Here is a 72,089-nt window from a genome sequence, read left to right on the forward strand (position 1 = left end):
CCACCCTCATTGAAATGCTACCGTCGAGACGGGGTATTGAACTCGCGACATCGAGGAGAACGCAATATCTATTCATTGAGCAACCGCTGTAGTGTGGCCCGGACCGTCAAGGTTCTAGTGAAACAGACAAAGCACGGAGGGTCTTTAAATAAAAGACAGTTTATTTTGCGCAAATTAAGCGAGAGTAACAGTAGCAGACACTTAAATCCGTGCTCTTCCAAGTAGACATAGGCGTACAAGCTTGCCTCAGAAATTATCAAGAGATACAACTAATGCACACAAGTAATTTTAGTGATGGAAGCGGCACTAGGTCTTTTGAATCAGCTTTATGAGCAGGAAAATCGCAGTTTGCAGCATTCATATACGCTTCCGGAGCAGAACATTTTGCTGTTTGAAGCAAGAAAAGAATGCTTTGGAGCACTAACATACTGTTCTGGTGCAAAGTGGAAGCTCCGCATAAGTTAGTACTTTCTCAAACATTGCATGCAATATGACCTATACAAAGAAGCAAGTATTTTTTCTTAATTTGCTGTTCCATTTTATTGTTATATGAGAAGATGAACATAAGCGCATACAGAATCCTCATACACAGTGAATTCAGCGTTTCAATAAAGAATTTACCCATGTAAAGGAGTTTAATAGCCACAAGCAGTTGTGCCGACGGTAAGCGCAGGGCACGGTATCTTTGCATGAGCGGCGTTCTTCGAGAACAGCGCTAACGAGCTTGAAGCACTAAAAAGCACTGGAGCGAATGAACCCCTATAGTTTTCCCTTTCTTCGCCACAATTACCCTCGGGAGCGAAAAGGGAGCCGTCTGGCACGCGAATACCTGCTCACTATGAGTGCTCACTATGCTCACTACTACGGATTGAGGCGTTCAATGTCGACAATGCGTCGTCCATTACGGCGCATGTTGGAACACAGTTCAATGGGTTCTACCACGGTGTTAATGGGGGATGCGCGCTCAACGATACAGTATCACCCTTCACACTTGGTCAGTATGTGTGAACAGAGCCCAGGTGCAGCGAATGGAAAGTCGCACAAGCGCTCCAGGAAGGAAGGTGGGCGCAGAGGTGGTGTCACCACGAGGGCTGTTCTGGCGCTCTTGGTCATTGGAGGAAAAGGCCCGTGCGAGATCGCGGCACTATTCAGCAAGTCTTGCCGTGGAAGGAATGGGTTAACATTTAGATGCGCCAGCCGGTATGGTAAAATTGTGTCAATGGTGTGCGACAGGTGCCGGCCTTAAAATAAGAAAGAGGGTGAAAAGCCGGTGGTGCTCTGAGTAGCAGTGGTCTGCGCGTATGCTACGAAGAGGAGAATGACGCCCCATTTGTGTGGTCGGACGCGACGTACATTGCAAACATGTTGCGGAGCGTAAGGTTCTAGCATTCTGTAAGACCAATGGTTTGAGGACGGTACGCCGTAGTTATGCGATGAAAAAGTGGCACTGTTTAAGAATGCCTACATCTACTTCGAATAGGAAGACGCGTCCGCGATCACTAAGCGGTTCCTCAGGTGCTCCATGACTCAGGATGAATCGATGCAGCAGGAAGACGGCAACGTCGCGCGCTGTTGCTGCTGGCAGGGCGGGAGTTTCGGTGTATCGCATGAGGTGGTCAACCGCCACAATGACCCAGCAATTTCCATCCTATGTCAGGGGGTGGGACCCATACAAATCGATGTTGACGCCCCCACACGGCCGGGTAAGGCAAGGTAAAGGTTGCAGACCGGCTGGCGAGAGGAGTGGAGATTTGCGGGGCTGACAATCGGGAGAAGAAGGAACAAACTTCTGAACGTACCTGTACATCCGCCGCAAGAAGTACCGCTTTTGAAAGCTATTCGAAAACGCCCGAGTGCGAACACTGTGAATCCGCGTGCAAGCTGCGCATATGTCGGAACGGAGACTGCGATGTACTACTAGTAACCACTGGTGCCTGTCGGGGTTATAATTGCGTCAGTGAAGCAGGTTGTCGCGAATGGTTAAATGATGACCTTGATGACACAGCGTGTGAGTGGATGGTGGTGCTGAAGAGCCAGAAAGCAAGTTTATAAGAGAAGTAATTCAATAGTCAGTGCGCTGCTCAGACGCGATAGTGGTTAATTCGAGCGAAGATACGGCAAAGCGGGATAGTGAGCTGCAGGCATTGTCCTCAGACAAGAGAAAGCGCGAATGGGTGTCGACGTCAGAATGCTGGCATCCGCTGCGGTACAGAAAGCAGATATCGTAATCCAGCCACCAGAGTATGCATCGGACAAAAGGGCCTGAGGGATATTTCAAGGATGACAATCTACATAGTGCATTTTGGTGCGTGTCTACATCAAATGGACGGCGTTACAAATTGGACCAGCACTTCGTGAGAGCCCAGTTGAGGGCTAGGTATTCTTTCTATCCCTTCGAAGACACTTCTGATTTTTTCAGTCTCGGACATTGTCGCATTGACTTTCTTACACAAGTTGAGTACATGTTCAATCTTGCTGGTAAATGATTCACCGTGATGCTGTGCATGTTCTCGCAAACACGATTGCGCTTCCAGCTTGCGCACGGCAAGGCGACCAACCACAGCCACTTAAGAGGCCTTGAACGATGACCACGTCATAAAGTCGGTCTCATGGTTGTTGTACCAGAGACTGGTGACACCGGCGAGATAGAGCACGGTGCTCAGTTTTGCCGGATGGTCCCCTTTGTTGTGGGCGCTTACCCTTTCATACATCGTCAGCCAATCCTCGACGTCGATGTAGTCCGCGCCACGGAAAATGACAGGGCCCCTGTGGCGAGGCACACCAGAGCACAGGACCGTCTGGGGAAGTGCTTGCTGGGGTGGAGTAGGAGGCGTTTGCTGGGCTGCTTCGTCAGACATGGTTGACCTTAGGGTACGGGATCGAAGTTCCAGGGTTGACGTTGTAGGCCGAAGCAATTTCCAACACTTGTAAAGGTGTTTATTAGGCACCAGTGGTCGGACCCACCGTCAGCGCAGGCCACAGACTCTTAGCACGAGCGCCATTTCCCGAGAACAGCGCTGGAGAGCTTGACTCACAATAAAGCGCTGGAGAAGATGGCCCACCATAGTGTTCCTACTCTTCGCTCCAATAAATAACTTATTTTCATTTCAAAGAATTTAGCCACCTGCAGTGTAGACGCCTATCACGTGTTCACGTACGCAGGCAGCACGGTCACAGCTACATAAATTGCACTATGTCATCAACGCGCCTATCGGTGTTAATTTTCGCGAGTGAAATAAAATGCACTGTTGGTATAGAGTTGGAGTGAGCGGGCGGCCGCGGCCAACTGATAAGATGGCATCGCCGTAGGGCCGGTGGCTCGCCGGTCCAATATCAGCCAGCGCAGGCGATCGCTGCTGGTCGCGCTCACTGCGAAACAGAAATCTGCTGCAGTTTGCTCTTCACATGAAGTAGCACTTAATAGAAAAAAACATTTTATCAAGTGTGCGGGCATTTCTTAAAGCTGCGCCTATTGAAAAAAACCATTGGCGTGTTCACCACAACGGCTCGAAGGTCTTTTGTCTCGAACACAGAAAGCAAACGTCGATCGGATGGATGGCTCGGATGGCTTTCGAGTACTACGTTTCGTTCGCTATTTGCATTGACAAAAGCAAGAAAACCAGTTCGTTTAAGTCCATGGTAATAGTGTTGTAAATATATAAGCGCACTTTGATGAGCTGCACCAAGCTCGCAGGCACCGTCGGTCGTCATTATTGCGGCCGTCAACGAGACAGGCCTACCATCTCGTTCAGCCGTATGTCGATGGGGGGAAGTGCAAGAACGTGAAGGGTGCGCGTCAAAGAAGCCCAAGTAGTCAAATTTAATGTGGAGCTCAACATTACTGCATGCCTCATAATCAAATCGTGGCTTCGGCACTGCCACTCCCCCCTTCCGCCTAAAGAAAAAAGGCAAGCGGGGGCGGTGAATGTGGACGGAACCTAGGTAGCGCTACAGGACCTAGAATTCCAGGGTGTCTCGATGCGCCTCCCCCCCCCCCTCGCCGCTCTTATTGTATACTATAGAACATATCGACGGTGCGTACCGTTTGCTAACATCATTAGTTCTATATGATGCAGCTCTGAGGGAAAGCGTGCGAGGGTGAGTCGCAAAGAAGGGTGGCTTCATGCGCGGCGCCTTCTCACGAGAGCAAAACACGTATTCCCAATCCGGAGCAGGTGCAGTTCGCGCAGGCCTGGCGCAATAGCTGCCATAAAGGACAATTTTCAGATACTGTAGCAGGATTTCCTTTACTGCGCAGTTTGGCGCAATTGGCACAGCACTTCCATCACTGTAATGTTTTGTGAACATGTAAATAAAAATGAAAATCGCGAAGTCACCATTCTGGCGAAATAATACAGTCGCAGTGGTTGCTAATGATTATGATCGGATACACGATCTTTTCAAGCACACGCATAAAGCGGCCCGGGTAACCATGTAAACGCACTCAACCGCGCGGCATTTGCGTGCGAGGTTTTACTGAGGTAGCAATTATATAGACCCTCTATAGGCACATTTTTGACCTCGGCGACGCAGTGGAAGTGATGTTCCGTTTAAGACTAAGGGGATAAAACCGTCGCCGCGCGCCGCATACTGTATGTGCGAGTGAAAGTGTGCAAGGGAGCCGATGACCGCGGCTAAATCTCGCACGCGTAAGGGAGGAAAGCTGAAAAGAAAACGCCGTCTTTGGTTGCGCGCTACGTTCTGGGGTAGAAGAGGGAGCGGGTGGCGTTGCCCTACGTATTGCGCGGCCGCAGGGGCCACATCTTGAAACCGATCTGTATTGAGGGCAGAGTCGCGGTGTTTCGGCGGTTCATACCGCCGTGAATTCTGCATCTCGCAGCTGTGTTTGCGTTGAAGTGATCGACAGCAAGAAGGTCACTTCCCTCGCTACTCTGCGGCGGAGTCTATAGGTGCACCTACGACTCGTACGTTTGTGCGTGCTGCGTGCTCAACGCTCATTTTGCGTTGAAGCGATAGACAGCACGAAGGGCCTTTGCACGGTGCGGATGACGCGCTTCCTCACGCCAGCGTCATTACAGGGAGCGTCTGCGCTCATCGAGTGCGATGTGTTCATATTTGCTTGCGCACCCTGACACCATGCTTCTCAATTGGGTTACTAAGTGAATGTTTGAAAGTATATACAGCTGACAAAACTATTATCCCACTTTGTATAGCTGTCTAATAATTTGCTGTTGCAAGCTAAGCTTCGCCTTTCGTGCGAAACTTCGACTTTTTACATTAGTGTCCGGTGCTTAATGCACGAAATTACCTGTACGCTCATATCACATTATAAACTATGAAGTGCGCACGTGCTACAGCTTTTAAAAGAACGGGAAAATGGTTGACGCAGAACGATGCTACCGGATTGCCTGATTGCGTTGGAGGTTCCTGCTATTACATATTAGTTGGTCATTTAGCCCTGTGACCTGTGTGGAGGCTTCTACGCATCATCGCAGTTTAAGTGTTTGCTGCGAGGGGGATCAATCAGCACGCTGTCGTATAGGATAGTGTAAATGAGACGCCGACTGTGGTACAATTTATGAACGAAGTTAGCTTTCTACGCGTACTTTGGCGAAAAGAAATTAACAAATGGGCAGCGAAGGAAACGAAAGTGAGCTTTATGAAGGAATGTTTGCAACACAAATAAACTGCATGTAAATCACATACACTGAACGGTACCTCTTCGCGATCAGTGATAGTAATGCGCCCGTCAATTGTCAAATCAGCTGTTCTGATTAAAAGCAACATCAGTGCCATTTTAATGGAAAGCTTTCGCACGAAAATGGCTTGTTGCAGTCCACATTCTAGGTTGCATTTTGGTTGACGCATTATAATCGTGCATCTCAAGAAAATCCTATATTTGATGGAAAATGACCCGACGGTTTTACCCAGCGTTGAAGATGAAATGAAAGCCCTACAATTAGGAAAACTTGAGGCTGAAAACGCAGGATAGATTAACCCTAACGTGTACCAGAGCGACCACGCTAACCTAATCGCTTGTAGGACTGCCAGTGTCATGGCTGGGTGGCTACAAGCAGAGGCTGTCTTCACAGCGCACAACAGAGTGCACATGTATACGTTGAATAATTCAACGGCACAGATGCATAGGCGTAAAGAATACGCTAACCTGTTAGCGCAATTTGCATCAGGATGAGAAATCAGTGCATATTCTCCCTGTAGACAGTCAAATATTAACGTTTCTACCATAGAAAAGATGCAAACGCTATTCAATCCTTCACGAAAAATGAGTTGAAAGCTGCTCTTAAGACAAGCATAACACGGTAGATTTCCTAAAGCAGCTTTCCGGCAGCAAAACGCCAAATTATCTTAACGATTGACTTCAGTACCCGAAAGCTACTGCTTGCGTTAGTGATGTCGTAATGCCTGGATCCGCCTTATAATCGCACATATAGGGCTCTTCAGCATGAAATCTCGGCGTGAATGCTTTTATTTTCGATTAGTAATCGAATCGATAACGTCGTATTAAAATACCACGGATTACATTCAAAAGTTACTTACTGAAAGGGCGCATTGAGTGTAGCGTAAAATTGGGATACTTGATGTTCGTTTATCACGTTGTACGCTGAGTCCGACTAACAACTCCGATATGAAACACCAGCAAAGGACCACAGAGCGCAAACCAACGCGACATGGAGCTTCGTACCGCAATGCCATAGACAATGAGCTTGCGTGGCGAGTCGGCCAGCACTGTGTGATTTAGCATTCTTCGGAAACACCTTCCACCGCTGGCGTTCTTTTTTTAAGTCTTGAGTGTTTGCGCGCCAAAACCACAACACAATAAGGAAGCACGCCGTAGTGGATGTATCCGGAATAATTTCCACCAAATGGAGTTCTTAAAGTTTCACCCAATGTACGGTACACAGGCGTTTTCGCATTTCGCACCCTCACGGAATGCGGCCGCCATGCTAGGGGATTGTTCCCGCGCGGTCAGGCTTAGCAGCGCAACGGCGAAGCCACTACGACACCACGGCGGGTGTGTTCGCGTTTCATCTGCCCCCGGAAGTACTCAGCGTATTACGCGTTTGAGCGGCACACATAATGGCTAGCAAGCTCCTTATTTATTAGACAACCGAAGCTTATCTCTCACAGCAGACAAGTCGCTGTAGATTTCGAGGTTATTTCTCAGATATAGCGGTCGTCGCGATTCGAATTGCCAAGATTCGTTCTAGTTAGCTGGATAGAAAGAGCTTCGGGCAGCGGAGCTGTAGAGCTGGCTACAGAGAACCCTCTCAAAGGCATGAGAAGTCGTAGCAGATGACAACACTTACGTTTAGTGACGTCAGGGGCCGTTGGCTGAGCCCAATTGCGTTACCGCGTGCGGAAAGCAGTGCTAAGCCACTGCGGCACGCTGCACCTTCTTGGAACTGCGTCCCCGCCAGCAATGGCGCCGCAGTTGCAAATTCTTCTTCTTCGAAGCACGCGCGGCAGTTTCGTTAAAAAATAAAAAATGGGGAAGGCAATGTTGCCTACGTCCAGGTCCATCATTTCATTTCAACAAACTCTCATCCAATATTAAAAGAAAGATAACCAACAATGAGCGCATCATAATGTTGCTAATATGGAGCCATATAAAAGGCGGTCGCGAGCATCAACAAGCCGAGTCCGAATTTGGGTGGTTTGGGCCATACTTTCGCCACGCGCAGCTTTAAGCCCCCCTTGTATCGTCGTCGTTTAAATCAGAAATGTGGTAGGCCTCATTTACTCATCATTTTCGTGCTGCGAAGAAAGCATGCGTCAGAAAGCATCCGATGCAAATGTTGCGGCAATTACAGAGAACCAAATATGACCAAATACGTAAAACATCTCGATGTGAGATGCCACGTTGATCGTTTGAAGCTTGAGTTTAGCTTCTTGCAGGTTGTAGTGCACCATTTCAAATCCTTCAGTAGGTAGGCCGCTGCTGCATTGAACATTTGTTTTCGTGAGCAACAAAAAGCCGTCATGACACGCTAATGGCTCCGATAATATTTTTCTATTGGGGGAAAATATGTTTGCTTTAATATCGTAAGGAAGGATAAAATATTCGTGAATAACTCATAACAAATGACCATCCTATACGAATGGCAGAAACGCGTTATGTTTGACACGTAAATGCAGCCGAGGTGTTCTCATGAGCTTCTCTCTTGGAGTTGTTGTATATGGCTCCCTCTCTTATGGCAGCAATAAACAGTAATTCTATTTCCTCGGAACACTTTGTGACATCTATCGGTGCCACTGCGAAGTCCGCGCGAAGCCCTTTCCCTCCAATCTGAGAGGGCGTGGCATTCGAGGTTGCACGGGTGACGCGCCTGTGCGTATGAGCCACGTACTTGAGCCGGACTCCTCTATGGCGCGCTTCTGTATTAATATCACTGGAACCTCCCGCGACTACAAGTTCCAGGGACTTTATTACCTGCGGCCACGTTGCGGCAACTTGCGGCGCCCATCAGATGCCCTCAGAGAAACGTGGTGCTCCGGTGCATGTGAACGCTGACAATTATAGGCCTCCTCGCCCTGTTGAGCTGACAAGCACAGTACATACGACGCGTGCTAAAGATCGTGTATGCTAAGCATTACATCAATGCGCCCCGTGGCAAAAGCTCACATTTCAAACAAATTGCTCTATTCGTCGCGGGGGCCACGCTCCCAGCCGGGGAGTCGACGTATATCGCACAAGTGCGCCTACGCACATGGCAGTGATGTGACGGTGCGCATAGTGGCACGCGACTTTGAGAATTATTCTACGGAACAGCAGTTATTTCATTTATATATTGCTTCAATAGACCAATTAAAGTTAAGAGAAATAATAAAACCTGCGAACCGAATGTTTGCGCGTCTTTGTTTTACTGCGTACCGTAGATGTACTTCCGGTTCGTCTTCTAGTTCCTTTAAAGTGCAGTGGCACGCGCAAAGAGCAAAACCATGTCACTATCTACCGTGTTCAAGCACGCGATTATGTTCTGCGATGCGCTTGCGTCTGCCTCTGTGTTCGTGTAGGGGAACTGGCCCGCGCAGCGAAAAAGCGAGAGAAAATAAAAAGAAGCCGGGGCAGGTAACGTATGGGTCAAGCGATCCTGCCGCTCTGGTATGACGGAACGTAGGGAAGGGATTTCACTTGCGGAGGCTGAAGCGGGAAGGTGGAGAGGCAGTTATATTGGCGATGACGCTCCCCTCTTGAAATAATGGGGTTCGTGGTACTGAAATATCTACATATCGGCTATTCATGAGCCGAATTGAAAAATTATTGCTGTTGACGGCACTTAGAGAGCGTATAAAAAAATTTTTTTATGTTACTTGGTGAGGGGCACCTTCGCCCCCTCTCTCCCCGTAGGCATCCGAGGCGCAGCGCATAGAAGCGGCGGGCTGCTGTGCTTGAAGAACCCGTCTGAAGCTGGTTCGATTCTGCCTAGCACTCAAGATGCGCTAAAGAAGATTTTTTTTTTTTGTTTTTCAGGAGTCCCATGAACGATGTTAGGCTCGTATGTTTAGACCACACCTTCGGCATCAGCCTGCGTTTCCTTTGCTGCACTATATTAGGGATCGGTTCATATTATTGGCTATCTACAAAGCCGGAAAGGACACTGGTGTAACAACGGCAAGAATGCCGCTCACATTAAAAGGAATTTAAACTCATCATCATCATCAGCCTGGCAACGCCCACTGCAAGGCAAATGTTTCTCCCATGCTTTTCCAACTACCCCGGTCATGTGCTAATTTTGCATATGTTGTCCCTGTAAATTTCTTAATCTCATACGTCCAGCTAGCTTTCTGCCGCGGCCTGCTCCGCTTGCCTTCTCTTGGAATTGAGTCCGTAACCCATAATGACCATCGGTTATCTTCCCTCCTCATTACATGCCCTGCCCATGCGCATTTCTTTTTCTTCATTTCAAATCAGATGTCATTAAGACACGTTTGTTCCCTCATCCAATCTGCTCTCTTCTTATCCCCCCCCTGTAAGGTTACACCCACCATCCTTCTTTCCATAGCTCGTTCCGTCGTCCTCAATTTAAGTAGAATCGTTTTCGTAAGCCTCCTGGTTTCTGCCCCGTAGGTGAGTACTCGTAAGGCACAGCTGTTATACACTCGTCTCAGATAGAGAGCACGCAACTGCTCGCTCAATAGCATAATACAGTTCAGTAATTGATTTGTGGCTACTGCAGCATGCTGGGTATGTCTACGGCTCTTGTTATTCATTATGCAAAAAAGGGAGGAGGGCTGCAGACAGGACACAAGAGTAGAGAAGTGGACAACACGAACGCCGACATGTTAGCTGGCAATAATATAATACAATATGCTGCCTAATTTTACTGTACTTATCCAGTAAAATTGCACTTATGTCGTCGTACCTGTGACGACCGCGTAAAGACGCAAAAGAAGACGGTGTGTGACGAGTGCCCAAGTAGGTATAGCAGTTGCAAGAAAATGGCCCGGACCCACCAAGGGCGATAGATCGAGAAGACGGGGAAATAAAGTAACAAGAAAAAGAAATGAAACACAAGCAGTGAACGCTTACGTGAATTGTCAGTCTTTCAGGAACAGAAAGACGTCCTTAAATATTAGAAAATTAGAAAAACAGATTATTAGAAAAATGAAAATACAGAGAAAGGAAGAGAATTTTCTTTGGAAATGGAATATCACGGTTTAGAAGGGGTGGTTCTTTAATACGCGATCATGTTCTGGCTTCACTGATCATCTTTTTCACCTGTATTTGCATTTATCTTTTCTCTCTCCTACTACGATCTGTTTTTCTTTCTTTTCGCCATTCACACGTATCGAGCTTTGGACCATCTTGCGTCGACAACAACGCTCCGGGAAAATTTCTTCGCAGCTGCGTTACGAGATATCTCAGAAGACTGGAGGTACCTAGCCCTTGTAACCGCAGCATATATGATGTTATTGTTAGTACAGCCGCATGATGGCTGTCAATAAAGCACGGGAGCAGTGCGCTTCCGAAGTGGGGCTGTGCGCATCGAGGCACTGTGCACTGCTGTTGATGATCATGGCAATTATAGTGATGATGCTGATGACGGCACATTCTATTGGCACTCCCTTCGAATCGGTGTAGTGACAGTCGCCTAGCCTGCTTGAGCTAATACCGTTTTCCTACGTCTATTGCAGTCTCGCATTTTGCCTACAAATCTCTTTGCTTTTTCTTTCTTGATTAAATCCTCTATCTGTATATTGTACCTGTGCATATAACGGCTCCGGCCCCATCAATACGTTCTCTTTTCTTTTTCTTTTTCACCAATGCTCCAAGATCTCCTTGCTTATTTCCACAGCTGGCCAGTTAATGCTTCCATCCGCTCTGCTTCCCAGCGCTTCTAGAAGTTGCACGTTTCCTACGGCTCCTGCTGGGAGAATATTTTGGCATTCCATTACGATGCACTGAGTCGTGTTCGGAATTTTGCTGGGGCAGACGCAAGTTGCGAATATTTGCTTCGGTATATATTTGTCCTTGGCAGCAAGCTCCGGTCTCAGGCAGGCAGCCACAGCACTTCTGCACATAATTGCTTTGCTAAGTGATTTCTTGCCGTATTTGTAAATCTTCGTGGACGTTTTTTCGATTTTTCCACCATTTGCATACATTTTACCCACTCTGTGCCCCTCATTCTATTTTGGTGACTCCTGGTTGTCTATGATTCCCTTTCATACTGCACTTAATTTTACAGCTTGAAATTTACGCTGCAATTCATTGCAAATTTTCTTGACCTCTTCCTCCATTCCATGTCTGCACCATAATGTGATACAGATTTTACGGCAGCTCAATTTTACTATATTTTACCCACCCAACAATTTTCATTCACATTCCTGAGGATTTCTTTTAAAATTTGTTTGCTCTCAAAAAAAGAGCCAGCCATATGTCACGTAGTACTGTTTCATTTGAAGTTTTTTCTTATGCCCCCAATTCCCATCGACCCACCCACTTTTGGTTAACTTACTACACTGACAATGTGACCGTAGCCCCAAGGTGTTCCGTGTTTTTTTATTGCTTTTTTTATCAGAGGGGGTGCTCTCTCCTTTGGCAACTGCACATGTAGCGGTTGCGCGTGGCCGCTCTGCCGTATCTTGAGAGCGATCTGTGTTGGGGGCAGGGTCTAGGGTACGTCGCCGTCTCGTACCTTTGTGCGTGCTGTGTGTCCTCGGCGATCACTTTGCCTTGAAGCGATAGACAGCGCGAATGTCATTTCGCTCGCAGCTGATGCCGCGTTACCTCATGTCAGCGTTACCTCATGTAAGAAAAAAATAAAGATAAGCCACAGGTTGAGCACAATGCTAGCGGCGAGCACGGTCGGCGATCATAAAAAAATCTGACGAGTGGGTAAACGGCGTCAGCTTTTACACATGGCTCGTCGACGGCGTACACGGGTGTTTTCACATCGTCATCTTATCCAAATGCGGCCATCGTGGTTGGAATCGAATCAACGCCCCCGAGTTGAGCGATGCGATTCCATAGCCACTGGCCTGCCGGGGTGGGCTTAAAAAACGCCACAGCTTTGCTCTGACTCATTTCGTTTAGAATGACGCTGCTAGCGAGGGACTTCGCAGAGGTCGTTTTGACATTTCGCTTGAAATTTCTTTGGTAGCTTCGATAATTTTGGGCTGGTATATTACCTGGTCTCTGGGCACTTGATATGTTAATCTATTGACTTTGAATTTCCCTCAGTTGAAATCGTAACGAGGGGCATTTGGGAGAAATTAGAGTTCGACAAAATAGGAATATCACGAGCGCGCTTATGCGTGAAAATAGAAGAAATGTGTTAATGACCTGAGGGCGCCTCTTCTAATTCGTCTTCTTTAAGCAACCATATGCTGGAGGCACATGGGATTTTGTAGACAATAAAAAAATCTATTTCGTTTGCATCGCAGACTGCCTAGCATTTAAGCAGGCGTAAGGTCTTGCTTTTCGAACTACCTAATGCGCTGCAGTACTTGCTTGGCATGAGAACTACTTTTCCCATTCGGGAGTGTAAGTGGGTTCGCTTGGTTAGCCTAATAAAACTATCGCTTTTTTCCTTAATAATTTTTTAGGAGAACTGGAGAACCATGACCTGCTGGGAATCGCCGCGAAAGCGAATAAGCAGAATATAAGGTTCAATTAAAGGGAAAATGTTGTTCTTGCACAGAATCCAGTTTTGGTGAGCTGTAATCGACGACAGACGTTCGCCTAAAGTTACGGTGGTATTCCAGTAGTTTTGAAGTGGTACTGCATTTATTTTCATTAAATCAACCCCTATTTACACAGAATGTTCTTTGTTGTTGATGGTTGACCTACGTGGACTGGTACAGACAGATCAAACAATATGTTATGGTCACTTGGGCTATAAATGCGGTTCCGTCACAGTGTATTCGGGATTAGAAACAAGCACAAGATCAAGATTAATATTGCTTCGGGTTGGTATATTTACTGACTACACAAATTTTAACATCAGACTCACAACAAGGATGTCCCTCTAGAGACAGGAGTGTGCAATTGGATTGTTGTAGTCAACGTTAGGAAAATTAATATCTCCACAGAGCATACACCTGTCTCGAGGAAAACGAGAATTTAGGTAAAGTATAACAGAATACAGTTCTTCAGTGAACGAAATGGCTGAATCCGGTGCACAAAAAGAAGCAATAAATACGTATTTGCGTGAAGGAAGCGGAATATAATGCACATAATTGCGTTATCAAATTTTGTACGTAGAAGCACAAAAGACAAGCTAAACTAACCAAAAACTTTCAGGCCCCTCCTCCTCGCCATTGCTGTGCAGTATTGAGGGTACATGTATCTTCCATGTTATTGAGGATACATGCATGTTCCAACTAAGCTTCCTAAGCTGATACTGCTGCAACTAAGCCACCTGCATATAACTATAGGTCACTAATTTCTTTTATATTTCCGCCAAAGGCCTCCAGCGATGGCAGGATATGAGGTCTTCGTGTACCAATTGGTCGAGAAGAGTCCCGTGGTGGCGCTTGCGTGGTCTCGGTAACAACAAACCCCCCCTACGTATCGGCATAGCTATTCCCTCAGTTTTTTTTTTTTCGTTGCTTTGGTGCCATCACACTCGTTCGCAGCCACCGTACTGTGCTGCGCACGCCAATGCGTGCGGCGTCCTTCGCGCAAATTCCGATGCCGCTATAATGTCATTATCGAAGTTTCGCTTGCGTTGTGCTTTGTTACTAAGTCTTATGATTGCAAGATGCTAGGATGGGTATTCGAGAAACATTGTAATACCGAATACTCAGTTTCTTTCATGAGCGTCCACACGAGTTGTACACACGCACACAATTTTCTATTCTCTGACCTTAACAGATAAGTTGACAACACTTCATGCTGAAGTGTCATAGCTATTATTGGCGCTGGCTGTATCTATGTTTATACGTATTGAATGTGACTGTGTGACACAGAACCGCCTTTTTATGTTACTTGCGGAGATATTTTATTTTTCTATAGCTCACCCTTCAATTTCTTGCTCTTACAATTCACCAGGTAATGGAGTTATGAGGGGCAGTAGTGTGAATAGCAGCGGTATCCTGCGATGCTTCGTGCCCTTACAGATCGCATGAAACCGTTTTGGGCCCAACCAGGAAGAAAAACTGCAAAATAATTGCACGTTAATTAATATGCCGCTAACGAACGCTTTACGTCAGAATCAGTATAATATGACAGGTCGTTGGAGCCTAATGTGCCCTCTGTATACACGATGCGACACAAAAGCAGTCGCTGTACGCGTTGTAGATGCTGTACGCTTGTCCGATGCTCCTGTATTGCGTAAGCGGTAATATGCTTGCGGACAAGATAAACTCCACAGTGGTATTTGCGCCATCCTGCAGAGAGTCCTTGTTTAAGTTGATATAATTAGATGGCGACCTGCTGGCTGGGCGTCAAGTAGAGCAGCTACTCCTATCAGTTACAAAAGCGCCAGGGGAAAATCGCTTACAGCGCCGCATAATAAGAAGTTGTCATATTATGGAGCTAAAGCAACCCCAGTAAATTGTTTCGGAATGAAAATATACTATGAGCAACAAAGACAAATTTTTTGAAGTACTAACAGACATTTCGTTCAATGAAACAACGTAGCTAGGAGTCAAGCAATTTCCGAGCAAACATTCTTTTTGTCCGTAAGTATTTTCTGCTGCATTATAAACTTCTATAATACGAAATTTGTGAACGCATTGAAGTAACCTAATATACAAATGAAAAGTATCGCATCGGATACAACAATAGTGGTAGTATCTTGTATTTGTATACCAAATACTTGTTGCCCAATGATTGTATCTCAAATGTTTGTATCACATCACGATACCATAATAAAGTACCTTTGCCCAGCCCGGCTCCACCACGCCCAACTCATCACGTACACGAAATGAATAACAAACGTTATTGTTTAGTAGCTAATTATCTGCCACGTCAAAAGTAGGCAAAAATTCCATGAAAGTGGCCACGTAAGAGTCGTTTTCATCCAAAATCGCTTGCACAGTTTCTTTTTGAAGACAACGTCTTCGGAAACTTTAGATCTATTTCGGGTTCGTGAGATCTCAAAATCTGGCAACTTTCGTCTTGTGAAAATAGCCGTCTTTCTTACCCTGTGGTGCATGTATGAAAATGAGAAATGCATCAAAATGAAGTTTGGAGAACAATACGCACCAAGTTAGCATAGATTTAAGAACAAAGCATTTATCAAGTGCCCCCTAGCACAATGAGGTCGAAATAAAAACTTGATGTCCTATTTCAAACCGCGCGCACCTAAAACCGAATGCGGAAGTTTGACTTGACTTAATAAAGCATAAGCGCCGACCTGAGAGATGTATGAGTTTAAAATTTTGGACTGGTGCCGAAGGTAGTTCAGCTAAAAGAAACAACCATATGATACATTAATGCGCCCAACGAGATTGTTTTTTAACCTCAACGGCTTTTGATTTGCCTTATTTTTGGAAGGTAAGTTCGCTTTGCCATCACAATCTCAAAGGAATGATAAGAATTGGCATTTCTCAAGGACTGACTGGACACAGAGGAGAAGGAAAAAGGAAGAACTTCATAGTTTTAATGATACAGCAGAAGTTGGCGTTGCAAATAAGCTGCTGCTTGTCAATCAGAAGCCTATCGAGCCTTATTTTAAACGAACTATTTGTTTCTTGAGAATACGCATACGATTTTTTGGGCTAGAATCACACGCGATGAAAATAGCAAGATAATAGCGATAGACGGGCCTCGCAGTTTAGACGCGTTTCTCAAGATACTCCCCTATCTTTAAAGCGGGTGAGCTTAACGATACTACGACAATTATTGCCAGACTTGAAGCGACACAATTGATCAGTGCTTTCAATATCACGGTCATTAATTCTAACTGTAACTTCCCTGAGTAAAAGGAAATTACCTTTGACTCATATTGTCCACATGTCAAGCCGTTCGTTTCTGGAATACCAGGAAAATTACCTTTGATCTGCGGAGGCGGTTCTCAGCGTCATTGCACTCAACCCCTGAAACTTTTGACGTGAGAGGAAAGCACAACGATGGCAACGCTCTTGCTGCCGCCGTGTCGGAGGCTGCTGATTGATAAGATGCAAATATTCTTTCCAACGTTTCTACACAAGAAAGAAGGTGACTGACCAGGCTTTTTCCGCCAGTACCAACAACAGAGTTAGTAGAAGGCGGGCCAAAACACTCCATGATCACTGGAGGTTTACCCATAACCGATATCAGTATCAATTAAACGTGACCCAATGTTACCAACAAAATCCAGATAACACGGGCACTAGAACATGAGGAGTGGAGCATTTAGATCACCTTCGTGCGAAACGGCTCGAAAAGCTGTAGTATGCCATTGCCGTTGTTTCTAACAAATGAACAAGCGAAAGAGAAGGAAAAATTACGTACTCTGTCCACTATGCGCGTGGGTTACTGTTTGATATAAACGATTGTTCTACACTTTTTAAATAGTTGCACGACAACATTGTTTATTGATCACATATGTGAGCATTCTTGTACACACCGCTAGCCTTTCCATCACACTCTTGAATCTCGAAGAACCACTCAGACTTGCATACATTACTATCAAATTCAAGCTCATAATATGGCCGGGAATGTAAATTTAATACGGTGGACTATTGGCTTTCGGAATTATATTTATCGGACAGAGCCAAGGACGGCCTAAAGATACAGGATTCCCCAAGGGAAGTATCGGTTCAACTTCTAAGTCTAGTGATTTCGCATTTATTTCAACCAGTAATATTTGTTTATTGAATAAGAGGGGACCGCTGACGCTGTTTACAATGAAGGGAGAGAAACCCACCTGATGCAACGTTGTGGACTTTATTTGTGCACTCATGCAAACTGGCATTGATGCGTTTGCCCGAGTGTCTGCGAATGGTGCCGAGCCAGCTGAGTGGAAGGCAGCCGGCGGCTAGCGACGTAGCCTGCGTCATCTCACATGACGCACAGGCCTGAAAACCTGTCTACGAGGGGTTCTTGAAGACCCACTGAAAGTGATTGAGCAGCCCACAAGCGAGGATCTCTCGGAAAAGCTGGCTGCATTCGCACTTCTTTGCCGTTAAGACGCCGAGTTTCACTGTCATGCTAGGTGAAGCATTTTGAGAAAGCACCCGCACGAACAACAGGGCGTCGGCACAGGAGAATCCGCAACCCATCAAGTTCAGCGTCTGTAGGTTCTCGTTTGTTTTAATGGCCTCGCATATCGGGCGCACAGCGTGCTTTCCTAGACACGAATCGCGGAGACACAAAGTTTCCAGCCCACGGCTGCTCTGAACCAGGTCTTCCAAGTGCTTCCAGGAGCAACTTGCGGCCGACATCCGCGCCATGTCGAGGCTCAGAGTGAGTAGCCGGAGTGTCACGTTTTGGGCCAGAGGAGAAGCTAGTGCGTCTAGACAGACGCCGACTGGGCAACAGCGTCCGAGCTCCAGCATCATCAGCTGCTTGTTGTCCTTGAGCTTCTCGAACAGCTGGGTCAGGTCACACGTGATATCGAGGCTTAGAATTTGCAGGGAGAAGTCCAGCAGCCTCGAGACCAGTTCAGTGCGCGTCGCACTGTAGCGGATCCTCCCTCGCAGTTCGAACTGTCGCGGTCCGCGGTGCTCCTTGAACTCCTGCGCGAGTCTGGACAGAAGGGTGTCTTTCATGGTTACGTTCCGAAGAGCCAAACAGTGGAGTCCGTGATTGGTAACCACCAGCGAAGACAGACATGTCCTCTCAGCTTCCATGTGTGTTACCTGCAGTTCAAAGGCAACGGAAGTTGCGAAGAAACAAAAGATGTCATGAGGCGTTACACGTGACGCAATTCGGGCTTTTGTGATCCTACCCCATTGGTACTTTCTTATTTATTTCCTACAATGTAAACATATCATATATATATATATATATATATATATATATATATATATATATATATATATATATATATATATATATATATATATATATATATATATATATATATATATATTCGTTTACCTGCTTTTGGCACCAGGTTAATGCTACACGCTGCATCCGTGCTCTGCGCACGGTCCCAAACGGTCCCAAACACCGGTAACTAATTAACACCTTGCACTTGCCGAAACCGCGGTATTATTATGGCGCAACCCGTAGTGGAAGGCTACGTATTAATTTTTACTACATATAGGATTCATTTGACGTGGACCTAAATCTAAGTGCAATTGGATTTAGGCCAACGATTTGGCATGCACTCTAATTCGCCTTCGTCTAAGTGTGGCCACCACCGCCGACTTGTTCAATCATAACAGCTAGGCCGTTTGGATTATTGTACGAAGTTGTAATATTTTTTTTGTGCCAGTCTCCGCAATTTATACGTGGTTGTGGCAGGGTTACATGGAAGCCACCTGTCGTATCGGCCGCCTTGTAGCGCAGCTTGCACGTATATACCGCAGTGAGTCGCTAGGGATGGTGGCAACTCTGTGTGCCTCGGATATAAATGCCACTTCAGTAGTGTTATGCGAGAGCATGATTTCAATTTCCGGAAGCCACACCTCTCCGCCGAGTACACGTTGCAAGTCAAGCAGTGAGGAAAGAAAGAAATGCCTTCAATAATCCCAGATAATCCTGAATTTCCCCCTCCAACGCCACCGTGTTTACATGCATGATGAGGTTGTTTGTGACGAGCGCCGGCGATGTGGCAAATTTGTATGTGCTTTCTTACACATTACGACTTGCTGTTTTATGCTTTGTGTATACAGTGACTAGCGGATTTTTCCCAAAATAAAGCTTTAAAAAAGAAACACCCACCTTGATTGCTTAGTGTATGGTGTAGGTTGGCTAAGCACGTGGTCGAGAGATGAAATTCTGGTCACGGAAGCCGCATTTCAATGGAGCAGTACACACCCGTATTTTTAGATTTAGATGTACGATAAAGAACCCATCATCATCAACATCATCATCATCATCATCAACCTGGATACACCCACTGCAGGGCAAAGGCCTCTCCAATACTTCTTGAACTACCCCGGTCATGTACTAATTTTGGCGATATTCTCCCCGCAAACTACTTAATCTCATCCACTTACCTAACTTTCTGCCGCCCATCCTACGTTTCCCTTCCCTTGGAATCCAGTCCGTAACCTTTAATGACCTTCGCCTATCTTCCTTCCTCATTAGATGTCCTGCGCATGCCCATTGCTGTTTGTTGATTTCAACTAAGATGTCATTAACTCGCGTTTGTTCTTCCCCCAATCGGCTCTTTTCTTTTCCCTTAATGTTATCCCTATCATTATTCTTTCCATAGCTTTCCAGTACTTGGCCACAACCTCCTATATGAACACAACAAAGAACCCATGGTAGTTCAAATTATTCCGGAGTCCCCAACTAAGGCGTGCCTCATGATCAGATCGTGGATTTTGCATGTTAAACTGCACATTCTAATTTAAACATTAAAAAACGAGTTTGCGCTTTCCGCTGCTTTGCTTCTGCAGTAATTTCGAAGCAAGGTCGCAATTCTTAGACTTGATCGTTCTCTATAACGCTGGGCATTGTTATTTTTCTGGTTTGTCAAAAACAACATGCGAATTTGCTTTGGCACGCATATAGCCATATGAGGCCGTCGGTAACATGGCAGAAATGATTTCACCTGGTCGCTCTCTTAGTCTTCTGCATTGCCTCAGCAATCTTTTTTTCTTTTTATTCAGCACTATAGGGGTGTGCTACTGGTGGGTGCAGACCAAGGAAAATGCTCACTCTTGTAATTCTGGGCCCTGTAACGTAAAAGTATTCCAACATGTTTCTATTCCAATTTCCTGACGACAAATTTGCGTAACCACCGACGCAAGCACCGGGCGGTCACCCGCAGGGTTCTCTGAACAGACCAATCAAACGCTCTCCTCGTTCATAGGAGGTCACTTTGTTTGCTTGAAAAACGAATAACATTGCCTACACTGAGCGGCGTGTCGTATCTAATTGGCTGACAAGAGGTGAGGAGAACGGTCAAGTGGAGAGGGATTAACTGTGGCAGAGCCAGTGCACTGAAAATCGATAACCGGATGAAAAGGGTGGTGCCGATGTATGCGATTGGTCGGCTTTCCCTTACTTAGCTTGTGGTGGCTGGTCGAAAATCGCGGCGGCATGCAACGGAAGCTTAAGAATGACGCTAAAACTGACCCTCAGCAAAGAAGAGTTGGTAGAATGAGGTAGTAAACGTGCCGAAAGTGCTTGAAAACGTTACATGGTCACGCAAGATGTTTTATTATACTCAAATACACCCATGCTCTCCGGCAGGTGCGAGTAGCCAGCGTCTCAGCAATCGGCGGCAGCCATCTTTTACTCCTTTTGGAACGGGGCAGCCTGCGGCTATTTTGAAAAAAATTCAGTTTTGTTCGGCATATTAATGCATCTTTATCGCATACACGCCACTTTGACGCGGAGAGTTTGTGGGGTTTTGTGACGTCGTGTGACAGGCAGGTGAAGTGGGTGCAGCCCGAAAACTTTTTACCAATAGCCGAGGGCAAATGTCGAAAAGGGGTCGATTCAGAAATAACTGTTTTTATTTTTTCTGTCAAATCATGCATAATCACTGTGTACACATCATATCCGATGGGGAGGTATTGCGGTTCTCGCGACGTCGCGTGACAGACAGGTGAAGTGGGGAGTGGTCGAAAAAAGTTTTTGACCAATCGCGGAGGGCTGATAGCAGAATTGGAATAGAAAAGTTTGGAATATTTTACGTTATAGCGCCCTCTTTCTGGCCAGCCACGACCGCTCTAGAACTGACTGTTCAGCTCGACCGAAGGCAGTGAGCTAGAAAGCCGGCCCGTTTAGTACTTCTGGAGGTTGTGAAAGTCAGGTACACGGCTTCTTCATTTCTGTTTGATTTATTCGGTTGCTCAGATTGGCAACAGCTGCAAAGCGGGCCTTTTTTAGTGCATGGATTATAAGAAATCGGCCACCGTGGACGGAAGTCGAAGCCGCGGCCTCGTACCAAGGAGCATGACCATCCAATGGCCCTACGTCTCAAGGAGCTGCAGAACAAGTGACCAAGGCGGCGATCGGACATGTAAGGGCACCAGAGTGTGCTAGGTTCCGGGCCTACCGGCACTGGAAACTGAACCTTACAACGTTAAACACATGAAGCCACTCGAGTGAAGCTAGTGAAGAAATAATGAGGCTTATAAAGTCGGTAATAATTGACACGTCCTCTAGTATGGAGGACTCCCAAATCAGAAGGAATGCGGCCTAGGATTCCTAATCCATAAAACATAGCGGGCAACAATGATGCATTCTACAGTGTTAATGAGAGGTAGCAGTAGTTGTAACAAAACTAAATAGGAGGCATAGAATAAAGGTAGCACGAGCCTAGACACGATGATGACGAAATAAAAGGTTTTTAGGAAGGTGTTGAATTAGCGATTAGAAAACTGCGAACAGAATATTCCGTAGTTCTGGGAAATTCACTGAAAAAGTGTGGATAAAGCAGGTTGGTGAACACGCAAATTGGTCAGTATTGCCTTAATATAGGAACACTAGAGAATAAATGTTGGTAGAAGTCGCGAAAATGAATAAGCAACGAATAACGAACACCTTGTTTAGGAAGCATATAACCAAAAAGTGGAACTGGAAAAGCACTAATGGTAAAAGAAGAAATTAAATATATTTCATACGTTGTGCTTATCCCAGCATTGTGTAGGATGCAGAAGTGTTAGATGGGGGCAAAGTGCAGAGATCATAGGTTAGTGAGGTCTAGTATTCCCCTCAATATGAAAGGAGAGATTATATTTTTCAAGAAGAAACAGGCCAAGCAAGACGCAGTAACGGTAAAAGTAGATCAATTTATGCTAGTGATTACAAGCCAATATCAGCCTTAGAACACAGGGACGAAAATGAGATACAAGTAATGAACGAAACCCTAACTAGACTGCCTTCAGAAGCAGTAGTTGAAGTAGGAGGTAAGGCACCAAGGCAGCCAGCAGGTAAGCTCTCGAAGGTAACGAAAGGCCTCATAAAGAAACGAAAAAGAATGAAAGTGTCCCACTCAAGAAATGAGATAGAATTCTCGGAACTGTCCAAACTAATCAAGGACTAACTAAGCGAGAAAGATGAGGAACCAGTAAAAAAATGGACGCAGCCTCAAAGCAATGAGAAGGAATCTTGGCATCGGGCAAACCAAGGTGTATGCTTTCAATGGTAAACAGGGTCATGTCATCAGCTGTTTCGAAGGTATGGTAAAAGCATCAGAAGAATTTTATACTGACGTGTACAGTACCCAGAGCAGCCACGATATCTCCATTCGAAGTAGTAATGAATGGATTACAGAGGCTCCTCCTAAAACTATCGATCAAGTTAGAAGGGCCTTGCAAGACTTGAAACGGGGAAAAGCTGCAGAAGATGGACTACCAGCCGATTTAATCAAATATGAAGGATACATAATGCTTGAAAAACTCGCGGCCCTTCATACGAACTGTTTATTGACTTCAAGGATCCCAGAGATGTGGAGGAATACGAACATCATAGTAATCCACAAAAAGGGATACCTTAAAAAATTGAAAAAGTACAGGCCTATAAGCTTGCTTCCCGTATTGTGTAAGATATTCACGGAGATAATCTGCAATACAATAAGGGCAACTTTTCACTTCAGTCCAACAAGAGAACAGGCTGGCTTCAGAAAGGGATAATCTACAATGCATCACATTCCCGGAGTCAATCAGGTAATCGAGAAATCCGCAGAGTACGATCTAGCTCTTTATATGGCTTTCATAGATGAGGAAATGACATTTGATTCAGTAGAGATACCAGCAGTCATAGAGGAATTGCGTTACCTTGGAGTAAAGGACGCTTACGTAAATACTCTGGAAAGTATTTACAATGATTCCACGGCTACCTTGATTCTCCAGAATAGAAGTAGCAAGATACCTACAAAGAAAGGGGTCAGACAAGGAGACACAATATCTCCAATGCTGTTCACTACGTGCGTGGAAGAACTATTCAAGCGATTAAACTGGGAGGCTTTACGAGAAAGGATCGACGGTGAATATCTCTGCAACCTTCTATTTGCAGATTACATTGTTCTGTTCAGCAACACTCGGGAGCAGTTACAACATATTATTGAGGACCTTAACAGGGAGAATATAACAGCGGGGTTGAAGAATAATATGCAGAAGACAAAGGTAATGATCAATAGCCGGGCAAGGAAACAAGAGTATAGGATCACCCGTCAGCCTCTAGAGTATGTGAATGGGTGCGTTTGCGTAGGCCAATACTGACAGGGAACCCTGGTCAGAAGAAGCAAATTTACAGAAGAATATAAATGGGTTGGAGTACACATGGCAGACATTGTCAGATCATGACTCCAACCTTGCCGTTATCAGCGAAAAGTAAGGTGTACAATTAACGCATTCTACCAGTGCCAACATATGGAGCAGAAACTTGGAGATTGACAAGGAAGCTCAAGAACAAATTAAGGACCGTGCAAAGATCGATGGAACGAAGAATGTTAGACGTGAGATTGAGAGAGAGGAAGAGAGCCGTGTGGATGAGAGAGATAACGCGGATAGCCGATATTCTTACTGGCATAAAGAGAAAGAAATGAAGCTCGGCAGGCCATATAATGTGTAGGTTGGATAACCGGTGGGCCATTAGGTTCCAGTATGGGTGCCAAGAAAAGGGAAGCGCAGTCAAGTTCGGCAGAAGACTAGGTGGGGTGATGAAATTGGGAACTTTGCAGGCGCAAGTTGGGATCGGTTGGCGAAGAACAGGGGTAAGGGGGATCGCAGGCAGAGACCTTCGTCCTGCAGTGGACATAAAATAGGCCTACGGTGATGATGCTGATTGTAACCGGCAGACCAATCAAGCAACCACGGCCCTGATGAACACGCTCACCGGCTCTTTTTGTTCCCACAGCTGCTATACCTTTCCAGTACACTCCATATCTGCTCTACAAAGTTCTATCTGGAAAGTTGTCTTTGGCAGTATCTGGTGAGCACTCAGCAAAGAATGGCCGGTCTCGTCAAAAACTTCCCTTAATTTTCATGTGATCCAACTGTCGAGAGAAAACGTAAACGTGCGTTTTCTGGAGTGCGTTTCCCGAGCCCTAAGGAGCATGCTGCGATGGTTGACCATGCTCTCACGATGTACATGCCCATCTTTCGCAGCAACTTTAAGTTGTACTTTCATGCTCCTGAAAGCGTCTCGTTTCATTTGTTATTTTCTCTAGTTTGTTCAATAAGAAATTGTTTAGAGTGTTTTGAGTGTATAGAATAAGGCTGTCATTTCAGGAGCGTTATATATTCTCCAGAAGTTATGCGGTCGATATACAACACAAGCGCTGATAAATGCCAGTTTCACTCCGCCAGTAAAATTAGACACCGCAATATACCGGCTCAAATGGGCAAAAATAAACACCGATGAATAACCCCCGAATTCGTAGAAAAAAAGTACCGGAAACATCGTACACTATTTATCATGGACGCGATAATGAGGGGTATCTCCGAGGGAGTGAGTGAGTGAGTGAAAACTTTTGTTGAGTCTTTCAAGAGTTTCGTGGTTACGAGGTCTCTGTCGTCTTCATCTTCTTGGCGCTGGCGACTTGAGACTTCTCTACTGCAAGGGTGGGCCGCTATTCGAAGGCTCCACTCATTCGTGCTGCATCGCTCGCGTGCTGCACTAGGGCCCCTTGGGCCGTGAGCTCGCTGCTGGTGAGCCGACTCTCCCATTGCTCCGCACTCGGGTGTTCGTGTTTGTGGAATGCTTTGTTGCGTTCGCACTTCCAGGTGATGTGGTAGAGTGTAAGTGTGGCACCGCACCTTGGGCAGGTGGCCCTGTATTGTGTCGGAAGCATCTTATTGAGGAAGTTGGGGAAGGAGTTTGTTTGTAGTCTGCGCCAGCTGGTCGCTTCCTCCTTTCTGAGGGTTTTGTGTGGTGGCAGATATATAATTCCAGTTCCTCTATGTAAGTTCAGGGTCTCTGCGTATCCCCCCTCGGAAGCCTGTAGGTGGGTCTCCGGAGCATTCGACCGCCCTGCTCAGAACGTTTCGCCTCGAGCTAGGCTGTGCGCCCTTTCGTTCTCCCCTATGCCTACGTGACCCGGGATCCAGATTAGGTTGCGCCTGGGTTTTACCTTCTCGGCGGAGGTATTCTGTGGGCAGTTTTACTGATTCTGCCCCTCGTTTAGTTACTGCACACCACTTTTGAGTCCGTCAGTATATAGAGAGATCGGCCTGTTCTATTACCTTCCACTGCCGCCACCGCTACGGCAATCTCCTCGGCCTCCACTGTGCCAGCGACCTTTGCCGTCGCATACGTGATCGGGTTTCCTTCCTTGTTAACCACTACCGTCGCAGCCACGCGTTCTCTTCCGTGTGGATATACGGCGGAGTCCGTGTATACTGTAATGTCTTGCTCGGCCAGCGTTCTCTCAACATATTCGGCCCCAGCTTTCCGCCTGTTTTCGTGTAGGTTGGGATCCATATTTTTTGGCAGTGGCCCCACATTAGTGGTTTTCCTGAGGTCGTCCGGTACGTCCGCGTATCTGTCTGTCATTCCGCTCGTATCCCGACCCAACCTCCTCAGGAGCGCTCGTCCCGTAGGGGTGCCTCTGGGTCTCGCGGTTTGCGCACCCAGCAGAGCCTTGGCGAGCTCGCTGAAGGTGTTGCTGGTGCCAAGCCGGAGCAACTTCTCGTTCGACGTGTTTCTGGGTAGACGCAGAGCCGTCTTGTACGCCTTCCTGAGGATGGTGTCTGCTTGCTCTCTTTCTGCCTTAATCGTCACGTGGTACGGCAGGGAGTACGTGACTCGGCTGACAATTAGGCTGTTGACTAGCTTGAGAGTGTCTTCTCTTTTCATTCCGTATCTCTTTTGGGTGACCCAATTGATCATGCGGCCCACCTGTTCCGCCGCCTTGCTCAGCAGGCTAATGGTGTGACTGCACTTCCGGCTGCCTTGTAGCCACATGCACGGGATCCTAATCATGTTCTCCGGGATTTTGTGTCCCTCGAGGGTCACCTCCAGTGTCGCTTGCGTTGGGTGCTTGCCGACCCTGAGGAGCTCCGACTTTTCCGCGGAGCATCGCAGTCCCCTTTCTCTGGTGTAGTTTTCCACGCAGTTCGCCGCTTCCCGCAGTTTTTCTTGCATTTTCTCTCCGAGCGATCCTTGGGTGACCCAGATCGTGACGTCGTCCACGTATATCGCGTGCTGGATGCCTCGGATATCCTTAAGTTTTCTTGCGAGGCCAATCATTGCCACGTTGAAGAGGACGGGCGATATGACGGATCCTTGGGGTGTGCCCTCACACGGCGTGGGGAAGACGTTGCTTCTGAGGTCGCCCATCCCCACGGACGCCGTTCTGTTGCTCAGGAAGTCCCTGACGTAATCGTGCACTCTCTTCCCACAGTTGGTGTTGTTGATGCCCTCCATGATGGCCGCGTGGCTCACGTTGTCGAAGACCCCCTTCATGTCGAGGGCCATGATGACGTTTTCGCCCGTTTTCCGCATCGTCTCGAGCACTTCCTCCTTGAGTTGGAGCAGCACGTCTTGCGTTGAGAGGTTGACTCTGAACCCGTATATGCTGTCCGGGTACCATCGCTCGTTTTCCCAGTGCGACTGGATTCTCTTCGTGATCACTTTATCGTACAGCTTGCCCAAGCACGACGTTAGGGATATCGGCCTGAGATTTTCTATTTGGAGTTTCTTCCCTGGCTTCTGAATCATTACGACGACGGCGTGTTTCCACTCCGCCGGAACTCTTCCTTCTTGCCAGAGCTTATTGAGGTAGGCCGTCAGTTGGTCGATGGCCTCGTCGCCGACATTTCTGATTAGCGAGTTCCGGATTTTGTCCGCCCGCGCCGCCGCGTTCTGGGTGGCCGATCTTATCGCCTTGACGACCTCTTCTCTCATGATGGGTCGGTCCGTGGTAGGGTTTTCTTCGCCGCGGTATTCTTCCTTGTAGCTCTCGACCTGGTCTTTGCCGTAGCATTTGACCCGGACTTCCTCAAGGAGTTGTTCGCCCGTGCCTTCGTGCTGGTGGACTGGCCTCTGTATCGACTTGCTGGCTTCGGATTTACTTTTGCTCGGGTCCATGAGGGCCTTGAGGATCTGCCACATTCTTGCCGTACTGAGGGTGCCGTTTAGGGAATTGCTAAATTGATGCCACCCCTGTCTGGCCAGCTGCGTCGAGTACTCCTCCGTTTGCTTGGTGATGACCGCAATTTTCTTTTTTAGCTTTCTGTTGAGTTTCTGTCTCTTCCACCTCTCGGTCAGCTCGCATCTCTCCACCCATAGCTCGAGGAGCCGCTTGTCCACCTCCGGCGTCTGTTCCGTCCTGTCTACTTCCTTCGTGTATAACTCTTGGATTCGCCTGAGTTGTTGGCTCCACTCTTCCGCCGAAACGATGCTGCCTTCGAGCTACTTGCAGTGCGCTCTAAAGGCGTCCCAGTCCGTCAGCCGAGCCGTGCCAATCTTACTCCGGACGTTGTCCGCCACCGTGGTGATCCTTATTATGTGATGGTTGCTCCCAAGGTTCTCGAGCAGGTTTTCCCACTCCGCTTGTTTGGCACCCCTGATAAATGTTAGGTCGGGACTCGTGTCTGGACTGACGCTATTCCCCTGCCTGGTCGGTTGGTTCTCGTTGGTTAGCAGCTTGCAGATGCCGCGCCCCTTTTTGTCCTCATTAGTATAGCCCCATCTCGGACTCTTGGCGTTAATGTCGCCCGCAAACATTAGAGTATTCTGCCCCGCTAACTTTTTCGCCTCCGCAAAGAGCCTAATAAAGTTCCCCTTTGTTTGTCTGGGTGGGCTATAGAGATTTACGATGTAGGTGCTCTTGGCTATTCTTTTCTTTTTCGGAATTATCTCCGTTATTAGGTGCTCTATTTGGGTATCCTCTATCTCTTTGTGCGCTACGGCTACTATTTGTTTGCTTATGAAGGCCGCGGTGCGGCCGCTCTCTTGACATCTGTAGCCCCTGAACGTTGGGGGTTGTTTGTTTCTTGAAACATGATTACATTTGGTGTTGTTCCTCTGTTGTATATGAATTGCTGTAGGAGGCCCTGCTTGCGCTTGTACCCCCTGCAGTTCCATTGACAGATTTCTAAGTGTTGTTGCCGTTCTGCCATGTCTGATTATTGGTGATTGCGTTGGGGTGTTCTGCGCCGAACCTACGTTCGTTGTATAGTCTGTCTCTGGCGTCGTTGGTGGTTGTTTGCGTATTCTGATTCTTTACGTAATTTCAGAAACTCTGCTCTTGCAGGGCAAACTTTTGTTGTGTTTGCAGTATTTGGCTTTGCATCTGTTGCATTTGACTTTGCATCCGGCTCTGTAGATTCATTATGAGACTTCTCATGTCGTCCATGGAATTCCCATTCCGTTGCTTTGTTGTGCCAGCTCCATGGTCTGGGGTGGCGGAGAAGTTGTGCTACTCGGTGTACAACGTGCCCCCATTTCTTGTTTTTCCCTGATTAAGTCGTTTAGCTGTTTCTTTAATTGTCTCGATTCCTCGCAACTTTGCTCCAGTTCGCCCCTGAGACTTTTGATTTCTTCAATTAGTTTGCTGTCTTGTGTTGTTTGGGTGTTGTTCGAGTACGGTGCAAAAAGCGATTTTTGAGAGCCGTCTCCCCAGCTCACCTTAACTCCTCCACCCCTCTTCTTTTGCTGCTGTTTCCGCTGCAGTTGCTTCTTGTCGGTGTTTCCCAGGGGTGGGTATGACTCGTCGCGAACGGACTCTCGGATTGAGCTTCGGCTTCGGCTCCTGCCGCGGCTGCGGCTCCGCGATCCGCTCCGGTCCCGGCCGTGGCTCTCATCCCGGAACCATCGTGGTCTTCTTCCTCGGCTTCGGCTTCTGCTGCGCCCCATCGCAGCTCGCTCGGTGACTCGAGGCGTTTTTTGCAGTCTCTCGTACCCACCGCGTAGCCGGCACCCGGGCGTGCACTGGTGCACCTCCTCCGGGTTTTAGCAGCCGCACTGTCTGCAGGTCCTGGTTTCCGGGTCCGGGCAGACGTGCATTCGGTGCCCCTGTTGGCCGCAGGCGTAGCAAACCTGCCTCGTCGGCCGATACGGGTAGCACCACAACTCCCCACCGTAGTACAGCACCTGCTTCGGGAGGATGGGTCCGTCGAAAGTGATAACTGCCATGCTGGATCTCCCAAGCATTCTGACTGCAAGGATCTTCACGCCTTGCGTGCGGATCCTGAGATTGGCCTTGAGTTCTTCCGGCGAGGTCCCTGGGTTCATGCCGTGCAAGACCCCGCGCAACGTGCGTTCTAGCGTCGCCACGTGGGCGTTGACGGCGTATTTCTTGCCCCGAAGCTAAGCTGCGTGATGCGCCTAATCATCTGCGCCGCCTCTAAGTTGTTGGTGCTGATGGTGATGATATTGGATCCGTTGCGCAGTCGGATGATGAGGTCTTCCGCCTTACATCCTTGCTGGGTGGTCGCGACCACCACTCGCGCCACCTGGTGCGTCTGCAGGCTTTTAACAGCCAGTCCCCTCGGCTGAAGGACTACCTTAAGGTCGGCTCTGGGGAGCGGCGGCAGTTTCCTCCTCGGTGCTCCTCCTCCCTCTCTCATCATCTCCGGCGCAGATGGCGCACCATCTGTGACCTTCGCCGCGCCTGGGGAATTTCCATTCCCCGGCGTTCACGCCAGAATTTGCTGCTTGTTATCACTGCGTTGGCGTCTTTTCTGCCTTCTTGACATGGCGATTTCCCAATCTGCGTCGGTTCCGCCATTGTTGCTTACTTGTGACCTTTGTGTTAATGGGGAGCTGCTTCCTAGGGCTTGGTGACTGCCTGCCGCCGCGGGTCCGCCTCGGACTACCTGCTCCTCGGGAGCCGCCTCGGTGGTGTCTTGGAGGAATTCCTCCATGATTTCTTGCGATTCGGCCGAAAATCTTGTCGGGCCTGTCGCTGCGGGTCGGTCGTAGATGGGGTTGCTTGCTCGGGACATCGCTCCGGGTCTTCTCTACCTCGGGCAGAGGCCGGGGAGGCCGCAGAGCCCCGCTATTGCTCTAGGTCTTGATAGGCTTACCTCCCGGATGGCCACATGGCAAACTCAAATGCCGATAAAATCCAAAATATCTCCGAATTATTTCTAATAGCCTGAGTGTATTCAACGTGCTCCCGAAGAACGGTACACGAAAGTTTTTGCACTCCACCCCCTTCGGAATGCGGCCTCCGCTGTCGGGAATATAACGCGCGATCAGCAGCGCGCCGCCACAGTGACTCAGCTGCCGCGGGCAGTCATTAGATACGTGTCGCATGACCAGATTGGTAAAACTGGCTCTTCAGACGACCGTGGACCCACGGCTAAGCGAGCCAACATGCGAGCCATATGGCACATAATGATCAATACATTTTTGACTCTAATCTTACTAGACGCGGCCGAGAAGCTTGCTTGCCTGATCATCTTAGAAGAATGAAGAGTGGGCAAATAAAACTTACAAAAATTAAGTGAAATTGGGTTTCGAATTTTGTAGAGGGCTGGGAATCAAACCACGCAGCGACCTCCTGCTCAGCACCAGTCCGCCATAGTGACTGACCCACCACGGCGGGTGCCTTATCAGCGCCGTCACACCATTGTGCCGCGTAATGACGACTAAACTATAGGCACATTCCTCATGATGCCTGGAAAAAGCGTGCCTCTATAAAACTCACCCTGTCGAGGCTGACGTGCGTAAGCAGCTCCGTTTGGTCGAGCAGCCGAACCAGAGGGCAGACTTCGAACTGGAGCTCGATTCCCTCGACGCCGGTCAGGTGGGCCGTGACAACCCGCTTGGAGAACGTGATGTGTTGCAGGAACTGCACCGGGTGAAAGCGCTCCAGCACTGATACGTTCAGGCTGACGCCCGAGAAACAGCGGCGCTCGCGCAGAAACCACAATGTAGCCAAGAAGAGCACCGCAGCTTTGGAGTCGTACGGAGCCATGGGATCGTCACGGATCATGTTGAAGTCTAGGCTGCCTTCGCGCAGTTCGTCAAAGTCAATGCCGAAGGGGTTCAGGAGCTCGTTCAACTTTTCCTGCGTCGCGCGCAATAACAACAAAATTTGTAAGAGCTGCTTCCAGAAACGAAATGAACTGGGTCACTTCACGGCTAGAACTCATACAAGGTGTGTCGGCATATGTAAAGTCTAGTATATGCAGAGTCCTCATTGTCTTGCCTCCCTTCTCCCTTAGCTACTCAGGGAGCTGTTTTGTGCCGTATCAGTGTGGTCCATTTATGTGTGTGAATTTACATGAGTTATTTGTAGAGATAATATCAACTGAACATTGTTTATAAGATTTATATGTGTGTGTAAAATTCCTTATGTCGCTGACCTGCAGAGGCAACGAGCAGAAGAACGCCATCTGGTGACTTAGGGACAGGAAACACTGCGACAAGCGTCTGTGCGGTGACGTTAACATAAACTGCAAGCAGTAAACAAGTGGATCGTAGCAAGCATGCGCTGTGTACGATGCGCACGCTTCACTTTTCTGCGTCGACCTGGTTGAATTGACGGAATGAGTTACCGCATGAGTCAACATCCAGCAGCGGGCACCTCCTTCGTTTTGCAGGGTACATGGGTCGAGCAGTAAAGGCATCTTCATTGCATCCCGGGCGACAAAGGCGGCCCTCTCGAGCAACTCGAAGGCGTCCTCGAACTGCTCTTCGGCAAACATCAGGAACCTCATTACCTCCATGTCCATGATCTGCAAAGTGCCAGAGATTTCGGACCAACATAGTGTTTAGATCCTAAAACAGCAGCAACGTTTAGAGCCTAATCTAAGAATTATCCAGCACGAAATTATTAGTCGGTTGACGTTCCTAGTGAGATTACCCAGTTATGTGAAGCGTTCTTATCTCTGTCTCACTGATTACCAGCGTCAGACAGAGAATAACAATTGGGCAAAAATTGTCAAAGATTACCGTACAAGTTCGTGAATACCTGATACGCCTCATGTATTATGCGTGTGCTGCGACAGCGCTCTTCTCTCGCGCTTCCCCCTGGACACGCTGCGCCATTTGGAGGCGTCGCCATGAATCACGCACAGCCCTGCGGCACATGCACATTAAGCCAAGTTGCTGTCAAAGAGGTTCACTGAAGAGGAGCACATACCCATGTGAACGGAATTGACCTTAGACTGCACAGCCTTCGGGATCATGTATTTGGTGCCATAGTTGGGAAGCCGGGAAGACTACTGGTGTGACAATGCCACTAATGCTATACGCATTTACAAAAAATTCATTAGTTTGGTACCCAAACACCGATATACGTGTGGTACAGATCTAGTACCGCAGAAGGGCTTTTATCATTAGGAATCGATTGGCTGATTAACTTTCACATATCTAGGAAACAGCCCTTGAGTCATGTGCTGATGGCGGAACCCTGTTTTTTTTTTAACTTGTCCTTAAATATAACTCCATCGAATAATATACTCCATCCTCATTGAAACGCTACCGTCGAGACGGGGTATTGAACTCGCGACATCGAGGAGAACGCAATATCTAGTCACTGAGCAACCGCTGTGGCGTGGCACGGACCGTCAAGATTCTAGTGAAACAGACAAAGCACGGAGGGTCCTTAAATAATATTTAAATTTTGCGCAAATTAAGCGAGAGTAACAGTACCAAACACTTAACTTAAATCCGCGCTCTTCCAAGTAGACACAGGCGTACAAGCATGCCTCAGCAATATCAAGAGATACAACTAATGCACATGTGTAATTTTAGTGATGGAAGCGGCACTAGGTCTTTTGAATCAGCTTTATGAGCAGGAAAATCGCAGTTTGAGCATTCATATACGCTTCCGGAGCAGAACATTTTGCTGTTTGAAGCAAGAAAAGAATGCTCTGGAGCACTAACATACTGTTCTGGTGCAAAGCGGAAGCTCCGCATAAATAGTACTTTCTCAAACATTGCATGCATTATGACCTATACAATGAAACAACTATTTTTTTCTTAATTTGCTGTTCCATTTTTTTGTTATATAAGATGAACATAAGCGCATACAGAATCCTCATACACAGTGAATTCAGCGTTTCAATAAAAAATTTACCCATGTAAAGGTGTTTAATAGCCACAAGCAGTTGTGCCGACGGTAAGCGCAGGGCACGGTCTCTTTGCCCGAGCGGCGTTCTTCGAGAACAGCGCTAACGAGCTTGACGTACTAAAAAGCACTGGAGAGAATGAACCCCTATAGTTTTCCCCTTCTTCGCCACAATTACCCTTGGGAGCGAAAAGGGAGCCGTCTGGCACGCGAATACCTGCTCACTATGAGTGCTCACTATGCTCACTACTACGGATTCAGGCGTTCAATGTCGACAATGTGTCGTCCACTACGGCGCATGTTGGAACACAGTTCAATGGGTTCTACGACGGTGTTAATGGGGGATGCGCGATCAACGATACAGTATGACCCTTCCCACTTGGTCAGTATGTGTGAAGAGAGCTCAGGTGCAGCGGATGGAAAGCCACACAAGCGCTCCAGCAAGGAAGGTGGGCGCAGAGGTGGTGTCACCACGAGGGCTGTCCTGGCGCTCTTGGTCATTGGAGGGAAAGGCCCGTGCGAGATCGCGGCACTATTCAGCAAGTCTTGCCGTGGAAGGAATGGGTTCACATTTAGATGCACCAGCCGGTATGGTAAAATTGTGTCGATAGTGTGCGACAGGTGCCTGCCTTATAATAAGAAAGAGGGTGAAAAGCCGGTGGTGCTCTGAGTAGCTGTGGTCTGCGCGTATGTTACGAAGAGGAGAATGACGCCGCATTTGTGTGGTCGGACGCGACGTACATTGCAAACATGTTGCGGAGCGTAAGGTTCTAGCATTCTGTAAGACCAATGGTTTGAGGACGGTACGCCGTATTTATGCGATGAAAAAGTGGCACTCTTTAAGAATGCCTACATCTATTTCGAATAGGAAGACATGTCCGCGATCACTAAGCGGTTCCTCAGGTGCTTCATGACTCAGCATGAATCGATGCAGCAGGAAGACGGCAACGTCGCGCGCTGTAGCTGCTGGCAGGGCGGGAGTTTCGGTGTATCGCATGAGGTGGTCAACCGCCACAATGACCCAGCAATTTCCATCCTATGTCAGGGGGTGGGACCCATACAAATCGACGATGACGCCCCCAAACGGCCGGGTAAGACAAGGTAAAGGATGCAGACCGGCTGGCGAGAGGAGTGGAGATTTGCGGGGCTGCCAATCGGGAGAAGAGGGAACGAACTTCTGAACGTAGCTGTACATCCGCCGCAAGAAGTACCGCTTTCGAAGGCTATTCGAAAACGCCCGAGTGCTAACACTGTGAATCCGCGTGCAAGCTGCGCATATGTCGGAACGGCGACTGCGATGTACTACAAGTAACCACTGGTGCCTGTTGGGGTTATAATTGCGTCAGTGAAGCAGGTTGTCGCGAATGGGTAAATGGTGACCTTGATGACACAGCGTGTGAGTGGATGGTGGTGCTGACGAGCCAGAAAGCAAGCCTATAAGAGAAGTAATTCAATAGTCATTGCGCTGCTGAGACGCGATAGCGCTTAATTCGAGCGAAGATACGGCAAAGCGGGATAGTGAGCTGCAGGCATTGTCCTCAGACAAGAGAAAGCGCGAATGGGCGTCGACGTCAGAATGCTGGCATCCGCTGCGGTACAGAAAGCAGATATCGTAATCCAGCCACCAGAGTATGCATCGGACAAAAGGGCCTGAGGGATACTTCAAGGATGACAATCTACATAGTGCATGTTGGGGCGTGTCGGTCCAAATGGACGGCCTTACAAATTGGACCAGCACTTCGTGAGAGCCCAGTTGATGGCTAGGCATTCTTTCTATCCCTTCGAAGACACTTCTGATTTTTTCAGTCTCGAACATTGTCGCATTGACTTTCTTACACAAGTTGAGTACATGTTCAATCTTGCTGGTAAATGATTCACCGCTGTGCATGTTCTCGCAAACGCGATTGCGCTTCCAGCTTGCGCAAGGCAAGGCGCCCAAACACAGCCACTTAAGAGGCCTTGAACGATGACCACGTCATAAAGTCGGTCTCATGGTTGTTGTACCAGAGACTGGTGACACCGGCGAGATAGAGCACGGTGCTCAGTTTTGCTGGATGGTCCCCTTTGTTGTGGGCGCTTACCCTTTCATACATCGTCAGCCAATCCTCGCTGTCGATGTAGTCCGCGCCACGGAAAATGACAGGGCCCCTGTGGCGAGGCACACCAAAGTACAGTACCGTCTGGGGAAGTACTTGCTGGGGTGGAGTAGGAGGCGCTTGCTGGGCTGCTTCTTCAGACATGGTTGACCTTAGGGTACGGGATCGAAGTTCCATGGTTGACGTTGTAGGCCGAAGCAACTTCCAACACTTGTAAAGGTGTTTATGAGGCACCAGTGGTCGGACCCACCGTCAGCGCAGGCCACGGACTCTTAGCACGAGCGCCATTTCCCGAGAACAGCGCTGGAGAGCTTGACTCACCCTAAACCGCTGGAGAAGATGGCCCACCATAGTGTTCCTACTCTTTGCTCCAATAAATAACTTATTTTCATTTCAAAGAATTTAGCCACCTGCAGTGTAGACGCCTATCACGTGTTCACGTACGCAGGCAACACGGTCACGGCTACATAAATTGCACTATGTCATAAACGCGCCTATCGGTGTTAATTTTCGCGAGTGAAATAAAATGTACAGTTGGTATAGAGTTGGAGTGATCGGGCGGCCGCGGCCAACATATAAGATGGCATCGCCGTAGGGCCGGTGGCTCGCCGGTCCCATATCACCCAGCGCAGGCGATCGCTTCTGGTCGCGCTCACTGCGAAACAGAAATCTGCTGCAGTTTGTTCTTAACATGAAGTAGCACTTAATAGAAAAAAACATTTTATCAAGTGTGCGGGCATTTCATAAAGCTGCGTCTATTGAAAAAAGTACTGGCGTGGTCACCACAACGGCCCGAAGGTCTTTTCTCTCGAAAATAGAAAGCAAACGTTGATCAGCGAATCGGCTTGGCTGGCTTTCGAGTACTACGTTTCGTTTACTATTTGCATCGACAAAAGCAAGAAAACCAGTTTGTTTATGTCTATGGTAATCGTGTTGTAAATAAATAAGCGCACTTTGATGAGCTGCGCCAAGCTCGCAGGCACCGTCGGTCGTCATTATTGCGGCCGTCAGCGAGACAGGCCTACCATCTCGTTCAGCCGTATGTGGATGGGGGCGAATGCAAGAACGTGAAGGGTGCGCGTCAAAGAAGCCCAAGTAGTCAAAATTAATGTGGAGCTCAACATTACCGCATGCCTCATAATCAAATAGTGGCTTCGGCACTGCCACTCCCCCCTTTCGCCTAAAGAAAATATGCAAGCGGGGGCGGTGAATGTGGACGGAACCTCGGTAGAGCTACAGGACCTAGAATACCAGGGTGTCTCGATGCGCCCCCTCCTCGCCGCTCTTATAGTATACTATAGAAGATATCGACGGTGCGTACCGTTTGCTAACATCATTAGGTCTATATGATGCAGCTGTGAGGGAAAGCGTGCGAGGGTGAGTCGCAAAGAAGGGTGGCTTCATGCGCGGCGCCTTCTCACGAGAGCAAAACACGTATTCCCAATCCGGAGCAGGTGCAGTTCGCGCAGGCCTGGCGCAATAGCTGCCATAAAGGACAATTTTCAGATACTGTAGCAGGATTTCCTTTACTGCGCAGTTTGGCGCAATTGGCACAGCACTTCCATCACTGTAATGTTTTGTGAAGCTCTAAATAAATTGAAAATCTCGAAGTAACCATTCTGGCGAAATAATACAGTCGTAGTGGTTGCTAATAATTATGGTCGGATACATCATATCTTCAAGCACACACATAAAGCGGCCCGGGTAACTATGTAAACACACTCAACCGCGCGGCGTTTGCGAGCGAGGTTTCACTGCGGTAGCAATTATATGGACCCTCTATAGGCACATTTTTGCACTCGGCGACGCTGTGGAAGTGATGTTCCGTGTAAAGACTGAGGGGATAAAACCGTCGCCACGCGCCGCATTCTGTATGTGCGAGTGAAAGTGTGCAAGGGAGCCTATGATCGCGGCTAAATCTCGCACGCGTAAGGGAGGAAAGCTGAAAAGAACACGCCGTCTTTGGTCGCGCGCTACGTTCTGGGGGAGGAGAGCGAGCGGGTGCCGTTGCCCTACGTATTGCGCGGCCGCAGGGGCCACATCTTGAAACCGATCTGTATTGAGGGCAGAGTCGCGGTGTTTCGGCGGCTCATACCGTCGTGAATTCTGCATCTCGCAGCTGTGTTTGCGTTGAAGTGATCGACAGCAAGAAGGTCATTTCCCTCGCTACTCTGCGCCGGAGTCTATAGGTGCACCAACGACTCGTACGTTTGTGCGTGCTGCGTGCTCAACGCTCATTTTGCGTTGAAGCGACAGACAGCACGAAGGGCCTTTGCACGGTGCGGATGACGCGCTTCCTCACGCCAGCGTCTTTACAGGGAGCGTCTGCGCTCATCGAGTGCGATGTGTTCATATTTGCTTGCGCACCCTGACACTATGCTTCTCAATTGAGTTACTAAGTGAATGTTTGAAAGTATATACAGCTGACAAAACTATTATCCCACTTTCTATAGCTGTCTATTATTTGCTGTTGCAAGCTAAGCTTCGCCTTTCGTGCGAAACTTCGACTTTTTACATTAGTGTCCGGTGCTTAATGCACGAAATTACCTGTACGCTCATATCACATTATAAACTATGAAGTGCGCACGTGCTACAGCTTTTAAATGAACGGGAAACTGGTTGACGCAGAACGATGCTACCGGATTGCCTGATTGCCTTGGAGAATCCTGCTATTACGTATTAGTTGGCCATTTAGCCTTGTGACCTGTGTGGAGGCTTCTACGCATCATCGCAGTTTAAGTGTTTACTGCGAGGGGGACAATCAGCACGCTGTCGAAAAGGATAGTGTAAATGAGACGCCGACTGTGGTACAATTTATGAACGAAGTTAGCTTTCTACGCGTACTTAATGAAAAGAAATTAACAAATGGGCAGCGAAGGAAACGAAAGTGAGCTTTATGAGGGAATCTTTGCAACACAAATAAACTGCATGTAAATCACATACACTGAATAGTACCTCTTTGCGAACAGTGATAGTAATGCGCCCGTCAATTGTCAAATCAGCTGTTCTGATTAAAAGCAACATCAGTGCCATTTTAATGGAAAGCTTTCGCACGAAAATGGCTTGTTGCTGTTCACATTCTAGGTTCTATTTTGGTTGACGCATTATAATCGTGCATCTCAAGAAAATCCTATATTTGATGGAAAATGGCCCGACGGTTTTACCCAGCGTAGAAGATGAAATGAAAGCTCTACATTTAGGAAAATTTGAGGCTGAAAACGCAGGATAGATTAAGCCTAACCTGTACCAGAGCGACCACGCTAACCTTCTCGCTTGTAGGACTGCCAGTGTCATGGATGGGTGGCTACAAGCAGAGGCTGTCTTCACAGCGCACAACAGAGTGCACTTGTATACGTTGAATAATTCAACGGCACAGATGCATAGGCGTAAACAATACGCTAACCTGTTAGCGCAATTTGCATCTGGATGAGAAATCAGTGCATATTCTCCCTGTAGACAGACAAATATTAACGTTTCGACAATAGAAAAGATGCAAACGCTATTCAATCCTTCATGAAAAATGAGTTGAAAGCTGCTCTTAAGACAAGCATAACACGGTAGATTTCCTAAAGCAGCTTTCCGGCAGGAATACGCCAAATTATCTTAACGATTGACTTCAGTATCCGAAGGCTACTGCTTGCGTTAGTGATGTCGTAATGCCTGGATCCGCCTTATAATCGCACACATAGGGCTATTCAGCATGAAATCTCGGCGTGAATGCTTTTATGCCTTCCGGCTTTATTTGAAGGCAAAGGCAAGATTAGTAATCGAATCGATAAGGTCGTATTAAAACACCATGGATTACATTCAAAAGTTACTTACTGAAAGGGCGCATTGAGTGTAGCGTAAAATTGGGATACTTGGTGTTCGTTTATCACGTTGTACGCTGAGTCCAACTAACAACCGCGATATGAAACACCAGAAAAGGACCACAGAGCGCAAACCAAAGCGACATGGAGCTTCGTACCGCAATGCCACAGACACTAAGCTCGCGTGGCGAGTCGGCCTGCACTGTGTCATTTCGTATTCTTCGTACACACTTTCCGCCGCTGGCGTTCTTTTTTTAAGTCTTGAGTGTTTGCGCGCCAAAACCACAATACAATTAGGAAGCACGCCATAGCGGATGTATCCGGAATAATTTCGACCAAATGGAGTTCTTAAAGTTTCACCCAATGTACGGTACACAGACGTTTTCGCATTTCGCACCCTCACGGAATGCGGCCGCCATGCTTGGGGATTGTTCCCGCGCGTTCAGGCTTAGCAGCGCAACGGCAAAGCCACTACGACACCAACGGCGGGTGTGTTCGCGTTTCATCTGCCCCCGGAAGTACTCAGCGTATTACGCGTTAGAGCGGCACACATAATGGCTACCAAGCTCCCTATTTATTCGACAACCGAAGCTTATCTTTCACAGCAGACAAGTCGCTGTAGATTTCCAGGTTATTTCTCAGATATAGCGGTCGTCGGGATTCCAATTGCCAAGATTCGTTCTAGTTAGCTGGATAGAAAGAGCTTCGGGCAGCGGAGCTGTAGAGCTGGCTACAGAGAACCCTCTCAAAGGCATGAGAAGTCGTAGCAGATGACAACACTTACGTTTAGCGACGTCAGGAGCCGTTGGCTGGGCCCAGTTGCGTCACCGCGTGCAGAAAGCAGTGCTAAGCCACTGTAGCACGCTGCACCTTCTTGGAACTGCGTCCCCGCCAGCAATGGCGCCGCAGTTGCAAATTCTTCTTCTTCGAAGCACGCGCGGCAGTTTCGTTGAAAAATAAAAACCAGGGGGAAGGCAATGTTGCCTACGTCCAGGTCCATCATTTCATTTGAACAGACTCTCATCCAATATTAAAAGAAAGATAACCAACAATGAGCGCGTCATAATGTTGCTAATATGGAGCCATAAAAAAGGCGGTCGCGAGCATCAACAAGCCGAGTCCCAATTTGGGTGGTTTGGGCCATACTTTCGCGACGCGCAGCTTTAAGCCCCCCTTGTTTCGTCGTCGTTTAAATCAGAAATGTGGTAGGCCTCATTTACTCATCATTTTCGTGTTGCGAAGAAAGCATGCTTGAGAAAGCCTCCGATGCAAATGTTGCGGCAATTACAGAGAACCAAATATGACCAAATACGTAAAACATCTCGATGTGAGATGCCACGTTGATCGTTTGAAGCTTGAGTTTAGCTTCTTGCAGGCTGTAGTGCACCATTTCAAATTCTTCAGTAGGTAGGCCGCTGCTGCATTGAACATTTGTTTTCGTGAGCGACAAAAAGCCGTCATGACGCGCTAATTGCTCCGATAATATTTTTCTATTGGCGGAAAATATGTTTGCTTTAATATCGTAAGGAAGAATAAAACATTCGTGAAAAACTGATAACAAATGACCATCCTATACGAATGGCTGAAACGTGTTATGTTTGACACGTAAATGCAGCCGAGGTGCTCTCATGAGCTTCTTTCTTGGAGTTGTTGTACATGGCTCGCTCTCTTATGGCAGCAATAAACAGTAAATCTAAGGCAATGCTAAACTGGCAATCTCTCCAGCACCGAAGAGCGTCGTTTCGACTGAAGCTTTTGCACAACATATATCACTCTCATACTCGAATTCCGCGTGACGTGTACATAAACCAGCCTCACTACACATAAGCACGCAAAGATCATGAACAGAAGATAAGAGAATACAAATGTAATACATCGGCCTTTAGCAGCTCGTTTTTCCCAAGCACCATCAGTCAGTGGAACCGACTTCCTTCCTCAATTGTACAAATTTCTTGTCCTAACAAGTTCTTTTCTGCATTAAAAGCAATAGAATCTTTTGATCCCTAACGCTTGGTCAATATCCCGTGTACGTCTAGCAATCATCATGACCTATAAACAATCCCAGCTGCAAATGACATTTTCTTTTAGTGCCTTGTTTTTTTTTACCTTGTCGCACGGTATCTTAATCACTGCATTGTTTCTTTTTTTCCAATTTATTATTCAATTTGTTTTTTTTCTTGAATTTTCATTGCGAGTCTCTGTAATCATTGTGCTTTATGTACTCTCTTTTTTTTTTCCCAATGTGACATGTGACATCTGCAACGTGCCTGTTTCCGATATGGCTGTGTGCTACTTAGCTGTGTGCTTTTCTTTCTTTTTTTGTCGGCCTATAATAATGTGTTGTTGACTTACACAAATTTATGCAAACCTGCAATTTTGATGCTTGTTTTTCATCTGTACCCCCCCCCCCCCCACTGTGATGCCTGAATGGGCGCTGTGGGTACTAAATAAATAAATAAATAAATAAATAAATAAATTCTATTTCCTCGGAACACTTTGTGACATCTATCGGTGCCACTGCGAAGTCCGCGCGAAGCCCTTTGCCTGCAATCTTAGATGGTGTGGCATTCCAGGTTGCACGGGTGACGCGCCTGTGCGTATGAGCCACGTACTTGAGCCGGACTCCTCTATGGCGCGCTTCTGTATTAATATCACTGGAACCTCCCGCGACTTCAAGTTCCAGGGACTTTATTACCTGCGGCCGCGTTGCGGCAACTAGCGGTGCGCCCCAGAAGTCCGCGCATGCCCTCAGAGTAACGTGGTGCGCCGGTGCATGTGAGCGCTGACAATTATAGGGCTCCTCTCCCTGTTGAGCTGACAAGCACAGTGCATACAACGCATGCTAAAGATCGTGTCTGCTAAGCATTACATCAATGCACGCCGCAGGAAAAGCTCACATTTCAGACAAATAGCTCTATTCCTCGCGGGGGCCACGCTCCCAGCCGGGGAGTCGACGTATATCGCACAAGTGCGCCTACGCACATGGCAGTGATGTGACGGTGCGCATAGTGGCACGCGACTTTGAGAATTATTCTACGAAACAGCAGTTATTTCATTTATATATTGCTTCAATAGACCAATTAAAGTTTAGAGAAATAATAAAACCTGCAAACCGAATGTTTCCGCGTCTTTGTTTTACTGCGTACCGTAGCAAGAGAGATGTACTTCCGCTTCGTTTTCTAGTTCCTATAAAGTGCAGTGGCACGCGCAAAGCGCAAAACCATGTCACTATCTACCGTGTTCCAGCACGCGATTATGTTCTGCGATGCGCTTGCGTCTGCTGTGTTCGTGTAGCGGAAGTGGCCCGCGCAGCGAAAAAGCGAGTGAAAATAAAAAGAAGCCGGGGCAGGTAACGTATGGGTCAAGCGATCTTCCCGCTCTGGTATGACGGAACGTAGGGAAGGAATTTCACTTGCGGAGGCTCAAGGGGGAAGGTGGAGAGGCAGTTATATTGGCGATGACGCTCCCATCCTGAAATAATGGGGTTCGTGGTACTGAAATATCTACATCTCGGCTATTCATGAGCCGAATTGAAAAATTATTGCGGTTCACGGCGCATAGAGAGCGTATAACAAATTTTTTTTATGTTACCTGGTGAGGAGCCCCTTCGCCCCCTCTCTCCCCGTAGGCATCCGAGGCGCAGCGCATAGAAGCGACGGGCTGCTGTGCTTGAAGAACCCGTCTGAAGCTGGTTCGATTCTGCCTAGCACTCAAGATGCGCTAAAGAAGATTTTGTTTTTGTTTTTCAGGAGTCCCATGAACGATGTTAGGCTCGTATGTTTAGACTGCACACCTTCGGCATCAGCCTGCGTTTCCTTTGCTGCACTATACTAGGGATCGGTTCATATTATTGGCTATCTACAGAGCCGGAAAGGAAACTGGTGTGACAACGGCAAGAATGGGGCTCACATAAAAAGGAATTTAAACTCATCATCATCATCAGCCTGGCTACGCCCACTGCAAGGCAAATGTCTCTCCCATGCTTTTCCAACTACCCCGGTCATGTGCTAATTTTGCATATGTTGTCCCTGTAAATTTCTTAATCTCATCCGTCTAGCTAGTTTTCTGCCGCGGCCTGCTCCGCTTGCCTTCTCTTGGAATTCACTCCGTAACCCTTAATGACCATCGGTTAGCTTCCCTCCCCATTACATGCCCTGCACATGCGCATTTCTTTTTCTTCATTTCAAATAAAATGTCATTAACACGTGTTTGTTCCCCATCCAATCTGCTCCCTTCTTATCCCCCCCTCCCTTAAGGTTACACCCACTTTTCTTCTTTCCATAGCTCGTTGCGTCGCCCTAAATTTATGTTGAACCCTTTTCGTAAGCCTCCTGGTTTCTGCCCCGTAAGTGAGTACTGGTAAGGCACAGCTGTTATACACTGGTCTCAGATAGAGAGCACGCAAATGCTCGCTCAATGGCATAATACAGTTCAGTAATTGATTTGTGGCTACTGCGGCATGCTGGGTATGTCTACGGCTCTTGTTATTCATTATGCAAAAAAGAGGTTAGGCATGCAGACAGGACACAAGAGTAGAGAAGTCGACAACACAAACGCCGACTTGTTAGCTGGCAATAATAAAACACTATATGCTGTCCTATTTTACTGGATAAGTTTAAGGGCTCCGAATGATGTATGAAACGCAAAAACAGCTATTTCTATATTTTTGTTTATTGAATGTTTTGCGAATATCATAATTTTCATATACCCGGCATAGCCAATCTCTCGATTACTGCCGACGTTATTGAGATTTGTGGTTAACCAATGTAGCGACGCACCGTATTGATGAAGATAACGTCATGTAGACTCTGTGAAATGTGAATTGCTTCAGCTACATGCGACCCACAATGTCTCCTGGATCGGCCCACATTGCTGTGACACTCGCTTGCCAGCGTTTGCCATGGCGAAGATGGCATGACGACTCTATGGCGACCATGGAATCACGTCAAGGAATGTGGTATGACGACGGCGGCATGACGGCAATGGGATAATGATTCGCGAGTGATGACGATAGTATTACGACGACAGCATGACGACAATGGGATGACGACGAGTGCATAGCGACGATGGCGTAACGACGACAGTATGACGAGAATCGTATAGCGAATCTGGAATGATGATGACGGAAGGACCGGAACCGCGTCACGACGACTGTATGACGACGATGGCATGACAACGGCGGCATGATCACGACAGAATGTCGAATGCAAGATTACGATGAAATTAGGCAGATGGAATGATATAGACGGTTAGACCACGACGACTGCATAGCGATGACGGCGTAACGACGATATTATGACGAGAAGCGAGTAACCAATCTGGAATAATGATGAGTGAAGGACCCCGACCACATCACGACGACTTTATGACGACGATGGCATGACAACGGTGGCATGGTCACGACAGAAAGATGAATGCAAGACTACGATGAAATTTGGTTGATGGAATGACATAGGCTGTTAGACGACGAAGGCATGACGAGAGTGAGATGACGACGAGTTCATAGCGATGACCGCGTAACGACCATAGTATGACGAGAAGCGGATAATGAATCTGGAATGATGATTGAAGGACCCCGACCGCGTCACGGCGACTTTATGACGACGATGGCATGACAACGGCGGCATGATTACGACAGAATGAAGAATGCAAGATTGCGATGAAATTAGGTCGATGGAATAACATAGACGGTTACACGACGATGGCATGACGACAGTGGTATGACGTTACTGAAATGATGACGATGGTACGATAACGGCTGGACGATGAAGTTAGGAGGACAAAGGCATGGCATCAACTGTATGACGACAATGGTATGACGACGACGGCATAATGAGAGTCGCACGAGAAAACTTGAATGAGAACGAAGAAACCGATGACGGTATCAATATCAACAGTACTTAGTAGCCGAAGCTGTAAGCAGAGAACATGGGTCACTTGGCCGTACTAAGAGGCTAGATATACAAGACATTTTTACCGCATTGATACAAATGGCTTGTGGGATGTAGTACAGATATACGAATAAAGGGAAAATTAGACATCCACCCGATCGTAGCAATTGCTACAAAGGAAACCCATACGGGTTCCTCGAAAGAAAACGCCTCATTGTTGAAGAAAATTCGTCCTGGTCCGGGACACGAACCCGGGACCACCGCCTTTCCGGGGCAGCCGCTCTACCATCTGAGCTAACCAGGCGGCTAGCAGATGGCAGGGCGAACTCGAATTTGTCGACAACACGAAGCAAAGGCAAGTGTTTGACGTAGTAGTTCTGCGGAAACCCGCAAGGTGGAGAGAAGTAACGAATAAAGGGAAAATCAGACATCCACCCGTTCGTAGCAATTGCTACAAAGGAAACCCATACGGGTTCCTCGAAAGAAAACGCCTCATTGTTGAGGAACCCGTATGGGTTTCCTTTGTAGCAATTGCTACGATCGGGTGGATGTCTGATTTTCCCTTTATTCGTTACTTCTCTCCACCTTGCGGGTTTCCGCAGAACTACTACGTCAAACACTTGCCTTTGCTTCGTGTTGTCGACAAATTCGACTTCGCCCTGCCATCTGCTAGCCGCCTGGTTAGCTCAGATGGTAGAGCGGCTGCCCCGGAAAGGCGGTGGTCCCGGGTTCGAGTCCCGGACCAGGACGAATTTTTCTTCAACAATGAGGCGTTTTCTTTCGAGGAACTCGTATGGGTTTCCTTTGTAGCAATTGCTACGAACGGGTGGATGTCTGATTTTCCCTTTATTCGTTACTTCTCTCCACCTTGCGGGTTTCCGCAGAACTACTACGTCAGTACAGATATACATATGAAAAAATAAATTATGGGGTTGTAAGTGCCAAAAACATTTTCTCATTATTAAGCACGCCGTAGTGCAGGACTCCGGAAATTTCAACCACCTGGGGTTCTTTAACGTGCACCTAAATCTAAGTAAACAGGTGTTTGCGCATTTCGCACCGATCGAAATGTAGCCGCCATGGCCGGGATTCGATCTCGCGAACATGTGCGCAGCTAGCTGCCTACCACCATATTCACTGAGCAACCACGGCGGGTAAATATATGTATTGACGTTTTTCCCTTACTTTTTTCGTTCTTATTTTTTCTCGTGTCCGCATACGGACACAAACTTTAAGAAATATTAAAAAGGTCACGTGTGGCAGATGCCAGAATTCTAATCCTTCAGCTGTATTGCTCAAAAAGGCGAGCAATATTTTCACCAGAAATCGAAATACATGTATAATCGAATAATTAGCAAAATTCACAAATTAAGTTTTCAACGAATAAACTTAGGCATATAAAGCAATTTACAAATTATAGCCAGGGAGAACGCAACGCAAATTCACGTGAAACCAAGTCCCGGGCTGACATTGATTTCAATGTTTTCCAGAATATTGCGAAAAATGCACTTGTAAGCCAGTTACTTTCGTGCTTCAATGCATACCACGGCTTTTTTCTTGAAAATTTAATTTAACGACTGTGCATATTTTACTGCAAGTTTGATGTCGAATATCTAGAAAATGGTGCCGCTCATAGAATTATTTTCAAGTGGATATTCCTCGCAGGATATTGCTGCAATCACCGACTACAATTTGTAAATTGCAGTATGTGCCTTGAGTTAATTGCCTACAACTTAATTCGTTTATCTTAATTAGTCGATTCTCCATTTCAATTTCTCAGCACCTCTTCGAGTAGACCGGCTCAAGGACTAGAAATGTGCAATCTTCCGAAGGCCTTTTTAAATAATACCTCGTGTTTTCGCAGAAACAGCTGGCATATATACCCTTTCAACGTCAATAAAGATTCAGTTGGTAGTTCTGCAACATGTCGTCAACTTTACGCCTTGTCAGAACGTCTGTAAGCTGATATTCCGGAAAGTATGAGCAAACTATAGCTCAGCTGAGTAACGTATTACGCGGAATGTATGTCCGACCAGGTCGCACTACTGGCCAGTTACATGCTTCTGTGCAGCTAATATAATGAATCGCTCCTAGCTAGTGTTAGAACCACTGATAATAATAAGCCTTAAAATATAACGATACTCTCGCGTATTTCGACGCGGTAGGAATTGCTAACTAGACGTCTTTAGTTACCATCTTTAAAATTAGTAATTTGTATGAATTGCGGGGCCTGGTGTATCGAGGCGAGGCTATGAGTAACGCGGCAGTGTAGGTCTTCGGATTAAGCTGACCCACCTGGTGAGCTCTGACGCACACCTAAATTTAAGCGCAGGAGCGTTTTATTGAATTGCGGCCTCCATCGCACTCCGTTGCAATATCAGTCATAAACGTGCATGAGCACCGCACCCAATTGCAGTGCAAGACATCCCCCCCCCCCCCCACCACTGCAGACTATGGCATAGAAAAATACGCATAGATGTCCCTGACGAATCACAGAATGCTGTGATCCAAATTAGAAAATAGAAAGAAGACGAAGCCGAACAAAAATACATGAATCTAGCGCTGATGTTTTGCGGAATTTAAAGAAAGATAAAATCCCCTAAACTATTGTCCCCTTATCCATTAGTTTTCGCGTACAAGTCAGAGGTTGGATTCTTACAGCAGATCGTATACAGCTGTAATCCCATGCCTGCATTTTGTTTCGAGTGGTGGAATTTGATACGACATAGCTAATGTGACGTCTCATTAACTTAATGACCATCAAACAACACACCAGTGTGTGGCAATATGCCAGCGCGCGTAAGTTTACTGTGGATCTACCGTCTGCTTTGTGATGCTTAGTCGTTCTCATAAGAACAGGATAACGCTTACATACGCTCTCTTATGCCCCTTTACAGCTAAATAATCCTGCTCATGTCTTTCGAAATGTGGTGACCCGGTTACAACTACTTTCGCGCTCGGTGGGCTGGCATCTCTTGCGCCATGAACGTCCCATCAATTACCGGTAGAGCAAAACTTCATTTTGGCCAAATTTTGAAACGCTGCGGCACGGGGAGAAAGGCGATGTAACACCGCCGCCTTTCTGAAAAGAGGCGCAAGACAATAACGGAGGACAGGCTCAACCTACCCTCGATGTTCTCGACTTGGAGCACTTATGTCGTCGCACTTGTGACGACCGCGTAAAGACGCAAAAGAAGACGGTGTGTGACGAGTGCCCAAGTAGGTATACCAGTTGCGAGAAAATGGCCCGGACCTACCAAGGGCGATAGATCGAGAAGACGGGGAAATAAAGTAACAAGAAAAAGAAAGAAAACACAAGCAGTGAACGCTTAGGTGAATTGTCAGTCTTTCAAGAGCAGGAAGACGTCCTTAAATATATGTTGGCCACGGTTAGTACACATTAGAAAAATGAAAATACAGAGAAAGGAAGAGCAGTTTCTTTGGAAATGGAATATCACGGCTTAGAAGTGGTGGTTCTTTAATCCGCGATCATGTTCTGGCTTCACTGATCATCTTTTTCACCTGTATTTGCATTTATCTTTTCTCTCTCCTACTACGACCTGTTTTTAATTTCTTTTCGCCATTCACACGTATCGGGCTTTGGACCATTTTGCGACGACAACAACGCTCCTGGAAAATTTCTTCGCAGCTTCATTACGAGATATCTCAGAAGACTAGAGGTACGTGGCACTCGTACCATTTTCCAGGCACAGCTTCGCCTGGAAACGGCAGCATATAAGACGTTGTTGTTAATACAGCCACATGGCGGCTGTCAATACAGGGGGGTAGTGGTGCACTTCCGAAGCGTGGCCGGGTGCATCGAGGCACTGTGCACTGCTGTTGATGGTCATGGCAATTATAATGATGATGGTGATGACGGCACATTCTATTGGCACTCCCTTCGAATCGGGGCAGTGACAGTCGCCTAGCCTGCTTGAGCTAATACCGTTTTACTACGTCTACTGCAGTCTCGCATTTTGCCTGCAAATCTCTTTGATCTTTCTTTCTTGTTTAAATCCTCAATCTGTATATTTTACTTATGCATATAACGGCCCCGGCCCCATCAATGTGTTCTCTTTTCTTTTTCTTTTTCACCAATGCTCCAAGAGCGCCTTGCTTATTTCCACTGCTGGCCAGTTAATGCTGCCATCCGCTCAGCATCCCAGCGCTTCTAGAAGGTGCACGTTTCCTACGGCTCCTGCTGGGAGAATATTTTGGCATTCCATTACGATGCACTGCGTCGTGTTTGGACTTTTGCTGGGGCAGAGGCAAGTTGCGAATATTTGCTCCGGCATATATTTGTCCTTGGCAGCAAGCTCCGGCCTCAGGCAGCCAGGCACAGCACTTCTGTTCATAATTTCCTTGCTAAGTTATTTCTTGCCGTATTTGTAAATCTTCGTGGACGTTTTTTCGTTTTTTCCACCATTTGCATACATTTTACCCACTCTATGCCCCTCATTCTATTTTGGTGACTCCTGGTTATCTATGATTCCCTTTCATACTGTACTTAATTTTGCAGCATGAAACTTACGCTGCAATTCATTGCAAATTTTCTTGACCTCTTCCTCCATTCCATGTCTGCACCATAATGTGATTCAGATTTTACAGCAGCTCAATTTTACTATATTTTACCCACCCAACAATTTTCATTCACATTCCTGAGGATTTCTTTAAAAATTTGTTTCCTCTCAAAAAAAGAGCCAGCCATATGTCACGCAGCACTGTTTCATTCGAAGTTTTTTCTTATGCCCCCAATTCCCATCGGCCCACCGACTTTTGGTTAACTTACTACCCTGAATTTGTGACCGTAGCCCCAAAGTGTTCCGTGTTTTTTTATTGCTTTTTTATTAGACGGGGTGTTCTCTCCTTTGGCAACTGCACATGTAGCGGTTGCGCGTGGCCGCTCTGCTGTATCTTGAGAGCGATTTGTGTTGGGGGCGGGGTCTGGGGTACGTCGCCGTCTCGTAGCTTTATGCCTGCTGTGTGTCCTCGGCGATCACTTTGCGTTGAAGCGATAGACAGCACGAATGTCATTTCGCTCGCAGCTGCTGCCGCGTTACCTCATGTCAGCGTTACCTCATGTAAGAAAAAAATAAAGATAAGCCACAGGTTGAACACAATGATAGCGGCGAGCACGGTCGGCGATCATCAAAAATCTGACGAGCGAGTCAACCGCATCAGCTTTTACACATGGCTCGTCGACGGCGTACGCGGATGTTTTCACATCGTCATCTTATCGAAATGCGGCCATCGTGGTTGGAATCGAATCAGCGCCCCCGTGATGAGCGATGCGCACCATAGCCACTAGCCTGGCGGGGTGCGCTTAAGAACCCCACAGCTTTGCTTAGACTCATTTCGTTTAGAACGACGCTGCTAGCGAGGGACTTCGCATAGGTCCTTTTGACATTTCGCTTGAAATTTCTTTGGTAGCTTGGATAATTTTGGGCTGGTATATTACCTGGTCTCTAGGCACTTGATATGTTAGTCTATTGACTTTGAAATTCCCTCAATTGAAATCATAACGAGGGTCATTTGGGAGAAATTAGAGTTCGACAGAACAGGAATATCACGAGCGCGCTTATGCGTGAAAATAGAAGAAATGTGTTAATGACCTGAGGGCGCTTCTTCTAATTCGTCTTCTTTAAGCAACCATATGCTGTGGGACACATGGGATTTTGTAGACAATAAAAAAATCTATTTCGTTTGCATCGCAGACTGCCTTGCATTTAAGCAGGTGTAAGGTCTTGCTTTTCGAGCTACTTAATGCGCTGCAGTACTTGCTTGGCATGAGAAGTACTTTCCCCATTTGGGAGTGTAAGTGGGTTCGCTTGGTTAGCTTAATAAAACTATCGCTTTTTTCCTTAATAACTTTCTAGGAGAACTGGAGAACCATGACCTGTTGGGAATCGCCGCGAAAGCGAATAAGCAGAATATAAGGCTCAATTAAAGGGAAGATGTTGTGCTTGCACAGAATACAGTTTTGGTGAGCTGCAATCGAGGACAGACGTTCGCCTAAAGTTACCGTGGTATTCCAGTAGTTTTGAAGTGGTACTGCATTTATTTTCATTAAATCAACCGTTATTTATACAGAATGTTCTGTGTTGTTGATGGTTGACTTACGTGGACTGGTACAGACAGAACAGATAATATGTTATGCTCACTTGGGCATTAAATGCGGTTCCGTCACAGTGTATTCGGGATTACAAACAAGCACAAAATCAAGATTAATATTGCTGCGAGTTGCTATATTTACTGACTGCACAAATTTTAACTTCAGACACACAACAAGGATGTCCCTCTACAGACAGGAGTGCGCAGTTGGATTGTTGTAGTCAACGTTAAGAAAATTAATATCTCCACAGAGCATACACCTGTCTCGAGGAAAACGAGAATTTAGGTCAAGTAGAACTGAATACAGTTCTTCAGTGAATGAAATGGCTGAACCCAGTGCACAAAAAGAAATAATGAATACGTTATTGCGTGAAGGAAGTGGAATATAATGCACTTAATTGCGTTATCAAATTTTGTACGTAGAAGCACAAAAGACAAGCTAAACTAAACAAAACTTTAAGGCCCCTCCTCCTCGACATTGCTGTGCAGTATTGAGAGTACATGCATCTTGCATGTTAGTGAGGATACATGCATGTTCCAACTAAACTTTTTAAACTGATATTGCTGCAACTAAGCCACCTGGATGAAACTAAAGGCCGCTAATTTCTTTCATATTGTCGCCAAAGGCCTCCAGCGATGGCAGGATATGAGGTCTTCGTGCACCAATTGGTCGAGAAGAGTCCCGTGGTGGCGCTTGCGTGGTCTAGGTAACAACAAGCACGCCAACGTATGGGCATAGCTATTCCCTTTCTTTTTTTTTCGTTGCTTTAGTGCCATGACACTCGTTCGCAGCCACTGCACTGTGCTATGGACGCCAATGCGAGCGGCGTCTTTCGCGCAAATTCCGATGCCGCTATAATGTCGTTATCGAAGTTTCGCTTGCGTTGTGCTGTGTTACGAAGTCTTATGAATGCTAGATGCCAGGATGGGTATTCGAGAAACATTGTGATACCGAATACTCAGTTTCTTTCATGAGCGTCCACACGAGTTGTTTTAGGCTATTTTACACACGCACCGAATTTTCTATTGTTTGACCTTCACAGATAAGTTGACAATACTTCATGCTGAAGTGTCATAGCTATTATTGGCGCCGGCTATATCTATTTTTATGCGTATCGAATGTGCCTTTTTATGTTACTTGCGAAGATATTTTATTTTTCTATAGCTCATCCTTCAATTTCTTGCTGTTACAATTCACCAGGTAATGGAGTTATGAGGGGCAGTGTGAATAGCAGCGGTATCTTTCGATGCTTCGTGCCCCTACAGTACGGATGAAACCGTTTTGGGCTGCACCAGGAAGAAAAACTGTAAAACGATTGCACGATAATTGATATGCCGCTAACGAACGCTTTACGTCAGCAGCAGCTTTATGTGCCCTCTGTATGCATGACGCGTCATAAAAGCAGTCGCTGTACGCGTTGTAGATGCTGTACGCTTGTCCGATGCTCCTGTATTGCGTAAGTGGTAATGTGCTTGCGGACAAGATAAACTCCATACCGGTATTTGCGCCATCCTGCAGAGGTTTCTTGTTTATGTTGTTATAATTAGATGGCGACCTGCCAGCTGGACGTCAAGTAGAGCAGCTACTCCTATCAGTTACAAAAGTGCCAGGGGAAAATGGCTTACAGCGCCGCATATAAGGAGTTGTCATATTATGGAGCTAAAGCAAACCGATCAAATTGTTTAGGAATGAAAATATGCTTTGAGCAAGAAAGACAAAACTTCTGAAGTACTGACAGACATTTCGTACATTGAAACGAAGTTGCTAGGAGTCAAGCAATTTCCGAACAAACATTCTTTTTGTCCATAAGTGTTTTCTGCTACATTATAAACATCTATAATAAGAAATTTGCGAACGCATCGAAGTAACCTAATATACAAATGAAAAGTATCGCATCGGATACAACAATAGTGGTAGTATCTTGTATTTGTATACCAAATACTTGTTGCCCAATGATTGTATCTCAAACCTTTGTATCACATCACGATACCATTCCAAAGTACCTTTGCCCAGCCCGGCTCCGCTGCGCCCAACTCATCACGTCCACGAATTGAATACCAAACGCTGTTGTTTAGTAATTATTATCTGCCACGTCAAAAGTAGGCAAGAATTCCATGAAAGTCGCCACGTCAGAGTCGTTGTCATCCAAAGTGGTTTGCACAGTTTGTTCTCGAAGACAACGTCTTCGCAAACTTCAGATCTATTTGGGGTTCGTGAGATCTCAAAATATGGCAACATTCGTCTTGTGAAAATAGACGTCTTTGTTACCTTGTGGTGCATGTAGTAAAACGAGAAATGCATCAAAATGAAGCTTGGAGAAAAATACGCACAAAGTTGTCGTAGAAGTAAGAACAAAGCGTTTATCAAGTGCAATTCGCACAATAAGGTCGAAATGAAACCTCGATTCTCTGTTTCAAACCGCCCGCACCTAAAACCGAATTCGGAAGTTTGACTTGACTTAATGAAACATAAGCGCCGACCTGAGAGATTTATGAGTTTAAAATTTTGGACTGGTGCCGAAGGTAGTGCAGTTAAAGGAAGGAACCATATGATACACTAATGCGCCCAACGAGATTGTTTTTCAACCTCAACGGCTTTTGATTTGCCTTAATTTTGGAAGGTAAGTTCGCTTTGCCATCACAATCTCAAGGGAATGATAAGAATGGGCTTTTCTCAAGGACTGACTGGTCACAGAGGAGAAAGAAAAAGGAAGAACTTCATAGTTTCAACGACACAGTACAAGTTGGTGTTGCACATAAGCTGCTGCTTGTCAATCAGAAGCCTATCGAGCCTTATTTTAAACGAACTATTTGTTTCTTGAGAATACGCATACGATTTTTGGGCTAGTATCACACGCGATGAAAATAGCAAGATAATAGCGATAGACGGGCCTCGCAGTTTAGACGCGTTTCTCAAGATACTCCCCTATCTTTAAAGCTTGTGAGTTTAGCGATACTAGGACAATTATTACCAGACTTGAAGCGACACAATTGATCAGCGCTTTCAATATCACGGTCATTAATTCTAACTGCAACTTTTCTGAGTAAAAGGAAATTACGTTTGACTCATACTATCCACATGTCAAGCCGTTCGTTTCTGGAATACCAAGAAAATTACGTTTTATCTGCGGAGGCGGTTCTCAGCATCATTGCACTCAACCCCTGAAACTTTTGACGTGAGAGGAGAGCACAAAGATGGCAATGCTCTTGCTGCCGCCGTGTCGGAGCCTGCTGATTGATAAGATCCAAATATTCGTTCCAACTTTTCTGCACAAGAAAGAAGGTGGCTGACCAGGCTTTTTCCGCCAGTACCAACAACTGAGGTGTTACAAGGCGGCACAAAACATTCCATGATCACTGGAGGTTTACCCATAACCGATATCAGTATCAACTAAACGTGACCCAATGTTACCAACAAAATCCAGATAACACGGGCACTAGAACATGAGGAGTGGAGCATTTAGATCACCTTCGTGCGAAACGGCTCGAAAAGCTGTAGTAAGCCATTGCCGTTATTTCTGACAAATGAACAACCAAAAGTGAAGGAAAAATTACGTCCTCTGTTCATTATGCGCGTGGGTTACTTTCTGATATAGACGATTGTTCTACACTTTTTAAATAGTTGCACGACAACGTTGTTTATTGATCACATAGCTGAGCATTCTTGTACACACCGCTAGCCTTTCCATCACACTCTTGAATCTCGAAGAACCACTCAGACGTGCGGACATTGCTATCAAATTCAAGCTCATAATATTGCTGGGAATGTAAATTTTGTACGGTGGACTATTGCCTTCCAGAATTATATTTATCAGACAGAGCCAAGGACGGCCTAATGATACAGGATTCCCCAAGGGAAGTATCGGCTGAACTTCTAAGTCTAGTGATTTCGCATTTACTTCCACCATTAATGTTTGTTGATTGAATGAGAGGGAACCGCTGACGCTGTTTAGAATGAAGGGAGAGAAACCCATCTGATGCAACATTGTCGACTTTATTTGTGCACTCACGCAAACTGGCATTGATGCGTTTGCCCGAGTGTCTGCGAATGGTGCCGAGCCAGCTGAGTGGAAGGCAGCCGGTGGCTAGTGACGTAGCCTGCGTCATCTCGTATGACGCGCAGGCCTGAAAACCTGTCTACGAAGGGTTCCTGAAGACCCACTAAAAGCTATTGAGCAGCCCACAAGCCAGGATCTCTCCGAAAGGCTGGCTACATTCGCACTCCTTTGCCGTTAAGACGCCGAGTTTCACTGTCATGCTAGGTGAAGTGCTTGAGAAAGAGCCCGCACGAACAGGGCGTCGGCACAGGAGAATCCACAGCCCATCAGGTTCAGCGTCTCTAGGTTCTAGTTTGTTTTCATTGCCTCGCTTATCGGGCGCACAGCGTGCGTTCCAAGACACGAATTTCGGAGACACAATGTTTCGAGCCCAAGGCTGTTCTGAACCAGGTCTCCCAAGTGCTTCCAGGAGCAACTTGTGGCCGACATCCACGCCATGTCGAGGCTCAGAGTGAGAAGTCGCAGCGTCACGTTTTGGGCCAGAGCAGAAGCTAGGGCGTCTAGACAGACGCCGACTGGGCAACAGCGTCCGAGCTCTAGATCCATCAGCGGCTTGTTTTCCTTGAGCTTCTCGAAAAGCTGGGTCAGGTCGCACATGATATCGAGGCTTAGAATTTGCAGGGAGCTGTCCAGCAGCCTCGAGACCAGTTCAGTGCGCGTCGCACTGTAGCGGATCCTCCCTCGCAGTTCGAACTCTCGCGGTCGGCGGTGCTCTTTGAACTCCTGCGCGAGTCTGGACAGAACGGTGTCTTTCATGGTTACGTTCCGAAGAGCCAAAGAGTGGAGTCCGGGATTGGTAAGCACCAGCGAAGACAGACATGTTCCGTCAGCTTCCATTAGTGTTACCTGCAGTTCAAAGGCAATCGAAGTTGCGAAGAAACAAAAGATATCATGAGGCGTCATACGTGACGAAAGTCGGGCTTTTGTGATCATACCCCGTTGATATTCTTTATTTTTTAACTAAAATTTTTAAAAATATTTGTATATTCGTGTACCTGCTTTTGGCACCCGGTCAAAGTTATACCTTGCATGCACGTTATGTTTCCTCGAGGAATGGCTTTGAGGAATGACTAGCGCTGAGGAAAATGCCGTATGAAGGTAATGCTGCTTACGCATAAGCGACCAACAAGCATGCCGCTTTCTCTTGTATCACTTCTGCATTTGCAGACCTGCACTAGTTTTTCATTTTGCCTTGAAGTCTGCGCTGCCTAATATTTGGAATTATGAACGAACAAGCTCAGCAGCACGTTCTTTTAACCTTTCGGACCTCCTAAAAGAAAAACGATTAATAATCATGGCAAATGATGTCAGGATTAATACAAAACGTACACATATTCAGGTTTCGCTATGATTTATCACGTTTCTATAATTGAAAGCATGAGCTTGGGCGTTATATTTAACAGTAGTTCATTGCTTTCTATTCTGTGATTTCTCAGCATCATTACAGAGAGAACTTAATTCTGAAATATTGGTTTGATAGAGAAGCATTGGAACGGTATGGTGCGTCGTCCTCTCCAGCGCTTTCTAGTCGTTCGTCCTCTTCAGCGTTTTTGCTCGTGAATTCCGTTCGTGCTGAGAGTCCGTGCTCTGCGCGCAGTTCCAAACGATCCCGAACGCCGTTGACTAATAAATGCCTTGCACTTACAGAAACCACGGTCTGATTAGGACGCAACCCGTAGTGGAGGGCTACGTATTAATTTTTACTACATATAGGATTCATATGACTCGCGCCTAAATCTAAGTGCACGAAGGATTTTGCGATTCGCCTTCGTCTAAGTGTAGCCACCACCTCTGACTTGTTCAATCATAACAGATAGGCTGCTTGGCTTATTGTACGAAGTTATTGGAATATTTTATTTGTGCCAGTTGTGCTGGAATGTATTTCTCTGTGGCTGAAAGCACGCTCCCGCAGGGCGCACCGAGTCATTGCGCCTGACGCATGTATGGAACCACGTGTCACTGACGTCACGCTGGTTCTACTTAAACGGCTGTGGAAACAAAGACGGGGCTCTTTCCCCTTGCTGGCGTTTTGGACTACAGTCGTCTCCTGTCTTTCGTCGATCACGCACTGATAGCGGCGGCGCCGATACGACGTGGTGTCAGAAGTGATGCGATCCACCCACTTTTAACAGCAATTGAAAAAGGGCCTCGAGACGTCGTCAGAAAGGGAGGCTGCAATGGCAACTGCATCGCCGCCGGGTCTTCAGCAGCTGCCACCGCTGGACTTCGACACTACCTCAGAGTGGCCGGCGTGGATACTGCACTTCGACGACTATCGCTATGCGTCGGGCCTGAATGAGCGCCCGGATAAGGCACAAGTACGCACTCTGCTTTATACCATGGGTCGACAAGCAAGGGACATCTTCGCCACCTTCAATCTTTCTGCAGAAGATTCCAAGATATTTGAGCTCGTCAAAAAGAAGTCCGCCGATTACTTCATCAAGGAGAGCAACGTTGTCTACGAGAGCGCTTGCTTTCACAAGCAGCACCAGATGCCTGGCGAGTCAATTGACCAGTTTGACTGCTCTACACGTTTTGGCGGACAAATGCGACTTCGGAGAATTCAAGCAGCGCCTCATCAGGGACCGGTTCGTCGTGGGCCTGCGGGATGAAAAACTTTCCGAGTCGCTCCAAATGGATCCCAAGCTGTCTCTCGCAACAGCTCTGGCGAGGGCCCGCCTAAAAGAGACCGTTCAGCAGCAGCAAGAAGAATTTCGAAACTGCAACGAAGTCCACGAATACACACCGTGCAAGCCATGTGAGGACGTCAATGTCGACGCAGTGGGCTACCGCAGGAAACCGCAACGCAGCAAGGAAACCCGGCCGACATCAGCTCGTTCCGAGGGACCGTGCATATTCTGCGGAGGTAACTCGCACCTAAGGACAGCCTGCCCAGCGAGAGGCCAGAGGTGCTTCAACTGCGGCCTAAAGGTACACTTTGGCAAGGCGTGCCTCAAAGGGACTTCTCGACGCTACCAGCGAAAGGTACAAGTGTCGTCTGGTCAAAATGACAGTGGGGAGGTTTTTTTTGGGCGCGGTCGAGGCGCCTCGCGCCATAGCGGGTTACGTTCAGGTATTACTTAACTCCGTGCCTGTTTTTGCAAGGGTCGACTCAGGCGCAGAAGTGTCCGTCATTCCAGCATCATTTCCGGGACTTCCCACGAGCTTGGAAAAGGCCGACGAGGTCTTGACGGGCGCTAGCGGTGACCCCTTATATGTTCTGGGCAAGTTTCAGGCGGATATATATTAGAGGGGACAAACTTCGCGCCAAACGTGTTATGTGGTGAGTCCTTTGCGCCATGTACTGCTGGGTTTACCGGCTCTCGAAGCATTGAGATTCATCAAGTTCGTTGACTCTGTGGCTCACAAGGAACCCAACCACGTAGTTTTGTGCCCTCAGGTTTTCAACAACTTGGGCACTATGCCGGGGGAGTATACAATAAGGCTTAAACCAAATGCTGTTCCATTTGCAATAAGCGCACCGCGCAGAATTCCTATACCGCTTCAGGAGCTTGTAAAACGAGAACTGGAGAAGATGGAACAAATGGGCGTCATTCGTAAAGTCGAAGAGCCAATACAGTGGTGTGCCGGCATTGTACCTGTACAAAAGCACTCGGGAGATTTAAGGATCTGCGTAGACCTTACGCAATTGAACAAGTTTGTCTTAAGAGAAAGATACACATTCCCTACTGTCGACCAAGCACGGGGCTCTCTTGCCGGTGCAAAATGGTTTTCCAAAATTAGACGCGAATTCCGGCTTCCATCAGGTGCGACTCAGCAAGGCCTCAGAAGTGCTGACCACGTTTATTACACCGTTTGGGCGGTACTGTTTCACTAGGTTGCCCTTCGGGATTACATTTGCTCCAGAGTATTTTCAAAGAATGTCTGAAATCCCGGCCGGCCTTCCTGGAGTCGTAAACCTTGTGGACGATTTTCCCATTTTTGGCGACAGCAACGCGCAACATGACTCTAGACTATCGAACGTCTTAGCTAAGCTGGCCCAGTCTAACGTTACCTTAAACAAAGCAAAGTGTGTGTTCGGTGTTCGAAGCATAAGCTTTCTGGGCCACTTACTCAGCGAGGAAGGCGTACAGCCGGATCCGGCCAAACTCAGAGCCATTAAAGAGCTGAAAGCACCCTCTGATATATCGCAATTACGCAGTGTTCTGGGCATGGCCAACCACCTAGGCCGTTTTTAGCCGAAGGTGGCGCAAACCACTGCCCCGCTACGGGAGCTTTTGCAGAAAGGGACCGACTGGGCTTTGTTCCCAGCTCAGAACACGGCTTTTGAAAGCTTCAAATCTCTTATCTGCTCAGCAAAGTGCATGGCTATGTACAGGCGCCCAAATCTTTAACTGGCGTGCGCGAGCGGCGACTTTTCCGTGCGTCAGCGCCGTATGACGGGGCGAGGCTGGAAACAGTTTAGCAGACGATGGGCCCAGCTGAGCGCGCTTTGTCCGTATGCACTTAGCCTCAGACTCTTTGCAGCCGCGCCCCGTCATACGGCGCTGACGCACAGAAAAGTCGCCGCTCGCGCGCGCCAGTTAAAGATTTGGGCGCCTGTACGATCCACGCCTTCCCACGATTCTTTCGGCGGACGCCTCGTCTTACGGTCTCGGTGCCGTCCTTTTCCAGAAACAACGCAATGGCGAGCGCCGGCCGATAGCGTTTGCTTCAAGGTCACTGACGAAAACTGAGCAGCGCTATGCGCAAGTGGAAAAGGAGGCACTAGCGTTAACATGGGCTGCTGATAGATTCGACGAATACATAAGAGGTATTGCGGTGATGCTTGAAACAGACCACAAGCCTCTCGTTTCGTTGCCGCCGAGGGTTCAGCGCTACAGAATGCGGCTGATGCGGTATCACTTTAATATTGTGTACGTTCCCGGTAAAAGCTTGATAACGGCGGATGCTCTTTCAAGAGCACCGACGAAAGAAGATAAACTAGCCGGTGAACTGACCGTCTCAGAAGTGTCGTCTTTCGTCAAAGCATGTGTGCAAGGTCTTCAAATGGGTGACAATTTTGTTAACAGAATATGCGATGTACAAAAGACTGACGTCGTTTCTCAAGCATTGCTTAAGTTGTGTCGCCAAGGCTGGCCAAAAAAACCAAAGCTTCCTTGCTACTTAGTTCCGTACTGGCAGGAAAGAGCACTAATTGCCGAATGCAATGGCATGCTGCTAAAAGAGACCAGACTGGTGATGCCTCAGTGCCTAAGAAAGGAAGTACAAAAACTACATGAACATCAAGGAATCGCGAGAACTAGAGCTTTGGCCAAGGAATTGGTCTGGTGGCCAGGCATCGGCGAACAGCTTGCGCGGCAAGTGAAAGAATGTGTTACTTGTGCGCGCTTTGTCAACCAGAACTCGGAGCCATTGATTTCAGCCCCAACGCAAAGTTTTGCGTGGGAACGAGTTGGGGTCGACTTGTGCTTTATTAACAACTGTCATTATCTTCTCGTGGTCGACTACCCGTCACGGTATCCGGAAGTAGCCCTCCTTCTCTCAACAAAACCTAGGGCGGTGATAGAAAGGCTAAAAAGCATTTTTGCACGCCATGGCATCCCGGAGACCGTAGTGAGACAATGGACCACAATTTTCTTGTACAGAGTTTGATAAGCTTGCACATGAATATGGCTTTGGTCACGTCACTACTAGCCCTAGGTACCCTGAGGCTAATGGGGAAATTGAACGTATGGTGCAAACAATTAAGCGCCTGATCCCTAAATATAAGGACCCGTACCTAGCTCTGCTTGCCTTCAGGGCAACCCCAGGCATTCTGGGCCCTAGTCCGGCTGAAATCCTCATGGGCCAGTGTCTTAGGACAAGAGTTTCAATGGCGCCGCAGATGCGTGGTCCAGTGCAGCCACCGCTGCTTAATCTTGCGGCCAAAGACAGTGCGAACAAGAAGCTACAAGCACGGTACTACAACAGGCGCCACAGAAGCCGAGAATTGAACAAACTAAAAGCTGGTGATTCCGTTTGGGTAACGGACATGAAGACTAGAGCAACGGTGCTAGCCACAGCCGCTACACCGCGGTCCTACATGCTCTACCGACTAATGCTCAACCACTTGCCAGAACAGAGGAAGGCAGAAGGCAGCTGCGAGTTTCCAAACGAAAGTGATTCATCCGAATCTGTTTTTACGAACAGGGAGTCACCCGCTACCTTAACGGATTCGTTACCTTTAGCATCGGGGGCTATGACTTCAACATTAGTACTTTCGGCTTCAGTGACTGTGACCAAGTCTGGTAGAGTGGTTAAGCGAACAGTTCGATACGGGATTGATGAATAATGTTTTGTTCGTGGTAGATTACCACTGAGGGTTCTTGCTTTTTGTTCATGTGCGGGTGTGCTAAATGCCATGCACGAAAACCACTTTCATTTTGCAAGAGGGCGGATGTGCTGTAATGTATTTCTCTGCGGCTAAAAGCACGCTCCCGCAGTTCGCGCCAAGTCATTGCCACTGACGCATGTATGGAACCATGTGTCACTGACGTCACGCTGGTTCTACTTAAGCGGCTGTGGAAATAAAGACGGGGCTCTTTCCCTTTACTGGCGTTTTGGACTACAGTCGTCTCCTGTCTTTCGTCGATCACGCACTGATAGCGGCGGCGCCGATACGACACCAGTCTCGCCAATTTTTACGTGGTTGTGGCAGTTACATGGAAGCCACCTGTCATATCGGCCGCTGTGTAGCGCAGCTTGCACGTCTATATCGAAGTGAGTCGCTAGGGATGGTGGAAACTCTGCGTGCCTCGGATAAGAAAGCCATTTCGATGGTGGCAGGCGAGAACATGAGCTTGATTTGCGAAAGCCACACCTCTCCGCAGACTACAAGTTGCAAGTCAAGCAGAGAGAAAAGAAATGAATGCCCACAATAATTCCAGATAATCCTCAATTTCACGCTCGAACGCAACCATGTTTACATGCATGCTTGGGATTTTCGTAGACGAGCGTCGGCGTTGTAGCAGTGATAAAAATGTGGCTAAATTGTATGTGCTTCCTTACAGATCAGGCCTTGCTGTTTTATGCTTTGTGTATACAGTGACCAGCGGCGTTTTTCCCCAAAAACGCTTTAACAAAGAAACACCCGCTGTGGTTGCTTAGTGTATGGTGTTGACTTGCTCAGCACGTGGTCGCGGGATCAAATGCTGGTTACGGCGGCCGCATTTCAATGGAGCAGTAAACACCAGTAAACACCAGGTGGTTCAAATTATTCCGGAGTCCCCCACTACGGCGTGCCTCATAATCAATTCGTGGATTTTGCATGTAAAACTGCGCAGTTTAATTTAAAGCTTAAAAAACGAGTTTGCGCGTGCCGCTGCTTTGCTTCTCAGTATTTTCGAAGCAAGGTCGCATTTCTTGGACTTGATCGTTCTGTATAACACTGGGCATTATTTTTCCGGTTTGTCAAAAACGAAATGCGAATTTGCTTTGTCCAAGCATATAGCCATATGAGGCCATCGATAACATGGCGGAAATGATCTCAGCTGGTCGCACTCTTAGTCTTCTGCATTGCCTCAGCAATCTCTTTTTCTTTTTTCTGCACTATAGGGGTGTGCTACTACGGTGGGTGCTGACCAAGAAAAATATTCACTCTTACAATTCTTTCTGGCCAGCCACGACTGGTCTATAACAGACTGCTCAGCTCGACCCAAGGGAGTGAGCTAGCAAGCAGGCCCATTTAGTACTTCTGAAGGTTGTGAGAAGTCACGCATATGGTTTCTTCATTTTTGTATAATTTATTCGGTTGCTCAGATTGGCATCAGCTGCAAAGCGGGCCTTTGTTTCGTGCATGGATTATAAAAAATCAGCCACCGTGGGCGGAAGTCGAAGCCGCGGCCTCGTACCTAAGAGCATAATCATCGAATGGCCCTAAATCTCCAGCAGCTGCAGAGCAAGTGACCAAGACGGCGATCAGACATGTAAGGGCACCAGAGGGTGCTAAGGCCCGGACCTACCACCACTGGAAGCTGAACCTTTCAACGTTCAACACACGAACCCACTCGAGTGAAGCTAGCTTAGTAGGACTACTTGAAGAACTATCAGGCATTGTGTGGGATATCATTGCCATTAGTGAGGCTAGAACTAATGAGGCTTTTAAAGTCCGTAATGATGGCCACGTCCTTTAGTATGGAGGACTCCCAAATAGGAAGCAATAGGCATAGGATTCCTAATCCGTGAAGAAATAGCGGACAACTATGATGCGTTCTACAGTGCTAATGAGAGGTATCAGTAGCTGTAACAAAGCTAAATAGGAGGCATAGAATAAAGGCAGGACAAGCCTAGGTTCCAACATCTAGTCAGGATGATGACGAAATAAAATGGTTTTAGGAAGGTGTTGAATTAGCGATTAGAAAAGTGCGAACTCAATATACCGTACTTCTGGGTAACTTCACTGAAGAAGTAGGGATAAAGCAGGCTGGTGAACACACAATTGGCCACTATGGCATTTATATAGGAACACTAGAGAAGAAATGTTGGTAGAAGTCGCGTAAATTAGTAAGCAACGTACAACTAACACCTCGTTTAGGAAGCATAGCACGAAAATGTGTAACTGGAAAAGCACTTATGGTGAAAGAAGAAATTAAATAGATTTCATACGTTCTGCCGATCCCAGCATAGTGTAGGATGCAGAAGTGTTAGGTGGGGGCAAAGTGAAGAGATCAAAGGTTAGTGAGGTCTAGTACTCCCCTAAATATGAAAGGAGAGATTATATTTTTCAAGAAAAAACAGGCCGAGCAAGACGCAGTAAGGGTAAAAGCAGATCAATTTAGGCTGCTCCTTATAAATTTTCAGCCTTAGAACAAAGGCACAAAAATGATAGAGCTAATGACCGAAATCGTAACTAGACTGCCTTCAGAAGCAGCAGTTAAAGTAGGAGGCAAGGCACAAAGGCCGCCAACAGGCAAGCTCTCAAAAGTAACGAAACACCTTATAAAGAATCGAAAAAGAATGAGTGTCCCACTCAAGACATGAGATAGAATTCTCGGAACTGTCAAAACTAATCAAGGACAAACCAGGCGAGAAAGATTGAGGAAGCAGTAAAAGATGGACGCAGCCTCAAAGCAGTGAAACCGCCGTGGTTGCTTAGTGGCTATGGTGTTAGGCTGCTGAGCACGAGGTCGCGGGATCGAATCCCGGCCACGGTGGCCGCATTTCGATGGGGGCGAAATGCGAAAACACCCGTGTACTTAGATTTAGGTGCACGTTAAAGAACCCCAGGAGGTCTAAATTTCCGGAGTCCTCCACTACGGCGTGCCTCATAATCAGAAAGTGGTTTTGGCACGTAAAACCCCATATATTATTATTCAAAGCAGTGAGAAGGAAGCTTGGCATCGGGCAAACCAAGGTGTATGCTTTGAATGGTAAACAGGGTCATGTCATCAGCAGTTTCGAAGGTATGGTAAAAGCAGCAGCAGTGTTTTGTACTGAGGTGTACAGTATCCAGAGCAGCCACGATATCTCCATGCGAAGTGTAAATGAATGGGTTACAGAGGCTCCTTCTAAACTATCCATGAAGTTAGAAGGGCCTTGCAAGAATTGAAAGGGGGAAAAGCTGCAGAAGATGGACTACCAGCCGATTTAATCAAATATGAAGGATACATAATGCTTGACTCGTAGCCCTTTATGCGAACTGTGTATCGACTTCAAGGCTCCCAGAGATGTGTAGGAATACGAACATCATAAGTCCACAAAAAGGGATACATTAAAGAATTGAAAAAGCACAGGCCCATTAGCTTGCTTCCCGTATTGTATAAGATATTCACCAAGGTAATCTGCAATAGAATAAGGGCAACCTTGGACTTCAGTCAACCAAGAAAACAGCCTGGCTTCGGAAAGGGATAATCAACAACGGATCACATCCCAGTCATGAATCAGGTAATCGAGAAATCCGCAGAGTACAATCAACCTCTCTAGATGGCTTTCAAAGATGAGGAAATTACATTTCATTGAGTAGAGATGCCAGCAGTCATAGAGGCATTACGTAATCTAGGAGTACAGGACGCTTACGTAAATACTTTGGAAAGTACTTACAATAATTCCACGGCTACCTTGCTTCTCCAGAATAAAAGTAGGAAGATACAAAGAGAGGGGTCAGACAAGGAGACACAATCTCTATAATGCTTTTCACTACATGCGTGGAAGAACTATTCAAGCTATTAAACTGGGAAGCTTTAAGGGTAAGGATACACGGCGAATATCTCAGCAACCTTCTATTTGCAGATTACATTGTTCTGTTCCGCCACACTAGGGAGGAGTTACAACATATTATTGAGGACCTTAACAGGGAGAATAAAAGAGCGGGGTTAAAGATTAATATGCAGAAGACAAAGGTTATGGTCAGTAGCCGGGCATGGAAACAAGACTTCAGGATCACCCGTCAGGCTCTAGAGTATGTGAAGGGGTACGTCTACGTACGCCAATACTGACAGGGGACCCTGTTCAGAAGAAGCAAATTTACAGAAGAATATAAATGGGTTGGAGTGCACATGGCAGACATTGTAAGATCGTGACTGCAAGCTTAGCCTTATCAACTAAAAGAAAGGTGTACAATTAACGCATTCTACCGGTGCCAACATATGGAGCAGAAACTTGGAGATTGACAAAGGAGCTCAAGAACAAGTTAAGGAACGTGCAAAGATCGATGGAACGAAGAATTTTAGGCGTGAAGTTGAGAGACAGGAAGAGAGCGGTGTGGATGAGAGAGCTAACCCAGATAGCCGACATTCATACTGGCATAAAGAGAAAGAAATGAAGCTCGGCAGGCCATATAATGTGTAGGTTAAAAAACCGATGGGCCATTAGGTTCCAGTATGGGTGCCAAGAAAAGCGAAGCGCAGTCAACGTCGGCAGAATACTAGGTGGGGTGATGAAATTAGGAAATTTGCAGGTGCAAGTTGGAATCGGTTGGCGCAGAACAGGGGTAATTGTAGACCGGAGGCAAAGACCTTCGTCCTGCAGTGGACATAAAATAGGCTTACGGTGATGATGCTGAACCGGCAGAGCGATCAAGCCACCACGGCCCTGATGCACACGTTCACCGGCTCTTTTTGTTTCCACAGCTGCGATACCTTTCCATTACACTCTATATTTGCTCTACAAAGTTCTATCTGGAAAGTTGTCTTTGACAGTGTCTGGTGAGCACTCAGTAAACAATGGCCGGTCTCGTCAAAAACTTCCCTTAATTTTCATGTCATCCAAGTGTCGAGCGAAAACGTAAACGTGCGTTTTCTGGAGTGCGTTTCCCGAGCCCCAAGGAGCATGCTGCGATTGTTGACGATACTCTCACGATGTACATGGCCATCTTTCTCAGCAACATTAAGTAGTACTTTCACGCTCCTGAAAGCGTCTCGTTTCATTTGTCATTTTCACTAGTTTGTTCAATAAGGAATTCTTTAGAGTGTTTGGAGTGTATTCAATAAGGATGCGTGATTTCAGGAGCGTTATATAATCTCCAGTAGTTATACGGTCCATTTACACCACAAGCGCCGATAAATACTGGTTTCTCTCCGCCATTAAAATTAGACACCGAAAAATACCGGTTCAAATGGGCAGAAATAAACAGTGATTAATAACCCCCGAATCCGAAGAAAAAGAAGTACCGGAAACATCGAACACTATTTATCATGGACGCGATAATGTGTAGTATCTCCGAATTATTATGCCAGCCTGAGTATATTCAACGTGCACCTGAAGACCGGTACACGAACGTGTTTGCATTCCACTCCCTTCGAAATGCGGCCTACGCGGTCGGGAATATAACCCGCGATCAGCATCGGGCCGCCACAGCGACTTAGCTACCACGGGCAGTCATTAGAGAGGTGTCGCATGACCGGTTTGGTAAAACTGGCCCTTGAGACGCCCGTGGGCCCACGGCTTAGCCAGCTAGACATTCGAGCCATAAGGCACCTGAATAATCAATACATTTTGGTCTGTAATCTTACCAGATACGGCCGAGAGGCTTGCTTGCCTGATCGTCTTAGAAGAATGAAGAGGGGGAAAATAAAACTTGCAAAAGGTACGTGAAAGTGCGTTTCGAATTCTGTAGATAGCTGGGAATCAAACCGCGCAGCAACCACCTGCTCAGCACCAGTCCGCCAGAGTAACTGACCCACCACGGCGAGTGCCTTATCAGCGCCATCAGACTATTGTGCCCCGTAATGACGACTAAATTATAGGCACATTCCTCATGATGCCTGGAAAAAGCGTGCCTTTATAATACTCACCCTGTCGAGGCTGACGTGCGTAAGGAGCTCCGTTTGGTCGAGAAGGTGAACCAGAGGGCACACTTCGAAGGGGAGCTCGATTCCCTCGACGCCGGTCAGGTGGGCCGTGACAACCCGCTTGGAGAACGGGATGTGCTGCAGGAACTGCACCGGGTGAAAGCGCTCCAGCACTGACACGTTCAGGCTGACGCCCGAGAAACAGCGGTGCTCGCGCAGAAACCACAATGTAGCCAAGAAGAGCACCGCAGCTTTGGGGTCGTACGGAGCCATGGGATCATCACGGATCATGTTGAAGTCTAGGCTGCCTTCGCGCAGTTCGTCAAAGTCAATGCCGAAGGGGTTCAGGAGCTCGTTCAACTTTTCCTGCATCGCGCGCAATTACAATAAAATTTGTAAGAGCTGCTTGCAGAAACGAAATGAAATTGGTTGCTTCACGGCTAGAACTCGTACAAGGTGTGTCGGCGTATGTAAAGTCTCGTAAATGCACAGTGCTCATAGTCTTGCCTCCCTTGTCCCTCAGCTACTCAGGGAGCTGTTTTGTGTCGTATCAGTGTGGCCTATTTATGTGTGTGAATTTATATGGGTTATTTGTAGAGATAATATCAACTTAATATTATTTATATGTTTTGTATGTGTGTAATATTCCTTATGTCGCTGAACTGCACAGACAAAGAGCAGAAGAACGTCATCTGGTGTCTTAGTGGCAGGAAACACGTCGACAAGCGTCTGTGCGGTGACTTTAACATAAAATGCAAGCAGTAAACCAGTGGATTGTAGCTAGTGTGTGCTGTGTACGATGCGCACGCTTCACTTCTATGCGTGGACGCGGTGAAAGTGACTCAATGAGCTACCGCATGAGTCAACATCCAGCCGCGGGCACCGCCTTCGTTTTGCTGCGACCATGGGTCGAGCACTAAAGACATCTGCATTACTTCGCGGGCGACAAAGGTGGCCCTCTCGAGTAATTCGGGGGCTTCCGGTAACTGCTCTTCGGCAAACATCAGAAACGTCAATACCTCCCCTTCCATGAGCTGGAAAGCGTCAGACATTTCGGAGCAACATGATGACTAGAGCCTAAAACAGCAGCAATGTTTAGAGCATAAGCCAAGAGTTATGCAGCACGAATTTATTAGTCCGTCGACGCTTCCCGTGAGAGTATCCAGTTATGTGATGCGTTCTTATCTTTGTCTCGCTGATTCCCAGCGTCACACAGCGAAAAAAAATTGGGCTCAGATTGTCAAAGAAGACTGTACATGTTTGCGAATAGCTGACACGCCTCACGTATTAGGCGTGTGCTGCGGCAGCTCTCTCGCGCTTCCCTCTGGACATGCTGCGCCATTTGGAGGCGCCGCCGTGAAGCACCCGCATGCCCTGTGGCACATGCACCTTGAGCAAAGTTGGTGTCAAAGAGGTTCCCTGAAGAGGAGCACCTACCCATGTGAACGGAATCGACCTTAGACTGCACAGCCTACCGGATCATGTATTTGGTGGCATAGTTTGGAAGCCGGAAAGACGACTGGTGTGACAATGCCACGAATGCTATTCGCATTTACATAAAACCCATGAGTGTGGTACCCAAACACAGATCTTTGTGTGGTACAGATCTATTAACACAAGAAGGGCTTTCATCAGTTGGAATCGATTAGCTGATTGAGTTTCACATCTCAAGGAAACAGCCTTGAGTCATGAGCTGAGGGCGCAACCCTGGTTTTCTATAATGTGCCCCTAAATATAACGGGGAAGTGTTTTTGCATTCCACCCACATCGAAATGCTGCCGTCGAGATGGGGTGTCGAACTCGTGACATACAGCTGAACGCAATATCTAGTCACTGAGCCACCGCTAGGGTGTGGCAAGGATCGTCAAGATTCTATTGAAACAGACAAAGCACGGATGGTCTTTAAATAAAAGACAGTTTGTTTTGCGCAAATGAAGCGAGAGTAACAGTAGCAGACACTTAACACAAATCCGCGCTCTTGCATGTAGCTACAGGCGCACAAGCTTGTCTCGGCAATATCATGAGATATAACTAATGCGCTCATGTAATTTTAGTCATTGAAGCGGCACTAGGTCTTTTGAAGCAGCTTTAGGAGCAGGAATATCGCTGTTTGGAGCATTCATATACGCTTCCGGAGCAAAACATTTTGCTGTTTGAAGCAAGAAAACAATGCTTTGGAGCGTGGACTTACTTTTCTGGTGCAAAGTGGAAGCTCCGCATAAGTGAGTACTTTCTGAAACATTGCATGCAATATGACCTGTACAAAGAAGCAAGTATTTTTTCTTAATTTGCAGTTCAATTTTATTGTTGTTATATGAGAAGATGAACATAACCGCATACTGAATCCTCATCCACAGTGAATTCAGCGTTTCAATAAAAAATTTAACCATGTAAAGGTGTTTAATAGCCACAAGCAGTTGTGCCGACCGTTAGCGCAGGGCAAGGTCTCTTTGCACGAGCGGCTTTCTTCGAGAACAGCGCTAAAGAGCTTGACCCACAAGAAAGCACTGGAGAGAATGACCGCCTATAGTGTTCCCCTTCTTCCCTACAATTACCCTCGGGAGCGAAAAGGGAGCCGTCTGGCACGCGAATACCTGCTCACTATGAGTGCTCACTATGCTCACTACCGCTTCAGGCGTTCGATGTCGACAATGTCTCGTCCACTACGGCGCATGTTCGAACACAGTTCAATGGTTTCTACCACATAGTTATTGGGGGATGCGCGTTCAACGATACAGTATGGCCCTTCACACTTGGTCAGTATGTTTGAAGAGAGCCCAGGTGGCAGCGGATGGAAAGCCACACAAGCGCTCCAGCAAGGAAGGTGGGTGCCGAGGTGGTGTCACCGCGAGGGCTGTTTAGGCGCTCTTGGTCATTGGAGGAAAAGGCCCGTGCGAGATCGCGGCACTCTTCAGCATGTCTTGCTGTGGAAGGAATGGGTGCACATTCAGATGCACCAGCCGGTGTTGTAAAATTGTTTCGATGGTGTGCGACAGGTGCCTGCCTTACAATAAGAAAAAGGGTGAAAAGCCGATGGTGCTCCGAGAAGCGATGTTCTATGCATATGTTACAAAGGGCAGAATGACGTCGCGTTTGTGTGGCCGGACGCGACGTACATTGCAAGCATGTTGCGAGTGTAAGGTTCAAACATTCTGTAAGGCCAAGGGTTTGAGGACGGTACGCCATAGTTGTGCGATGAACTACGTGGCACTCTTTAAGAATGGCTACATCTACTTCGAATAGGAAGACACGTCCGCGATCACTGAGCAGTTCCTCAGGTGGTGCATGACGCAGGATGAATCGATGCAGCAGGAAGAAGGCAACGTCTCGCACTATAGCTGCTGGGAGTGCGGGAGTTTCGGTGTATCGCACGAGGTGGTTTCCAGCCGATTTCAGGGGAAGGGTCCCATACAAATCGATGTTGACGCGCCCATGCGGCCGGGTAGGACAAGGTAAAGCTTGCAGACCGGCTGGCGAGAGGAGGAGGGGAGATTTCCGGCTCTGACAATCGCGAGAAGAGCCAACCAACTTCTGAACGTAGCTGTACATTCCCCGGAAGAAGTCACACTTGAGAAGGCTATGATCAGCTTTGAAAACGCCTGAGTGCTAACACTGAATCGGCGTGGAAAGGTGCGCATATGTCGGAACGGAGACTGCGATGTACTACTAGTAACCACTGGTGCCTGTCGGGTTATAATTTCGTCGGTGAAGCAGGGGCGCTATAACGTAAAAGTATTCCAAACTATAACCTAAAACTATTCCATTTCTGCTATCAGCCCTCCATGATAGGTCAAAAACTTTTTTCGACCACCCCCGCTTCACCTGTCTGTCGCGCGACCTCTCAAAAACCTTGATAGCTCCCCATCTGATATGATGTGTACGCACTGATTATGCATGATTTGACAGAAAAAAGAAAAACAGTTATTTCTGATTCGACCCCTTTTCGCCATTATCCCTCGGCTATTGGTAAAATGTTTTCAGGCTGCACCCACATCACCTGCCTGTCACGCGACCTCACAAAACCGCACAAACACACCGCGTCAAAGTGACGTGTACGCGATAAAGATACATTAAAATGCCGAACAATACTGAATTTTCTTCGGAATAGCCGCAGGCTACCCCCTTCCGAAAGGAATAAAAGATGGCTGCCGCCGATCGCTGAGACGTTCGCTACTCGCACCTGCCGGGGAGCATGGGTGTATTTGTGTGTAATAAAACTTCTTTCGTGGCTGTTTAACGCTTTCGAGCACGTTCGGCACGTTTACCACCTCATTCCGCCAACTCTTCTTTGCTGAGGGTAAGCTTTAGCGTCATTCTTAAGCTTCCGTTGCATGCTGCCGTGATTTTCGACCAGCCAACACAAGCTAAGTAAGGGAAAGCCGACCAATCGCAGGCGCCGGCACCACCCTCTTCATCCGGTTATCAATTCAGTGCACTGGCTC

At 47.2% G+C, this 72,089-nt stretch overlaps 1 protein-coding gene across 1 annotated transcript; it reads right to left on the reverse strand.

Moving 5' to 3' along the window:
- Positions 1-17,301: 17,301 nt before the first annotated feature.
- LOC142591236 (uncharacterized) lies at positions 17,302-40,246 on the reverse strand. Its single transcript, XM_075703583.1, has 4 exons — positions 40,142-40,246; positions 31,936-32,115; positions 31,083-31,445; positions 17,302-18,213 (listed from the first exon to the last, which is right to left on the reverse strand). The coding sequence occupies exons 2-4, from the start codon at positions 32,110-32,112 to the stop codon at positions 17,443-17,445; spliced, it is 1,311 nt and encodes a 436-aa protein (XP_075559698.1). The 5' UTR covers positions 32,113-32,115; positions 40,142-40,246; the 3' UTR covers positions 17,302-17,442.
- Between the last annotated feature and the right edge of the window lie 31,843 nt (positions 40,247-72,089).

Source organism: Dermacentor variabilis, chromosome 8, assembly GCF_050947875.1.
Source record: "Dermacentor variabilis isolate Ectoservices chromosome 8, ASM5094787v1, whole genome shotgun sequence".
Lineage (NCBI taxonomy): Eukaryota > Metazoa > Arthropoda > Arachnida > Ixodida > Ixodidae > Dermacentor > Dermacentor variabilis.

Coding starts and splice junctions, on each gene's coding strand:
- LOC142591236 (XM_075703583.1), bottom strand. CDS start 32,112: ATGGACATGGAGGTAATGAGGTTCCTGATGTTTGCCGAAGAGCAGTTC. Junction 31,446..31,935: donor GCTGGATGTTGACTCATGCG/GTAACTCATTCC, acceptor CGCGCGACGCAG/GAAAAGTTGAACGAGCTCCT. Junction 18,214..31,082: donor CGCACGTCAGCCTCGACAGG/GTGAGTTTTATA, acceptor TTTGAACTGCAG/GTAACACACATGGAAGCTGA.